At 41.2% G+C, this 72,089-nt stretch overlaps 1 protein-coding gene across 1 annotated transcript; it reads right to left on the bottom strand.

The window, feature by feature from the left end:
* Positions 1-18,776: 18,776 nt before the first annotated feature.
* On the bottom strand, positions 18,777-52,062 carry kitlga (kit ligand a). The gene is made up of 10 exons (XM_021576707.3): positions 51,453-52,062; positions 34,470-34,577; positions 33,945-34,001; positions 32,284-32,436; positions 29,258-29,447; positions 26,107-26,163; positions 23,659-23,759; positions 23,161-23,273; positions 22,904-22,956; positions 18,777-22,723 (listed from the first exon to the last, which is right to left on the bottom strand). The coding sequence occupies exons 1-9, from the start codon at positions 51,465-51,467 to the stop codon at positions 22,926-22,928; spliced, it is 825 nt and encodes a 274-aa protein (XP_021432382.3). The 5' UTR covers positions 51,468-52,062; the 3' UTR covers positions 18,777-22,723; positions 22,904-22,925.
* Positions 52,063-72,089: the final 20,027 nt, after the last annotated feature.

Here is a 72,089-nt window from a genome sequence, read left to right as displayed (position 1 = left end):
TAGAATCTCAAAATGGTTTGTACCCTACAGTTGGAGTCAGAAGTTTACATACACCTTAGCCAAATACATTTAAACTCAGTTTTTCACAATTCCTGACATTTAATCCTAGTAAAAATTCCCTGTCTTGGGTCAGTTAGGATCACCACTTTATTTTAAGAATGTGAAATGTCCGAATAATAGTAGAGATAATGATTTATTTCAGCTTTTATTTCTTTCATCACATTCCAAGTGGGTCAGAAGTTTACATGCACTCAATTAGTATTTGGTAGCATTGCCTTTAAATTGTTTAACTTGGGTCAAACGTTTCAGGTAGCCTTCCACAAGCTTGCCAAAATAAGTTGGGTGAATTTTGGCCCATTCCTCCTGACAGAGCTGGTGTAACTGAGTCAGGTTTCAATATATCCACATAATTTTCATTCCCATGATGCCATCTATTTTGTGAAGTGCACCAGTCCCTCCTGCAGCAAAGCACCCCTACAACATGATGCTGCCACCCCCGTTCTTCACGGTTGGGATGGTGTTCTTCGGCTTGTAAGCCTCCCCCTTTTTCCTCTAAACATAACAATGCTCATTATGTCCAAACAGTTCTATTTTTGTTTCATTAGACCAGAGGACATTTCTCCAAAAAGTACAATCTTTGCTCCCATGTGCAGTTGCAAACCGTAGTCTGGCTTTTCTATGGCGGTTTTGGAGCAGTGGCTTCTTCCTTGCTGAGTGGCCTTTCAGGTTAGGACTCAATTTACTGTGGATATAGATACTTTTGTACCGGTTTCCTCCAGCATCTTCACAAGGTCCTTTGCTGTTGTTCTGGGATTGATTTGCACTTTTTGCACCAAAGTACATTCATCTCCAGGAGACAGAACGCGTCTCCTTCCTCAGCGATATGATGGCTGCGTTGTTCCATGGTGTTTATACTGGCATACTATTGTTTGTACAGATGAATGGGGTACCTTCAGGCGTTTGGAAATTGCTCCCAAGGATGAACAAGACTTGTGGAGGTCTACAAATATTTTTCTTTTGATTTTCCCATGATGTCAAGCAAAGAGGCACTGAGTTTGAAGGTAGGCCTTGAAATACATCCACAGGTACACCTCCAATTGACTCAAATGATGTCAATTAGCCTATCAGAAGCTTCTAAAGCCATGTCATAATTTTCTGGAATTTTCCAAGCTGTTTAAAGGCACAGTCAACAATTGATTGAAAATGTACTTGTGCCATACACAAAGTAGGTGTCCTAACCAACTTGCCAAAACTATAGTTTGTGTACTAGAAATTTGTGGAATGGTTGAAAGACGAGTTTTAATGACTCCAACCTAAGTGTATGTAAACTTCCGACATCAACTGTATATCAGTCCACTGAAACCAAGACATCTTATCAGTCTACTCTGGCCTACTTGGAGTAGGCTATACAGTGAAAGTGTACGTAATTTACAATGGCAAGAAGACAAAGTCGAATGGATGCACATGTTATTCGGAGCCTCAGTCTGAACCAACACGTCCGAGGCCTACACTCAAAAAGACAGAACAGTGCGCACTGAGCAGGTGCCCGCGCCACCACCAAATTAAAGAACAAGCGAATGACAATGTAGCTTATCAGCACAAAATTTAATCACTGAGAGAGATTCTACATCTCAAGAAAAATACAACATCAGCAACACACTCACCAGCTTAAGAAGTTTATGTGCTGTGGACATGCTCCAACTGATGCCATTGCGTGAGTAAGCACACCATGTAAGCACAAGCTGATAATAATTGACATTTCTTTTACTGCTGTCATATGACACTTAAATTCATTATAGATTTTGTTTTTACATAGCCTATTGCCTCCAGTAACATAAACTCCTGAAAATGCTATTGTGTTCTTTGAAGTATAGATTGTTTGTTGTTCCAAATGTTATCTAACACCTTCGGAAACACAGCCAAATAATTATTTTTGCGATAGCAAATAGAAAATGTATTAATTACATTGTTAGAATGTTGCAGTCAGAATGACTGCTCATTAGACTGAAGGGCGGTTCCTCGAGGCCCAGCGGTTCTTGTGTTAACAACACTTCCAAATCTTCGTTAATTGTGATTTATTCAACCCAGATACAAATGCAGTTGGATTATTTTTTATAAAACCTTTGGTGGCATCCCATAGAATCCGGGGGTCATTGACTGAATATTTATTGATCATTATGAATGAATTTAGTTAAATTTCAAATTGATCACAGAATGTAGGATTTTTGTAGTAATGAAACATTGAAACACCATCTTGTGGCTCTTTTAGGAGATTCTGAAATTTGAAGCTGTCACTTAGGATCAGGGTGGTCAGAATAATATGTTGAATTAAAATGTTCTTGATTAAAGAAAATAGAGGTGTAGATTGCAGTATGACATTGAATAGTGAGAATGATTTATGCCTGTTTGAGTAGAGAGTGTACTCTTTCGCTTTAGGATTATGTGCTCACCAGGCATCAATGAGGTTGTAATCAGAAAGTACAGTATATGCTGGAGAGACTTGGTTGTGTGTGTATTGTAGTTGGTCTTATTAGATGTGTCCCGCATGTCCAAAATGGCATTCATGTCTGTCCCAATACCCAGATGGAATTCAGTTCATTCTAACAGTATGCTGTTCAGAGAATCAAAAACACATAGGATCATATGAATTTGAAGCGTACACATTAATAAAGGCAATTTTCTTTCCATTATGGATACATTTAAGGAAAGTGATTCTACCTTTTTGGTCTTTGCCTTTACCCAAGATGGTAATTTTGAGTTTCTTATGCATCATTATGATTACACCTTTAGTTTTGTTTGGGGCTGATGAAAAAGCAGCCAGTTGTACAAATGGTTCTCTATTCTATGTGAGTCTTTTTGGAGCAGCTGTGTTTCTTGGAGCGTTGCTATAATAAAATAGTTTCTTGCTAGGATATCAAGACAGCTGGAACATTTAATAGGTTTGTTTAGGCCTTCCAAGAGAGAATAGCTAGCGTTGCCATTGTTTTTATTTTTTAACAATGTATTATTAATAATGTAATAGTTATCTTTAGTGTTAATAAGCCCATGGATTAAGTAAGATGGAGCTGACAGACATGGCAGCTCTGCTTCTAGCTCCTAAGCAACTTTGCAGTATTTAAAAAAATGATTTTTGGTTATTTCTTACATTATTAGCCCAGAATGTTTTTTTTTGTTATATTACATACAGCCGGAAATAACTTTTGGATATCAGAGCAGTGGTAATTCACCAGCATTCTGACCAGAAATAAGACTTTCCCGAATTGTATACTTTGTTCGTACCCCCAAGGCAGTTGAACTTATCCCAGAGGCTGCTTCAAGATGCCGCCGGTGGAGAAGAGGTATTCTGAGTGGACTTCCACTGCTTCCGAGTATATTAACTGGGGTGGCAGGTAGCCTAGTGGTTAGAGTGTTGGACTAGTAACCGAAAGGGTGCAAGATCAAATCTGCACCTGTTTGAACTTGTTACCTTTGCCTCTTATACAGGTAACACGTTCAAACAGGTGCAGTTAATACAGGTAATGAGTGGAGAACAGGAGGGATTCTTAAACAAAAACTAACAGGTCTGTGAGAGCCGGAATTCTTACTGGTTGGTAGGTGATCAAATACTTATGTCATGCAATAAAATGCAAATTAATTACTTAAAAATCATATAATGGGATTTTCTGGATTGTTGTTTTAGATTCAGTCTCTCACAGTTGAAGTGTACCTATGATAAAAATTACAGACCTCTACATAGGAAATTAGGAAAACCTGCAAAATTGGCAGTGTATCAAATACTTGTTCTCCCCACTGTATGTGGCAGGGAATCCAGACAATCACAGACTACAAAGGTAAAACCATCCACATCACAGACACCGACGTCTTGCTCCAGGACAAGCTAAACACCTTCTTCGCCCACTTGGAGGATAACACAGTGCCACCAACGTGGCACGCTCCCGAGGACTTTGGGCTGTCGTTCTACATGGCCGACTTGGCCGAAAGACATTTAAGCGCGTCCTCAGAGCAAGAGCAGACCAGCATGTTCAGACATGTCGGCTGGAGTGTTAATGAACATATTACATCTCTCCCTATCCAAGTTTGCTTCAAGATGTCCACCATTGTTTCCTGTACCCAAGGAAGCAAAGGTAACTGAGCTAAATGACTATTGCCCCATAGCACTCACTTCTGTCATCATGAAGTGCTTTGAGAGGCTAATTACTAAGGATCATATCACCTCCACCTTACCTGATACCCTAGACCCACTTCGATTTGCATACCGCCCCAATAGATCCACAGACGATGTACATACATATGAACCACGCTGTTATGTTCCCTAAAGACAAACCTAATTAGAAATACTAGTTGCTAACCGCTAGCTAGCTTAGTGATAGGTGATAGCTCGCCTTCCATTTCATCCTTGCTACCTATTTTTTGGCTTCTGTTATTATAGCTGTCAATTGGCTTTTAAAAAAAAAACATTTAATACACAGACCTAAAAGGGATTTTATGTATTTGAAAATGTGGGAATGTGTTTGCTATTGGGAAGAATATAAACAGATACTTTTACACAAACTTTACGGCTAAAAACAACAATGCGATGTCAAAACACATTTTCACTGAGGTTAAAGAAATTGTGCTTTATCAATAAACCTGATTTTGCTAACCGTTACTTTGGACAAAATTAAGTCAATATTCAATTCAATTCAAGGGGCTTTATTGGCATGGGAAACATGTGTTAACATTGCCAAAGCAAGTGAGATAGGTAATATACAAAAGTGAAATAAACAATAATAATTAACAGTAAACATTACACATATAGAAGTTTCAAAACAATAAAGACATTACACATGTCATATTTTATATTTATACAGTGTTGTAACAATGTACAAATGTTTAAAGTACACAAGGGAAAATTAATAAGCATAAATATGGGTTGTATTTACAACCCTTTTCTTGTGGCAACAGGTCACAAATCTTGCTGCTGTGACGGCACACTGGAATTTCACCCAGTAGATATGGGAGTTTATCAAAATTGGATTTGTTTTAAAATTCTTTGTGGTTCTGTGTAATCTGAGGAAAATACTGTATGTCTCTCTAATATGGTCATACATTGGGCAGGAGGTTAGGAAGTGCAGCTCAGTTTCCACCTCATTTTGTGGGCAGTGAGCACATAGCCTGTCTTCTCTTGAGAGCCATTAATGCCTACGGCGGCCTTTCTCAATAGCAAGGCTATGCTCACTGAGTCTGTACATAGTCAAAGCTTTCCTTAAGTTTGGGTCAGTCACAGTGGTCAGGTATTCTGCCACTGTGTACTCTCTGTTTAGGGCCAAATAGCATTCTAGTTTGCTCTGTTTTTTTGTGAATTCTTTCCAATGTGTCAAGTAATTATCTTTTTGTTTTCTCATGATTTGGTTGGGTCTAATTGTGTTGCTGTCCTGTGGCTCTGTGGGGTGTGTTTGTGTTTGTGAACAGAGCCCCAGGACCAGCTTGCTTAGGGGACTCTTCTCCAGGTTCATCTCTCTGTAGGTGATGGCTTTGTTATGGAAGGTTTGGGAATCGTTTCCTTTTAGGTGGTTGTAGAATTTAACGGCTCTTTCCTGGATTTGGATATTTAGTGGGTATCGGCCTAATTCTGCTCTGCATGCATTATTTGGTGTTCTACGTTGTACACAGAGGATATTTTTGCAGAATTCTGCATGCAGAGTCTCAATTAGGTGTTTGTCCCATTTTGTGAAGTCTTGGTTGGTGAGCGGACCCCAGACCTCACAACCATAAAGGGCAATGGGCTCTATGACTGATTCAAGTATTTTTAGCCAGATCCTAATTGGTATGTTGAATTTTATGTTCCTTTTGATGGCATAGAATGCCTTTCTTGCCTTGTCTCTCAGATCGTTCACAGCTTTGTTGAAGTTTCCTGTGGCCCTGATGTTTAGGCCAAGGTATGTATAGTTTTTTGTGTGCTCTAGGGCAACGGTGTCTAGATGGAATTTGTATCTGTGGTCTTGGCGACTGGACCTTTTTTGGAACACCATTATTTTGGTCTTACTGAGATTTACTGTCAGGGCCCAGGTCTGACAGAATCTGTGCAGAAGATCTAGGTGCTGCTGTAGGCCCTCCTTGGTTGGTGACAGAAGCACCAGATCATCAGCAAACAGTAGACATTTGACTTCAGATTCTAGTAGGGTGAGGCCGGGTGCTGCAGACTTTTCTAGTGCCCGCGTCAATTCAATGATAAATATGTTGAAGAGGGTGGGGCTTAAGCTGCATTCCTGTCTCACCCCACAGCCCTGTGGGAAGAAATGTGTGTGTTTTTTGCCAATTTTAACTGCACACTTGTTGTTTGTGTACATGGATTTTATAATGTCGTATGTTTTACCCCCAACACCACTTTCCATCAATTTGTATTGCAGACCCTCATGCCAAATTGAGTCGAAGGCTTTTTTGAAATCAACAAAGCACGAGAAGACTTTGCCTTTGTTTTAGTTTGTTTGGTTGTCAATTAGGGTGTGCAGGGTGAATACATGGTCTGTTGTACGGTAATTTGGTAAAAAGCCAATTTGACATTTGCTCAGTACATTGTTTTCATTGAGGAAATGTATGAGTCTGCTGTTAATAATAATGCAGAGGATTTCCCCAAGGTTACTGTTGACACATATCCCACGGTAGTTATTGGGGTCAAATTTGTCTCCACTTTTGTGGATTGGGGTGATCAGTCCTTGGTTCCAAATATTGGGGAAGATGCCAGAGCTAAGGATGATGTTAAAGAGTTTTAGTATAGCCAATTGGAATTTGTTGTCTGTATATTTTATCATTTCATTGAGGATACCATCAACACCACAGGCCTTTTTGGGTTGGAGGGTTTTTATTTTGTCCTGTAGCTCATTCAAGGTAATTGGAGAATCTAGTGGGTTTGGGTAGTCTTTAATAGTTGATTCTAAGATTTGTATTTGATCATGTATATGTGTTTGCTCTTTATTCTTTGTTATAGAGCCAAACAGATTGGAGAAGTGGTTTACCCATACACCTCCATTTTGGATAGATAATAATTTGTGTTGTTGTTTGTTTAGTGTTTTCCAATTTTCCCAGAAGTGGTTAGAGTCTATGGATTCTTCAATTACATTGGGCTGATTTCTGATGTGCTGTTCCTTCTTTTTCTGTGGTGTATTTCTGTATTGTTTTAGTGATTCACCATATTGAAGGCGTAGACTCAGGGTTTCTGGGTCTCTATAATCTCTCTCTCTCTCTCTCTCTCTCTCTCTCTCTCTCTCTCTATCTATCTATCTATCTATCTATCTATCTATCTATCTATCTATCTATCTATCTATCTATCTATCTATCTATCTATCTATCTATCTATCAATCTATCTATGTTTTTAGTTAGCCTAGTTAGACAGAAATTATATGAAACATCTGAAATTTTCTACAGTGAATGATGAATTTGGAATGTAGAAATCTCAAGTGAGGTTTGGGTAAGACTATGGTTCCAATCATCATTTTGGTTCCAATCATCATTTTTAAGAGCAAATTAGGCTACCTGCTCAGGACATTATACACGTCTATGGATAAAAAATATATATCAATAGTTAACAACCTCATGACTCATAATACTGCTCAATGCCCAACATCCGGTTGTGAAACCAAATGTTCTTCATTTCTAGTGGTAATTTCTGATGGTGTGCTCAATGGTGTGCTAAATCAAAAAAGCGCTGCACATCTGTACAAGGTTGTAAAAGCAGAAGATGATATTGTTAACTCTCCAGATAGGTCTACTAGCGTAGCCTAGCAAACGTGAGTAACAACATGTAAGACGTCACACAACAATGACACATTTGCATTACATGCTCCTCTACAACTAGTGTTTGATTAGGCATTATCCAGTTGTAGTAAATATTTTGCCACCAGATTGCTTTATCATTGTATGATACTCATGTTAAATCATATCTGCAGATGATTGGATGTGTTTCATGTCATCTCAGCTGCTTGTACTAAAGACGAAGGCACCTTTTCTTTCCTCTATTTTTATCGTCAGCTGGCATTCAGTCACAAGTTTTCCCTGTGAAAACACTCAAAAGGTAGCTTACCTAGAGAATAAGTGTTTTCTACGAGGCTAGACAATATGACAACACCCATCAAGTTACTTTTGTTTATACTTGTTTTGAATGAAGTACCTCTAGAGAGATCAGCTATCGTCACTACGCAAATTCATGTTAGTACGTTTTGCCAGTTCCACCTTATTTCAGTGCTCCAATTGATGGTGAGATCAAAGCACCTGATTGTTAAGGTGCTGAAGTCTAGTAAAACGTATCACTACATTACAATCACACTGCTAAAGACGCGTCAAGACAAGGTGTGGTCTGTGGACCACTGTTTCTCAGTACAAGAACGAGGCCACTGGGAGTATGTAACCCACATCAGCAATAATAGGAGGTGAAAGTTCAATGATTCATGTTGGAATGACACTGAACTGTATTGAGTCATGTATTCAGATGGCGTTTAGTCACACGAAAGCCAGGCTGTCAGAGACAATAGGGCTGACCGTGGAGGGATCAGATGACTGGGGCGAGAGAGATCGCCATGTTCCCCTCAGACTCTCATCTTAGCGACATGATGCTTAACTCGGGGCCAGAGTACTGATGGCTCGCTTGTCATGTCATCCCACCTCCCCTCCCTTCCCTTCCCCTCTCTGTTCTCATCACGCCAACGCAGCCAGGGCCATCCATGCCTCTCCTCTCCACACAAGGTCTTCTCTTTCAAGAGCGATCCATCTCAGTCACACACACACTTTCTCTGTAGTCTATCCCTTCTTCTTTCACTTCTTCTCATCCTTTTCACAATGGGTCAGTTTCCCACTCTCCAGACTCTACCGTTACCCTCCCTCCCTTCCATCCCTCCCCCACCCTCTACCTGTCTCTTCCCTTCCCAGCACTTCCGAGGGGGGCCGCCGTAGTCTCCATTTCAGCCTCCTGCCCAGAAAAATAAATATTGGGAGGCGGTCTGAAAGGTCTTTCACAGGAGTATTACAGCACAGCCTGGCGCTCTGATAAGCCTCTGGTTACAACCTCTCGGGACGGGGCTGGCCAGGACCCTGCTCCCCACCTGGGGGCCAACGCATTCTCTCCTGGCCGCGGGGAAGGGCTCCATAAAGGGCAAGATGTGGAACACAAGTCTATTGGTGCAGGCTATTAGTAACCTTAAACCAGCTGACCTGTGACTAAGGACCTGTACTGATTCCCACACAAACAGAGGAGAGAGGGGGCGGAGGGATAAAAACAGTTTACATTTATAAAGACCTTTGTCACACATTCAGAGAGTGGATAATGCCTGTTTTGTTAATGTATGTGCTGTCATTGGAGCGAGGGAGCGGAGTATTCAAAACCTGGCTTTCAGGACTTTCTTTTACTCCCTCTCACTGCCTGCACTGACTCCTCGGTTGCCGACACACCCACACACACCTCCACACCCCCGCCAAACACACGCCCACATACCTGGCTCAATGAATCAGTTGAGTGGGGACGAGGACTTGTAAGAGTGAGAGTTTCACACGCTTGTGCAAGAACCATCTCCATACAGTACATTCCAGGCTGTGAGAGAAAATTATCTTCTTTCCGATATGAACAGCCTTACTAGTATAATACTAGTTTTGTATTGGAATGAATATAACGTTGTAAAGTCTCCACATTAAGTCTCCATGAGCCCGTTCTCCCCAATTAAGGTGCCACCAACCTCTTATGATGCCACTTGTTTGAAATTCTAGTGATTGGTCCAAATCATACCTGTCACTTTAAGTATGTGGTCATGTGAGTAGGAAGTGGAGAGCGAAATGGCTTTGATGGGGGAATTAATGGATCTGTTATTATGATATATTATATTGACAAGATAGTCGAGTGACCGCTCTAACAAACAAAATACATGTCCTCTAAGATGGAAGGCAGGCGGGAGGAGTCGAGATCAGGCAGGACCATTCTAGCCAATGAGAGGGCAGATACACGTGTGAAAAACAGGCACAAATCCATTCATGTTTTTTTAAAAGTTGCCGAAATGTCACATGCGTGTAATTATATCAGTACATTCGTAACAACCTAAACATTACGAAACTTATCTTAGATCAAATAAGCCTCACTTAGCAAATTAACAATTGCATTTTTTGTTGACCAAATTCAACACTCTTTCATTGACCTCCATACAAAATGTTCATGGTCAGATTTTGGGTGGAGTAACCCCTCTCGCTTTGCCTCTTCCACTCTGACTGCTCTCACATAAGTACTTCCTATCATCACCAATGATAAGATTGGTGGTAAGTGGTAAGATTGATTTCTCCCCTGGACAATTCCATACGAGATTGGCCTAAAGACATTAATGTTTTGTATCTTCCTGAAATGGAATCTATAGAATGATCCTTTGGGGGAAGGATGTTTGGCATACCTTTGAAATCTGTATTCAAAATTATTATTGAGAAATACCTACTGTAATTCAAGTTAGGAATTTTGTGACATTTTGGCCTTACGCAGGATTTCTTTAAGACAATACAACAATGTACATGCTATAAAGTCAGTCTTCTCTTTTGAAACCTTACCGTGTGCTCTGAAATATGAATAGTACTTAGAATGAAGATACAATTTCCGTACATTCATTTATGGATAATAACAAATATAAATGTGAATATCTCAAAACATACCCTTTTAGATTTGGTTCATTTTTAGACATGTTGTTTTAAACAATACATCACTTCCTAAAAATACAGTATCATTTTTGGGTTGGAAACGACAGCTTATGTCGCTTACGCCCAGGGCTTGTGACATCCGAAAAGTGTAATTAATAGTCAATAAATGAGAAACATATATTTTTAAATTGTCTCATGAACATGCCATAGTGTTGAACATGGGCCCAATCTCACTGCTTTGACTTTGAGATATGTGTGTTGTTATAGTTGTTCTTTCACTAACTTCTTTCTCCTCTGTTTTATCCCACTATTGATTCAGTGGAACATGTGACCTGTCTTCTCTTATGAAAATGTCTCACTCAACCTGCCCGAAGGGCCTTCTTCTCCATGATATGGCACCACCACACTATACAGGTTATGCCACACCCTTTGTGTGCGTATTGTTCTAGTTGTGTGTATCTTTACGGCTTCTACCTCCAACACCATGTACACCCAGGGTGTTAAGGTGGACATAGTCGAGTCGTTTATGTTCCTGGGGGTCCATATAAAAAGCTGGACTAGGGCACGAATACACTTCCTTACATGTTTTATGTGGGTTAAAGTAAAATCAAATCAAATCCACATACACATGGTTAGCAGATGTTAATGTGAGTGTAGCGGAATTCTTGTGCTTCTAGATCAGACCATGCAGTAATATCTAACAAGTAATCTAACAAATTCATAACAACTACCTTATACACACAAATACACAGAAATGTAAAGGGATGAATAGAATATGTACATACAAATATATGGATGAACGATGGCCGTGCAGCATAGGCAAGATGCAGTAGGTGGTATAGAGTACAGTATATACATGAGATGAGTAATGTATGGTATGTAAACATTATATAAAGTGGCATTGTTTAAAGTGGCTAGTGATACATTTATTAAGTCAATTTATTTCAGTGGCCAGAGATTTGAGTCTGTATATTGGCAGCAGCCTCTCTATGTTAATGATGGCTGTTTAACAGTCTGATGGCCTTGAGATAGAAGCTGTTTTTCAGTCTCTCGGTCCCAGCTTTGATGCACCTGTACTGACCTCGCCTTCTGGATGATAGTGGGGTGAACAGAGTGGCTTGGGTGGTTGTTGTCCTTGATGATCTTTTTGGCCTTCCTGTGACATTGGGTGCTGTAGGTGACCTGGAGGGCAGGTAGTTTGCCCACAGTAATGCGTTGTGCAGACCTCACTACCCTCTGGAGAGCCTTGCGGTTGAGGGCGGTGGAATTGCAGTACCAGGCGGTGATACAGCCCGACAGGATGCTCTCTATTGTGCATCTGTAAAGGAGTGTTTTAGATGACAAGCCAAATTTCTTCAGCCTCATGAGGTTGAACTTACTTTTATTTGTGACCTTATCTAATGTTTGATTTTTGAGGCATCAAATCTGGCTCACCTCCAACAGTCTTTCTCTAAGACATGAAAAGCTGGCAGCACTATAAACAAAAGCAAGTCTGTAAGCATTTTGAAAAGGTTGATCTTGTCAGCTGGAGTTCACCCTATATTAAAATTAGCCATTAGAGCAGACATCATTTAGGGAATGACTTTACAATTATAAGCCATTATTGGAGCAGGTCAGGACGAGTCCCTCAAGTGAATTATCCATCAATTCTCAGCAGTTACAATGGGCATTAAGAATTGAAGAATAAATCGAAGTTATACTTCATTTGCACGTGCTGGCCGTCTCCATACGTTTTAATGTAATTTTCTCAAGTACAGTGAAAGGCCTTTCTTACAAGCTCTAAACCCAACAATGCAGTAATCAATATCAATATGGTAAAATAACATAAAGTAGAACAAAAACATGCAAGAAATAAGAAATAACAACACGAGAAGTGAGTAAGCTATATACAGGATCAGTTCCAATACCATATTTACAATGTGCAGGAATACTGGGGGATAGGGATAAATATGTGTGCATGTTAAGTGTATGTTGGCGTTGTTGTCAGTCTGCGTTAGTGTGTAGAGTCCTGTGAGCGTGCGTAGAGGGAGTGCAAAAATAAAATACAACGGGCCATCTCAGATAGTCCATGTACAAATGTTAGCTATTTAGCAGTCTTATGGCTTGGGGATGGAAGCTGTTCAGGAGCCTGTTGGTGTTAGACTTGATGCACCTGTACCGCTTGATGTGCGGAAGCAGAGAGAACAGTCTATGGCTTGGTTGACTGGAGTCTTTAACGGTTTTCCTGGTCTTCCTTTTACACCACCTGATTTCGAGGTCCAGGGAGCTCGGCCCCAATGATGTACTAGGCTGTACACCACCCTCTGTAGTAGAGGTCAACCGATTAACCGGAATGGCCGATTAATTAGGGCCGATTTCAAATCGGTATTTTTGGACACCTATTAACACCTTTATTTAATCTTTATTTAACTAGGCAAGTCAGTTAAGGACACATTCTTATTTTCAATGACGGCCTAGTAACAGTGGGTTAACTGCCTCGTTCAGGGGCAGAACGACAGATTTTCACCTTGTCAGCTCAGGGGATCCAATCTTGCAACCTTACAGTTAACTAGTTCAACGCAATAACGGCCTCTTGTTGCACTCCACAAGGAGTGACTGCCTGTTACGCGAATGCTGTAAGTCAAGGTAAGTTGCTAGCTAGCGTTAAACTTATCTTATAAAAAACAATCAATCAATGATAATCACTAGTTAACTACACATGGTTGATGGTATTACTAGATATTATCTAGCGTTGCATATAATCAGACTGAGCATACAAGTATCTAAGTATCTGACTGAGCGGTGGTAGCAGAAGCAGGCGCGTAAACATTCATTCAAGCAGCACTTTCGTGCGTTTTGCCAGCAGCTCTTCGTTGTGCGTCAAGCATTGCCCTGTTTATGACTTCAAGCCAATCAACTCCCAAGATGAGGCTGGTGTAACCGAAGTGAAATGGCTAGCTAGTTTATGCGCGCTAATAGCGTTTCAAACTTCACTCGCTCTGAGCCTTGGTGTGGTTGTTTCCCTTGCTCTGCATGGGTAACGCTGCTTCGAGGGTGGTTGTTGTTGTTGTGTTGCTGGTTCGAGCCCAGGGAGGATCGAGGAGAGGGACGGAAGCTATACTGTTACACTGGCAATACTAAAGTGCCTATAAGAACATCCAATAGTCAAAGGTTAATGAAATACAAGTGGTATAGAGAGAAATAGTCCTATAATTCCTATAATAATTACAACCTAAAACGTATTACCTGGGAATATTGAAGACTCATGTTAAAAGGAACCACCAGCTTTCATATGTTATCATGTTCTGAGCAAGGAACTTAAACGTTAGCTTTCTTACATGGCTGATATTGCACTTTTACTTTCTTCTCCAACACTTTGTTTTTGCATTATTTAAACCAAATTGAACATGTTTCATTATTTATTTGAGGCTACATTGATTTTATTGATGTATTATATTAAGTTAAAATAAGTGTTCATTCAGTATTGTTGTAATTGTCATTATTACAAATAAAATAAAAGAAAATTGGCTGATTAATCGTTATCGGCTTTTTTGGTCCTCCAATAATCGGTATCGGTATCATCTAAATCGGTCGACCTCTACTCTGTAGCGCCATGTGATCTAGGGCGGTGCTGTTTCTATACCAAGCAGCGATACAGCCAGTCAAGATGCTCTCAATGGTGCAGCTGTAGAACAATTTCAGGATTTGAGGTCCCATACCAAACCTTTTCAACCTCCTGAGGGGGATGTGGCGCTGTGGCACCTTCTTCACAACTACGCATGTTTGTGGACCATTTATAGTGATTTGCACATGGAGGATCTTGAAGCTCTCTATCCACTCCACTGCAGCCCCCCCCAATCCTGTTTCCTGTTTCCTGTAGTCCACAATCAGCTTGTTGGTCTTACTGAAGTTGAGGGAGAGGTTGTTAAGATTACTGTTGTGTTTCAGCCCCTACAGACTATACGCTAGAATTTAGTAAGAGTTGAGCTCGTATTATTGTGCATTTTGTATTGATTTCTTCATCTGCAATCAGGTTCATACAGTACACTACATGTTACTCCATAAAGAGTGAACCATCCATCCCTATGTCCTCCTAACCAGCCTTAATAAAAACAGTAGAAAATACATGTTTCCTTCCTGCAGCGATTTGTGCAGCTGGTGTCGGTCTGTCTGTGTGTGTGTTTGTTCCATCTGTATGCTTGTGCGTCCGTGCTGTCCATGTATGTCCGTGTGCATAGAGTGTGGGAAAGCAGCAGCTCCTACCCTGACTGTGTAGTATAATACTGCACAGAGCCCTATAGGTCGAAGTGGATCCTCCAGTCATGTTTACTGAGTCTTCTTCCTCCCAGGGTATTTATGGAGGTATGGTCCCCTGTCTGGGAGCTTCTGCTGGGTCAACTCATATCCTGTACAGAACTGACCTGGCCCTCGCATTCACCAGGGTGACTGGGCTACGGTCAGATCCTATAGCAGATCCCAGACACAAGCTAGTCTACTGTAGCAGTCTACTCACATTCATTTCTGTATAGCAGTTCAAGCCCCACTGCGGTGCTACCATATATTTACAGTAGAAGTGCCCATCCAAGAAGGCTCAAGGTCATTGGCCACAGATAAAATGATGGTAAATCACGTTATATAGCTTTGATTGGACTGATCATGTCATCGTCATATTTTCTAAATCTTAGCTAGCAAGCTAAATAAGTCAACAATCTACTGGCAAATCCTTTTCTATCCTTGTCATAGTTTATAATTGGCTCATTTATCCCCCTCCTCTCCCCTGTAACTATTCCCCAGGTTGTTGCTGTAAATGAGAATGTGTTCTCAGTCAACTTACCTGGTAAAATAACAGATAAAAAATTAAATAATAATAATTTAAAAAAATATATTCTATAGCTAGAGGACTCCTGATATCTCCAGGAGTGATAAGTATATATTTTTTGGTCCTAATTTGTTGTAGCTTTGGTAACTGTGTGTTTTCTATACCTGTTTGCACCTCTCCTTTTAGGCTTTACAGATTCTCCCCACCCCTTGGCTGCAATCCTTCTAATTTAGTGAACCCTGCGCGCATAACCCATATGGAATTCCGGGTCTCTGGGCAGCGTATGGAACTACCGATCTGCAGTCAAGAACGCCAAGTACATCTCAGCATATGCTGCCCTTCAGTCTCTTGACTTTTTTGGCCCTGACAGAGACATGAATCACTCCAGAAAACACTGCTACTCCAGCTGCCCTCTCTTCATCTGACTATGTTATTCTCTCATAGTCCAAGAGCATTTGGTTGTTGGGGTGGTGGTACAGGGCTACACATTTTCCCTAACTGGAGATTTTCTAATTTCTCACTCAATCACCTGTCCATCTCATTTGAATTCCATGCGGTCACTTGTCCATTAAAGCTTAACATTGTTGTCATGTTTCACCCACCAGGTGCCCTTGGAAAATTCCACAATATGCTTGACACCTTGATAAGCTAATTTCCTGAGGATGGCTCACCGCTCTTCGTACTTGGCAACTTCAACCTCCCTATGTCTGCCTTCAATCATTTATTTTCAACTCTATTCCCCTCCTTGCATCTTTCGACCGCACCCTTTTCCAACCCACTCCAACTCACAAGGCAGAGGCTGTTCACCTACTCATCTCACTGCAACCCCCCCTCTAGGTTTCTGATAACTTTGTTTCCTTTTCTGTGTCCCTCTCCTCCAACCCTAGCCACTCAGCCCCTACCCAGATGGTCATGCGCTGTCACAATTTATCGCTTTCTTCCACTTCTCTTTCCTCTTAAATCCTATCTCTCCCTTCTGCTAAATCCTTCTTCCTGCTGTCTCCTGATTCTGCCTCTTTGACCCTACTCCCCTCCCTTTCTGCATCCTATGACTGGCGCTGTCTCCTTTCCTCTCAGCCATCTCGGCCCTCCCCTCCTGCTCCGTGGCTGAGTGACTCATTACAAGCTTACAGAACAGGGCTTCCTCTGTATCTGCTGTTAAAGCCACTTTCTATCACTCTAAACATAAACTCTCTTCCACCTTCTCCTCCCTCCTTAATGCTGCCCCCCCTTCTCCCTCTCTACGGATTACTTTGTCAACCACTTGTAAAGTAGGTTGATGGCATCCGCTCCTCATTCACTCAGCGTATTGAGTCCACTGGTCCCACTCACAATGGTTGATTTAAGGTTAGGGAGAAGTGCAGTGAATAGTGCCACTTTTTAGGATGCCAATATAAATGAATGTATTTATGGTTGTTTGTAATTTTGTCTTTTAATCATTATGTGTGTTTTTGTTTTTACCATCGAGGACCACTTTGGAAACAAGCGTTTTAATTAATACTTTCAGGTGATATACTCTGGGTCCACATGATGCATTTTGTTGTATATGTCTGTTACCCAAAATAAACTCAAATCAATACACAGAACTACCATACTGTATGCCTTGACCTCTCTCTCCCTCTCTCACCAGATTAAATCCTGCGACTATTGAGGTATTGCCACCCGACAACCTGCCCGCTTGATCCCAGACTCCTCCCTTCTCCAGTCCATCTCTGGAGAACTTCTCACTTCCCTCACCAACTCATCCCTGACCCCTGGCTGCGTCCCCTCAGACTTAAACATTTCCTGAGTTGCTTCACTCCTCAATTAACCAACATTAGACTAATCTGACATCAAACTATGGACCTGTATCCCCCTCGTTTCTTTCCAAAACACTTGAGTACCGTCACTCAACTGTCTTATTTCTCTCAGTACGATCTTTACCCAAACCAGTCAGGCTTTAAGACTGTCACTCAACCGAGACTGCTCTTCTGTGCATGGAGGTTCTCTGAACTACCAAAGCTTACACTCCTCTGTTCTCATCCTACTAGATCTATCTGCTGTTTTTGACACTGTTAACCATCAGATCCTCCTGTCCACCCTCTCAGGGCTGGGTGTCTCAGGCTCTGCACACTCTTGGATTGCATTCTACCTGACAGGCCGCTCCTACCAGGCACCATGGAGTGTCTGCACCACAAACACTCACTTCTGGTGTCCCCCAGGGCTCGGTTCTAGGCCCTCTTTTCTCAATACACCAAGTCACTCGGCAAACAAGACGGAGCTGCTCTTCCTCCCAGGGAAGGCCTGCCCGCTCAGCTCTCCATCACGGTTGACAACTCCAGTGTTGCCCTCCTGGAGTGCAAAGTACCTTGGCGTGATCCGGGACAACGCGTTGTCGTTCTCTGCAGACATCAAAGCTGTGACTGGCTCCTGCACGTTCATGCTTTACAACCTCCCTAGAGTACGACCCTTCCTCACACAGGAAGTGCCGCAGGTGCTAATCCAGGCACTTGTCATCTCCCGTCTGGACAACTACAACTCGCTGTTGGCTGGACTTCCCGCTTGTGCCATCAAACCCCTGTAACTTATCCAGAACGCTGCAGCCCGCCAGGTTTTCAACCTTCCCAAGTTCTCTCATGTCACACTGCTCCTCCACACACTCCACTGGCTTCCAGTTGAAGCTCGCATCCACTGCAAGACCATAGTGCTTGCCTACGGAGCAGCAAGAGGAACTGCCCCTCCCAACCTTCAGGCTATGCAAAAACCCTACACCCCAACCTCTGGTCTTGGTGGAGGGAGAAGTTTAGTCAGTCAGCCACCTGACCATAGAACTGTTTTGTATCTAAAATTTAAAAGTGTTCTTCCGCTGTCCTTATAGGAGAACCCTTTTTGGTTCCAGGTATAACTATTTTTAGTTCCATGTATAACCCTTACCACAGAGCATTCTATTTAGAACCAAAAAAGGGTTCTCCTATGGGGACAGCCAAATAATAATTTTTTCTAAGAGTGTTAACCTTAGCTGAGGTCACTTAGGTCAATCCTTTCTTCTATAGTCATTGTCAGAAAAGGTACAGTGCTGTATTGCTGTTCACAGCAGCACAATAGTGTATTCATACTGACATGTTTGTTGGCTCTATTTACTCATGATGAAAACAATAGTATGAGTTCAGATGCATTAATTTAGATGATGGCATCACCCCTCAAATTAACATTTGTTTAAATCAAATACTTTTTTAGAGAAAGGGAAGTCAGACCCTTTCTTGAATCATTTTCTGTGTCGTATTTGTTTCTGTTACAAGGTATTTGTTTCCATCAACTTTTGTATAATTATCACAAAACACAGCTCTGCCACGCTGAATATTTGGATATGTGAACTTTATTCATATCTCATCATATACATTTGTTTACATTTATACAAAAATACAGTAGTGTTTCCCAGCGTTTGCCTGGGTCGGAATGATGTTTTCTTTTGGCACCCAGATTAACTTCCTGCCTACAAGCCTGTTTGTTGCCCCTATAAGAGTGGAACACAGAATTCCAATTCTATAATTAGAAATGTGGAATTCTATTTTTATAGTGGGACACTAAGCTAGAGACCAAAACCACTGTTCAGGGATCAACTAATTTCAACCAAAATGAGTAAAATAACATATAACTGATACCAGAACAGTGCTTCAGGGCTCTTGCTCTTTTCAACATGGTAGCACCCTATTATTCCATATATAGTTCATTACTCTTGGTCAGAGCCCTATGGGCCCTGGTCAAAAGTAATGAATTATATAGGGTAATGGGGTGCCATTTGGGACAATGACTATCTCTGTGTGTTCATAGGCTCTAAGACAGACAGGAAAATGGGGGATGCCACCACATTTCTGTTCACAGCTTAAACCATGTTTCAACTCATCACAACATTCATACAATATGTAAAACACCCGCAAAACTTCTGAAGTTGACTCTTTAGAAGCTTACATACTGTTTTTGTTGTGGCAATAAAAAATGTTTAATTTTTCAATGTATCACGATGCTTATTACAAAGTCGGGCTGTCAAACGATAAAAATAAAAAATCAAGTTAATCGCTGGATTTGCTGTGATTAATCGTAAATTCATAATTTGCTCAATTGTTATACAAAAAGCATTGCCGTCTTGATTTTGTCCAAAATAACGGTTAGCAAAATCAAGTAACTTGATAAAGCACACTTTCTTTAACCTCATTGTCAACTTGTTTTGACATCACATTGTTTGTTTTTAGCTGTATATATTATGTATTTTGGACGTTTTCATTGTATTCTGAATAATTACTGACAATGCGATTAATCATGATTTAAAAACAAATTGTGCATACATTTTAATTTTTTTACTCAAGTCAAGTGATTAACTCTGACAGCCCTAATACAAAGTCATTTATTTTGGGGATAAAATAATTCTCTTAAAGCTTTAATACAACAAAACAACAGTTAATCACACTAAGCGTTTTCAGCTACTCATGCTGAAATTGACACTTTTGCTCAGAATTATATGAACACCAATGTGGTATTTGTTTTACATTCACTCCATTTTGCACTATAAATACTCTTCTAAGAGAAAAGTCCAATAGGCAAATTACCCAAATATACTTGATGAAATTAACAGGTTTTACCAGTGGAACCGTTTCCTATACAAAGTACAACACCTAAAACATTACATGCAGACAAGATTGCAATTTGGAGTTTGAATGCATTCTTCTGTCACATGTTATTTAGTGTAGAATTGAATTATAAGAGCTTAGTGTTGTGGAGTATTCGTGTTCAAATGAAAAGGGTTATTGCTCTAACTAATGTGTGTCCTGATATTTAAAATGGCTTTCACTTAGGCTTAGGGTCCATTTGTTTGAATTAGAGTGACAATTATGTATTGGAATAAGGGTAATGGGTTAACGTAGTGGTGATACAAAAGCCAATATGAGTACCAGGTCATTTCCATTGGTGGGAGATCATTATAACCTGTTGGGCAATGATGCAACACTCTTCTCTAGGTTTTTAGCAGACTGGTCTATCTATCCCATTGGTTCATGGTCACTGAGAGACAACCAACACCTATTGATGAGATGGTCTCTTGTTCTCCATGTTGTTTTTTTAGTCAGTGGTTTGTCGCCCTTACTTTGTTGTCTCCTGGTGAGTTTGTGAAATGTCATACACAAAATACTGTGCATAAAATGATGATCCAACTGCACAATGATCCAACTGCACTTGGATCAAACAGCATAATGATATATTTTAATGTATCACCTGTATTCATGATGGAGTCAACAACATAAATCCAAACAAGGCACAAAACCAGGATTGTACAAGGTACAAGGGGTAAGAACGCCAAATGGCGAAAGTGAGGGAATGCATGTATTGGTACAAGTACGGTTAAGCTTGCATTGGCTAACTTAATACACAAGGTTTAAGTTCTCTCTCTTTGCCAATGTATGTCAACAATAGCAGTCCATGCTTATTTGAGAGCTTGCATTTATGCAATTGCATAATGTCATGGATTGGGCAATTTTCATCATGCCTAACTGAATTGTGCAAAAATGCCAATAATTTCCTACGTACTCTTCTAATTTATATAATAGTTACAGTGATACATCTCTGAATCATCGAATGCATCCTCTTTGGATTAATTGCTAGACACTCTCCTCACAGGTCATATCACTTTTCTAAATCATGGTACATTTTAGATGCTGGTCCTCTCAAAAAACGTTGTTATATTCAGGGTTTTGTATTTAGACTTGTTTGAGAAATGAATCTCTTAGTTCACTTGCTGTATAGGCTACTGACAACTATTTAAAACACAATTGAATAGGGTGCTCTATATTTTCGTAGCTGTAACATTTGATTTGGAGTGAAAAGTAAAAACTTTTTTTTTTTTAACTCACCTTGAATTCATAGCTTTGAGCCACCTTAACATGTTGTTGAACCGTAATACAGTTGTTTACATGCAACATACAGAATATACCTTATGGGTGGTTAAGCTGCAATATACCAGAGCTGAGTTATACTGTACTTGATGATACATGTGGTTAATCTCAGTCTCCAGAATCTGATACCGTGCTGGTTTATTTAATGCTAGTCCACCTCTTTCTTGTGCATTGAGAGCATAGAAACACCTAGAGTTATCAGACCCCTTAAACCTTTTATCTAAATCAATATGGATATGTAGTATCTACCCTTGCTTGACCATTGATTGCTATAGGGAGAATTCTTAATGTATATAATGAGTAAAATGTAAGTTAGTCAAAGCAGCAATTTTTTTGTACATTTACACCTCCAACCAAAGCCTTTTGTACAACCCATTCATAAGCAATTAACCACACCATCATACATACATATGTACATCCCTCTATGGCTGTCTTAATAATATAGATAATGCACGTGTTCATACATGCTTATGTGCTGCTTATGAGGACTTAATGCATGGCAGAAGAATGGGTTATAATGCACCCTTGTAGACCTTTTCCTGCTCATTTAGTATTTGTATAGATAAGCTGAATCATTGTCTGTTTTGTTTTTTTCAACCGAAGCAACACGGTGCTGTCAGCATTCTGAGTAAATAAATAAATATATCACACAACCTCATCCATTCGGTACATACACAGCCAAAAACATGAAACAAAACAGATGCTTAGATCTGAGAATATTTCTAGCTAACTAATTTCAACATTTGTTCTCAGGGAATGTCCAATGGAGACCCAGATGAAGATAGAAATGGAGTAGAATGCTGCTGAGAAGAAGATTAGGAAGGTGAGGGCGACTAGAGGTAGTCATTCATTTTTCAGTCCTCTGTGGAAAGGGTTCTACATGGAACCCAAAAGAGTTCTACCTGGAATCAAAAAGGGTTCTTCGAAAAAAAGAAAGCCATTTGTAGGGGTTTGTTTTCTGGCCCATTCTTGAGTAGATCTGATATCTACACTCCAGCCAAACCCACACAAAGTGCAAATGGGAGTGCTTGTGAAACCAACTTTGTCCCGTAAAGTTTACTGTGTTTTCAGCAGTTATGGGTGATTTGAGTCATATTTCGACTGTTATTGGCGCCTCTAGATGTTTCCATGACAATCCGGTCTCCTTTTCAGCTTCTTCTGACAAAATTTGATAGTAGACGACGGGTTAATATTCTTGTAAGAAAAACAAAGATGTTCTATACAATGTCATTCTCTGGTTCTAGTATGTGAGGACCGGCAGTTTCTAGACAGGAAAGAAGTCTTTTGCCTCAAAAATCCATAAGAAATGCAGTTTTATGTTTATGCTTGTTTCCTTTCTCTTTCTCAGATGATTCCTCTCTACACCTAAGAGAGACAAAGAAAGAAGAAGTACATTTTTGTTACGCTTTACATACAGGTAGCTAAAACAATGTGTCCTAGTTCCATACTCTTCATTGTCAAAATATAAATATTAGGAGTTGGCTAAGATGGTTCTCTGTCTCTGTCCGAGGTCACAAATTATATGAAGAAAAATATAAATCTCACCAATTTCCAAGGATTTGAATAATTACACTGTCTCAACGATGTTCAATCTGTTCCTGTAATGTACAAAACCATTATAATTAAAAACCTATTCAAAAAAATGTATACAAATTCACTTCACCTAAAAACTAGTTGATTATTTTCAGGCACGTAAACCTTTGATACATTTTTGTGTCTGATATTAAGATGAATGATTTTATAATATTCATATGCAGGAATTGATGGATTAAATTAAACTAAATATGAGTGAATGCCTTTACTTTTCAGATGGTTCCTCTAGTGGAGGTGCCAAAGTCCCTTCTGGTCCTGTGAAAAGGCCTCCTTCCACTGAGTTCCGTTCATCTGACTGATGTTGGTTCCTCCTGGATTTCACCTGTAAGATCCGAGAGTAACACTGTTAAACACCAAGGGAACGGATGACAACCAACAAGTACAAAGTTAAATTCTCTTACAAAAATACAAAACAAAAAAGTTGAATATACATACTGGTAAAGAAACACCCAGACAGTCAAAGACAAAACAACCATCAAAGACAAAAAAAATACAATGACTTACAATCAAAGAGATTAACAATGAACATAAACAGTACAATGTCCACAGACAAAACAACAATCTATAGACAGAGTGGCACCAGTCACGTTTTAAGTTGCAGATCCTTACACTCTTCGAAAATGGGTTCCAAAAGGGTTCTACTTGGAACCAAAAGGGTTCTACTTGGAACACTTTAAGGTTGTAGATTGGGTCAAAGGACAGCTCACCTTCCACGCAAACAGAAATACAACGGCTGCAATAGGAATGACAAGTAGTGACAGGAGGCTTCTCTCCACTACTTCTGGCAGGAATCTCAGAGGCTCGTTCCCTGTGTGGACAGACAGGTTTCTAGTCAGTAAGAATAATGGGTGTGTTCGTAAATTCAATCTGGAGTGCCGGAGTGCACTCAGAGTGCCCTCAGAGTGCGTTTGTAAATTCAGAGCGTTTCGTCCTCGGAGTGTTCAGAGCTCACCCTGGACGCTCTGGCCGAGGAGTAGGGTTGATCCGAGTGTTCTGGCCTCAACGGCAGTCAAGCACTCAAGCTAATTGGTTAACGTTGGCTAGCTACTTCCAGACACAAATGAGAGAACACCTCAATCTGACCATTTTACTCGCCCTAGTAGAGCTGGTTAGACTGTTTTCATGTTATCCAGTGCGTTGATGACTGTAACTGTGTTGCTGGCAACAATATCTTTCCGATGGTTGGTGACGTTAACTGACACTCAGACAAGAGTGCTCTGAAATTGGAGTAGATAGCCAGAGCGAATTTGTGAACGCACCCAATATATTCAACTAAGAAATCATATGTAATCAGATAATTCAAACTGATTGTATAACAAGTTTTTGTATTTGAATGCTGACTAGTAATTGTAATATAACCCTCTCTTCTTTTTACTGACTCAGTCTGGGACTTTGCCATGAACTAAACATTTATGTCATAGTTATTTGCCTGACCGGGATGTTTTTTTCCCCACATGTTAAAGGAAAATAAAAACATGATTTTCTTGTGTTTTATATGGAATGAAACCATGCAAATGATGATAATGCCCTGTTAGTATAAGAGCTGCTTGAAAATACTGCCTGAAATTCCAGCCTGTTTGGATGGGATTGAGTTTTGTCCTGGCTGGTGACAACACCAGGCGGTAAATAAGTTAATAGACCTACAAGAAAGACCGTTCCAAACCTCTCTGTCAATAACAGCTAGTTTTCAGTTTTCCCCTCCTCACTCAGACCACTTCCAGACAGTCCTAGCAAAATTCTTGTTTGAGAAATTGCTCTTCGCTAAGAAGCAATTTTTGTATCTTTTTGACCATTTTAATTTAGCACAATCACAGCAAGGTACTTCATTGTTACCCAGAAATGATTTGATATCGAGATAAAAACGGCTGCATTGATTCAATATAGCCGTTTTTTATCTCAATATCAAAACATGTCTCCTATCCATCACATGTCTCATACTGTAGCTATGATTGATGCATAGAAAATGATTGGATACAGTAGATCGTGTTGGTCAGTGATAGGGGAGACACATAACAGCTCTGGTAGAACAACAAGACATGAGTTTAAACCCAAACTGTCATGTGGAGGAATGCAATTTGCCCTGCAGCCTCTTCATAAATCAAGTGACAAAGGCTTTTAACCAATTAGCAAATTAAGGCCAGGCACCACACCCGTATAGATATTGTTTTTCTCTTAATCATTTCACAATCAACTTTTGCCTGTTTAAAGTAGACACAAATATAATACTTTTTTGCATGACACATTTTCTTAAATGTAATGCCACATGCACAAGTATAGTCAAATATGTTTCTTGCAAGCTCCAAACCCAACAATGCAGTAATCAATATAACAAAAAATAACATTAGGTGGAAATATTGTATAAAAATATGCAAATGAGGTGATAACTCATTAAATACAGTATGTGCATATTTGCATATCCTGCAAATACATTTTTCGGGACACTTAATTAAGTCATCCTAAATATTTTGGTTTCATTTAGTTAAGACACTCTAGGACCGGACTTGCTCAGAGCAGATTGTGGATAAATATTATTTTTCACCTTTCTATCTGTAAAATACAAAAAATATTTTGGACCATTTTTCTAAAGAAAATGTTATATAGAATATAAAATGTATAACATATCAACAATTCCCTCATGGCAAGTCTCAATAATATATCTCAGGATAACCACACAACATTTGGTGAATTTTGATGATTCTGAAGCTGAGGAAAATTAGTTGGCTTGTGGGAAGAGTCTGACTTTCCAGAATTGGCAGTTAAAGACTAGTACACTGAATTTAGACTACCAAACATCTATTTACACCCAATTACAATCTCTTCAAAGTATGTTACTACATATAGTCCAAGGGGATTTTAAATCATTCATGAAATGTTGATGATGGTAGTATGATAAATAAAAACAATATACATTTTCAATGAGATTTTTGTTTCCTTTTTGAAAATACTAAAATGAAAGGACCAAATGTAATTTCAGCCTGTGGTGGCCTTAAGGGAATGCTCTCTCTCCAGGCTATTCTGCAGTTGAGCAACAGTCAAGAATAGTAGCCATGCAGCTAGTAGGCCTACACCAGTTTGACTGGTTGCATTACATTGCTACTATTTGGACACTTTCAGCAACTAAATCTATGCCACAGTTTCTTTCTTTATTTACTTACAGGTTTCGGAGTCTGGTGCTGACATGTTGAATTCTGTTCCTATGGCAGGATAGTTGACTGGATAGAGATAGAGAGAGAGAGTGTTAATGCCCAATGATGAAAACAGTTCATTGTTGACGCCTAAAAAGTCACATCACAGCCACCTTTTCTTTCCTTCGGACAAAAGATTAGATCTGTCTGCATCAGGAAAGAAAGGCCAAGCGCTTGGGAAGATCTGAAGATTGCTCTGTAATCAACACTTCCACAATTGGGGTTTCAGTCCTTTTCTTCCTTTCATGGGGTCCATCAGGGGACATCTTTCTTTGGTTCTGTGACTCAGCTGCATCACTAATGTCACAATGGACCTTCCAAACACCTGGTACATTCCATGTTTTGTCATGTGAAGTTCTTTGAACAAAAAAATTGATAGAAGATTCTGTGTAGGACAGAGATAAAAAGACACGCAACCGAAACCGACACAAGATCTCACCTGTAAAAAAAGACTGTTCACAAGAGGAATAGTTTAATGGAGAGGTACCGGTGCCCATACACCAAACGAGACAGATCATAGTTTTCTACTGGGCGTAGCATATGAGCACCACAGGATATTCCACAGTAGCTAACAACGTTTAAACTGAGCGCCGACTCCTATGGCGCATCAGAATTGACCACTATCAAATGAAATCTAAATGTTATTGGTCACATACTCATGGTTAGCTTATGTTAATGCGAGTGTAGCGAAATGCTTGTGCTTCTAGTTCCGACAGTGCAGTAATATCTAACAATTCCCCAACAGCTACCTAATACACACAGATCTAAAGGGATGGAATAAGAATATGTACATATAAATATATGGATGAGCGATGGCCGAGCGGCATAGGCAAGGTGCAATAGATGGTATAAGGTACAGTATATACATACGAGATGAGTAATATAACAAATGTTAACATTATTAAAGTGGCATTGTTTAAAGTGACTAGTGATCCATTTATTAAAGTGGCCAGTCAATTGAGTCTCAATGTTGGCAGCAGCCTCTCTGAGTTAATGATTGCTGTTTAGCAGCCTGATGGCGTTGAGATAGAAGCTGTTTTCAGCTTGATGTTGAGTGAGAGGTTATTTTCCTGACACCACACTCCGAGGGCCCTCACCTCCTCCCTGTAGGCTGTCTCGTCGTTGTTGGTAATCAAGCCCACTACTGTTGTGTCATCTGCAAACCTGATGATTGAGTTGGAGGCGTGCATGGCCACGTAGTCATGGGTGAACAGGGAGTACAGGAGGGGGCTGAGCATGCACCCTTGTGGGGCCCCAGTGTTGAGCGTCAGCGAAGTGGAGATGATGTTTCCTACCTTCAACACTTGGACCCAGTTGCAACGGGCGGGGTCGAGACCCAGGGCCCCCAGCTTAATGATTTTGGAGGGTACTATGGTGTTGAATGCTGAGCTGTAGTCAATAAACATAATTCTTACATAGGTATTCCTCTTGTCCAAATGGTATAGGCAGTGTGCAGTGTGATGGCGATTGCATCGTCTGTGGACCAGTTGGGGCGGTAAGCAAACTGAAGTGGGTCTAGGGTGGCAGGTAAGGTGGAGGTGATATGATCCTTGACTAGTCTCTCAAAGCACTTCATGATGACAGAAGAGAGTGCTACAGGGCGGTAGTCATTTAGTTCCATTATCTTTGCCTTCTTGAGTACAGGAACAATGGTGGCCATCTTGAAGCATGTGGGGACAGCAGACTGGGATAGGGAGCGATTGAATATGTTCGTAAACACACCAGCCAGTTGGTCTGCGTATGCTCTGAGGACGCGGCTAGGAATGCCATCTGGGCAAGCAGCCTTGCGAGGGTTAACACATTTAAATGTCTTACTCACATCAGCCACAGGGGAAAGAGAGGGGGGGGCGCAGTCCTTGTTAGTGGGCCGTGACGGTGGCACTGTGCTGTCCTCAAAGCTGGCAAAGAAGGTTTAGTTTGTCTGGAAGCGTGACGTGGCTGGTTTTCTTTTTGTAGTCGGTGATTTCCTGTAGACCCTGCCACATGCGCCTCGTGTCTGAGCCGTTTAATTGTGACTCTACTTTGTCCCTATAATGACATTTCCATTGTTTTATTGCCTTGCAGAGGGAAGGACTACACTGTTTATATTCAGCCATATTCCCAGTCCTCTTTCAAAGGTTAAATGAGGTGGTTCGCGCTTATAGTTTTGCGCGACTGCTGCCATCCATCCATGGTTTCTGGTTAGGGTAGGTTTTAATAGGTAGGAGCAAAATGGAGTCGTGGTCGGATTTACCAGAGGGAGGGCGAGGGAGGGCATTGTGTGCATCGCAGAAGTAGCAGTGATTAGAGTAGCAATGATTGAGTGTATTGCATGCGCGAGTACTGCAATCAATATGCTGATAGCATTTGGGTAGCCTTGTTCTCAAAGTTGCTGTGTTAAAATCCCCAGCTACTATGAATGCAGCCTCAGGATATATGGTTTCCAGTTTACAAAGTCCAGGGAAGTTCCTTAAGGGCCGTCGGGGTGTCTGCTTGAAGGGGTATAAACACATCTGTGACGATAACTGACGAGAATTCTCTTGGGAGATAATATGGCACGCATTTGATTGTAAGGAATTCTAGGTCAGTGGAGCAGAAGGACTTGAGTTCCTGTGTGTTGTTATGATTACACTATGAGTCGTTAATCATGAAGCATACACCCCCACCCTTCTTCTTCCCAGAGAAGAGGGTCGGCTTTTGGATTAGATCCACTGTCCTGGGTGGTGGTCCGAACAAAGGATCCGCTTTTGGAAAGTTGTATTCTGGTCGTAATGTTGGTAAGTTGACATCGCTTTTATATCCAATAGTTCTTCCCGGCTGTATGTAATAACACTTAAGATTTTCTGGGCTAACAATGTAAGAAATAATACATCAAAAAATGAAATACTGCCTAGTTTCCTAAGGACTTGAAGCGAAGTGACCATCTCTGTTGGCGCTATCTTGCATTTGAATATGAGCGAATGCAACAATGACGCTAGATAGGCTGTATCACATCCAGCGTCGTCTGTGTTTGGCCAGGGTAGGCGGTCATTGTAAATAAGAATTTGTTCTTAACTGACTTGCCTAGTTAAATGAAGGATACATTTAAAAAATAATACGAATATATAACATTTACACTTTAAAAAAACACCTCAACATTTACCTGATGTGGGGTATTGTGTTATTATTGTTGTATCCATTGTTGCTGTGGGACAGGGAGGTGGATCACATTCTTCTGGCAAATCTCTATTCAAACGGGCCGTTTTTAAAAAATCTTCCACAAAATGAAAATAGTGTCCTGTCTGCCATTGCTCATTTCTGTAGTGGCACTCAAAATCATACGTGATCGCCTCCTGCGGAGACAAAAGGGGAATAATTATCTCAATGATGTGAAATTCAAAGCATAAATGATAATGGTTTAAAGCTGTTGATAGACCATTTAACGTTAGCTTTAGCTTTAGTCATGCAGCAAATAGTTCAAAGAACACAGATATGTTTGAGCCCAGATTTAAGACGTTATAAGTAGTAACTTCAGTCGTGTCTCTTTATTCAGGACAAGGGGAACCTCATTAACCCTGTTGGATTCAGAAAAGTTAGCCAGAATAATACAAGTAATATGCTTTAAGAAGTTATTAGGTCTACATTATGAATGTTCAGTGACTTGCGAAATTATTCACCCCCTTGGCATTTTTCCTATTTTGTTGCCTTACAACCTGGAATTGAAACAGATTTTTGGGGGAGTTGTATCATTTGATTTACACAACATGCCTACCACTTTGAATATGCAAAATATTTTTTATTGTGAATCAAACAAGAAATAAAACAGAAAACTTAAGTGAGCATAACTATTCACCCCCACAAAGTCAATACTTTGTAGAGACACCTTTTGCAGCAATTAACACTGCAAGTCTATTGTGGTATGTCTCTATAAACTTGGCACATCTAGACACTGGGATTTTGCCCATTCTTCAAGGCAAAACTGCTCCAGCTCCTTCAAGTTGGATGATTCCGCTGATGTACAGCAATCTTTAAGTCATACCACAGATTCTCAATTGTATTGAGGTCTGGGCTTTGACTAAGCCATTCCAAGACATTTAAATGTTTCCCCTTAAAGCACTTAAGTGTTGCTTTAGCAGTATGCTTAGGGTCATTGTCCTGCTGGAAGGTGAACCTCCGTCCCAGTCTTACATCTCTGGAAGAATGAAACAGGTTTCCCTCAAGAATTTCCCTGTTTTTAGTGCTATCCATCATTCCTTCAATTCTGCCACCACCACGCTTCACTGGTGTTCTTGGGGTGATAAGAGGTGTTGGGTTTGCCAGACATAGCGTTTTCCTTGATGGCCAAAAAGCTACATTTTAGTCTCATCTGACCAGATTCTTTCATATGTTTGGGGAGTCTCCCACATGCCTTTTGGCAAACACCAAACGTGTTTGCTTATTTTTTTCTTTAAGCAATGGCTTTTTCTGGCCACTCTTCTGTAAAGCCCAACTCTATGGCGTGTACGGCTTAAAGTGGTCCTATGGACAGATACTCCAATCTCCGCTGTGGAGCTTTGCAGCTCTTTCAGGGTTATCTTTGGTCTCTTTGTTGCCTCTCTCATTAATGCCCTCCTTGCCTGGTCCGTGAGTTTTGGTGGGTGGCACTCTATTGGCAGGTTTATTGTGGTGCCATATTCTTTCCATTTTTTAATAATAGATTTAATGGTGCTCCGTGGGATGTTCAAAGTTTCTGATATTTTTTTAGAACCCAACCCTGATCTGTACTTCTCCACAACTTTGTCCCTGACCTGTTTGGAGAGCTCTTTGGTCCTCATAGTGCTGCTTGCTTGGTGGTGCCCCTTGCTTAGTGGTGTTGCAGACTCTGGGGCCTTTCAGAAGAGGTGTATATATACTGAGATCATGTGACAGATCATGTGACACTTAGATTGCACACAGGTGGGCTTTATTTATTTATTATTTATGTGACTTCTGAAGGTAATTGTTTGCACCAGATCTTATTTAGGGGCTTCATATCAAAGGGGGTGAATACATATGACCGCACCACTTTTCTTTTTTTTTCTTTTTTTTGTGATTCTTTTTTCATTTCACTTCACCAATTTGGACTATTTTGTGTATATCCATTACATGAAATCCAAATAAAAATATATTTAAATTACAGGTTGTAATGCAACAAAATAGGAAAAACACCAAGGGGGATGAATACTTTTGCAAGGCACTGTACTTCTTCACTCTCATAAGACTAAGACCTTTATGAATACCTGATCTACCTGATAGATGTTCCAAGTCCTCACAAGACATCATTGCAGACAACTCAGATGTGAAATTATGCGGTCACTGGTCTATTTGTGCTCAGAACTTGTGTACCATGTTCATTATTTTATTATAGTATCTTGTTTTATTCTATTTCATGTAATTGAGCCAGAAAGGATTGCATGAATGGATGTGTTATTGACCACCTCCACCAGAGGCAGCTAGGTAGTACTTCCAATCAAAGACTCTATCCAACAAGACCTTTGCCAATTCAGCCTTCAATGTTTTGAAGCAGTTGAGGCCTTTAACTGCCATGTTGCACTGTGGGTGGTATTGTTATTGTCATAATTGTAATTGGTAATGACATATTGGTATGATGAAAAAAAAAAATATATTTTTTGTATTTTACCCCTTTTTCAGATTTTGTCTCATCACTGCAACTCCCAACGGACTCGGGAGGGGAAGGTTGAGTCATGCGTCCTCCGAAACATGACCCGCCAAACTGCGCTTCTTAACACACGCCCTCTTAACCCGGAAGCCAGCCGCACCAATGTGTTGGAGGAAATTCCGTTCAACTGCCGTGCAAGAGCAGCCTGCAGGCACCCGTCCCGCCATAAGGAGTCACTAGAGCACGATGAGCCAAGTAAAGCCACCCCGGCTAAACCCTCCCCTTACCAGGACGACGCTGGGCCAATTGTGCGCCGCCCTATTGGACTCCCGGTCACAGCCAGTTGTGACGCCTCTAGCCCTGCAATGCAGTGCCTTAGAACACTGCGCCACTCGGGAGGCCCCATATGATAAATATTCTATGTACAGTAATGCATTTCAAAGGTGCATTTTTTTAATGTATTTTTTTACATGTGTCTTCATCAAAAGAAACCTGTCATAAGAGCTATCACAGTTACAATATTAGTATTAGAACCAAAGGTGCAAACGTACCAAGTTCTTCATGTGATATCTTGTCTCTTTCAGCATTTCGATCAATATGCTGATATTATATTTGTTGGACGAAATGCTTCCAAACTTGTCTGCTAATCCTCGTAAACTGAGTTCCAAGTGGAAAACGTTTAGCGCTACCCAACACATTCCACCCTGAAAAAGAAAATAAATCTGGAAATAACAATCATGGGTAATGGACAGTTATGATATACACTATGGTTCTAAAGTTTTATGGTCACTTTCAAATGTCCTTGTTTTTGAAAGAAAAGCTATTTTTTTTGTCCATTAAAATAACATCAAATTTATCAGAATTACAGTGTAGACACTTTAATGTTGTAAATGACTATTGTAGCTGGAAACAGATGATTTTCAATGGAATATCTACGTAGACGTACAGAGGCCCATTATCAGCAACCATCACCCCTGTGTTCCAATGGCACTTTGTGTTAGCTAATCCAAGTTTATCATTTTCAAAGGCAAATTGATCATTAGAAAAGCCTTTTGCAATTATGTTACCACAGCTGAAAACTGTTGTCCTGATTAAAAGCAATACAAATGGCCTTCTTTAGACTAGTTGAGTATCTGGAACATCAACATTTGTGGGTTTGATTAAAGGCTCAAAATGGCCAGAAACAAAGAACTTTCTTCTGAAACTCGTCAGTCTATTCTTGTTCTGAGAAATGAAGGTTATTCCATGTGAGAAATTGCCAAGAAACTGAAGATCTTGTACAATGCTGTGTACTACTCCTTCACAGAACAGCGCGAACTGGCTCTAACCAGAATAGAAAGAGGAGTGGGAGGCCCCGGTGCACAACTGAGCAAGAGGACAAGTACATTAGAGTGTCTAGTTTGTGAAACAGATGCCTTGAGGACTGTTTCTCAAACTAGACACTCTAATGTAATTGTCCTCTTTATCAATTGTGCACCGGGGACTCCCACTACTCTTTTTATTCTGGTTAGAGACAGTTTGCACTGTTCTGTCACGGGAGTAGTACACAGCGTTGTACGAGATCTTCAGTTTCTTTGCAATTTCTCGCTTGGAATAGCCTTCATTTCTCAGAACAAGAATAGACTGACGAGTTTCAGAAGAAAGCACTTTGTTTCTGGTCATTTTGAGCCTGAAATCAAAACCACAAATGCTCATGTTCCAGACACTCAACTAGTCTAAAAAAGGCCCAGTTTTATTGCTTCCTTAATCACAACGACATTTTTCAGCTGTGCTAACATAATTGCAAGAGCTTTTTCTAATGATCAATTAGCCTTTTAAAATTATAAACTTGGATTAGCTAACACAATGTGCCATTGGAACTCAGGAGTGATGGTTGCTAATAATGGGCCTCTGTTGATATTCCATAAATAATCTGCTGTTTCACGCTACAATAGTCATTTACAACATTAACAATGGCTTCACTGTATTTCTGATCAATTTGATGTTATTTTAATAGACAAAAAATTATATTTTCTTTCAAAAACAAGGGCATTTCTAAGTGACCACAAACTTTAGAACCGTAGTGTATACCGTTTTGAAATTTATCACAACAGCAAAAATTATACCCTCTAAAAAAGTCAGGCAACACAGACATTCAATCATATTTTGTAAGGAACACAAACATATTAAGTTATAATAATCGTGTAATCATGTGAAGAAGAAAACATCTCACCACTTCTTTCGGAACGTATGTCACAGGAATCTTGTAATCTTTAGGTATATTTTGTTTCTGTTAAAAACCAGACAATATCATGAAATGTTAGCAGAAATGTTTTGGGAACATTTGAGTTTGTTACCAGAACAAATCTCAGAGATTCAGCTACTGGTTTACACTAATGGTAATGCAGGATGTCCTACTGTGTGAGAGTCTCATGACAATCCCCGTCAGTGGTATTAGAAAACAATGACTGATTCTAGATGCATCAATGTATCAAAGTATACTTTCAAGTCTACAAATGTAATTGTTTGCAACTTGCATTGCAGCAATGTTCCGCATAAGCATAATGGTTGATTTTGAGAGGATTACAATGAATTGGATTGGATTGTGCAATCCACCTTTCTAAGAACTGGATAAGAATGAAACACCATGCTGGTAGTAACTGGATCGAGACAGTTAAATACAGTAAGAGCATTTTCCAAAGAGCTTTGATTTGCAGTTTTGGTGGCTTGAAGAAATAAGTACTTCCAAGGACTTTACCAATAGTGAAATTCTTGTGATGTCATCTGTTACAGTGTTTCCAAATTCACTTGACTGGACTCCAAGTGTGATGCACAGCAATAAATGGACACAGACGCGTATCCAAATCTGAAAACCAAGAAAAGACAAACACACAACATTATGAGACATTTCTACAGATTAATATTCCATTAGAGTAACTATCTGTAGCCTACAATTATACATAATCCCTTAAAGTTGACCCCTTAGGCCTGTCTTGGTTGATCAAAGGTAGCAACCTGACACTTGAATAGCATCCTAGAGCACATATCCAGACAACTTTAATTTCACCATGATGATGACACTGTTCCCTTAGAAAAAGTCTGTCTTCAAACACTAGGGTCCGTAAAATAGACTGTGACAGACCCTTAGTGCTCCAGTCCTTTCTAGACACAGTTTGGGATGACGTGGTGGTCATCAATCAACTGGGTTGCTTCTCTTTTGTTATCATTTAATTGGCTACTTCAATCAGCTGAATTGCAGCCTTGGTGTCAAGACCAGGCCTTTCATGGTCTAATGACTAATGCATGTAGTGTTTCAGGGAGGCCTGTGTGACTAATGTCTGCCTGCCCCTCTCCAGCCATTCCCTCAGCCCTGTCACCCCCTCCACCCCATCCCCATGCCAGTCTCAGCATGTTATGCAACAGTCCGACCCGACGGACACCTTCCCCCAAACTTCCCTCCCTCTTAGCCCAGATTAGGAACAGGAACAAAAGTGGATTCCACACAAAAAGTTTGCAAGGAGGTTTTATGTTGAAGATTGAAATGAAGCTAGGAAGATGAAAAATATTAGAGAAGAGCTTACTGACTGGCAGCCACTGAGCGCTGGGGGCAATTCAGACACTCTGTTAACCATGAGTGCTGTGTAAAGGAGCTCAACAACACATTGGCTGCATCTCAAATTCACCCTATTGTCTATATAGTGCACTATACCTTTGACCAGGACACATAGGGCTCTGGTCAAAAGAAATGCACTATGTATGAAAGAGGGTGCCATTCGGGACTCAGCCATAGATAATATCCTCTGTACCCCTGCACTGTCGTCTCTTTCCTCATACGACAGCTGGAAAAGAGGTACAGAATACAAAGAACAACCAATGAGACAACGGGGAAAATTAAGATTTAAAGAGCGAACGGAGCCTAATTCAATTCCACATAACTCTGTTTAATTAATCTAAACAAAATCATCTTTATATGAGTGGAGATGTCCGTGACGGACACAAGACTGAAGTCAGATGGAGGTTACAGGGGAGGGAGTGAGGAGGGAGATAGGCAGGGATGGAAGGAGGTGATAGATAATAGGTCCATGTAAGATGGTATTGAATTTAGAATGTCACATTTCCTCCTTTGGAGGTCATCAGAGTCCAAAATGGTCATGCAAGTAATAGTCTGGTATGGTCACGGTGTGGCTAAAATTGCATGATATGAATAGTGGCAAATCAAATCACAGAGACAGATAAAATGCATGCAGAATACATTACACATCTGTGTATCTGTCAAACATTTAACTTATTTAAACTATTGATGCATGTACCTAACAAATTACGCTCAGTCGAAAAAAACATTTTACAGTTTTTGTCGGATAGACTCAAAAGGTTTGTCCCGCAGGGGCGTGAGCCACCATAACACCCCCAAATGTCAACATTTGACATCTGAAAGTCAATTCAGTCAATGACAAAATAGTACACTTTGACTGGGCTGCACTGCTATGCTTTAAATAAATTAAGAAAATGACTAGCTAGACCACAATTCAGCACAAGTTCAAATGGGTCACATTGGTGTCCTACTTGGTTTTAAAACATGCAGTGTGAGGCAGATAAAAATGCTAGGCCCTGGTGGACCAGCCATTGTTTCATAGATCCCTGGGGACTATTCACAGGGGCACGTTTGGACAGTGGTAAACTGTCACTGGTAAACAATTGAAACATTTGGAAACAGGTTTAACACCATTATACAGTGGCTTTGACAGATGTCTTTGGAATCTGTCTTTAGAATCTGTATTTGGAATCTGTCTTTGGTTAAACCGAGATAACATAATTATGTCACGGTCTTGTAAGGAATGTTATGAGGGCTACAGATTTATGATCTTAATTTGTTTCTGGTAATTGTTGGGTTGAAGTGGCTTTAGGTGACCGGAACCCTAATTAGCATTTTCTGGGTGACATTCTTAAACAAGATATTTCAGTAGTTTAGAGACATTAAAGTGTCTGTATGACTGTGCATCTGACTAGCCACAATGGGAGCACAAACACACACACACACTCCCCCCACGGTTGGGTCCAAAATGAAAGCTTCAAACAATGCACTTAGCAACATAGACAGATGTAGTATAATTACAGTGTAAGACTACCACATTTGACTACAATTACCATTTCTTTAATGAGTTTGTAATGACACCTCACATTCAATTCTGCAAACACCTCTATGACATTTATGACTAATTTGTGTGCAATGGAAAGTACTGCAAAAAATATGGTAAAACATAATTTACCTCACTCCCTACATAAAATGGGATCCGATTATGTTAAATAATTTACTAATTTCAGATTCAATGAAACTTAAATTCAATTTCCTTTTTAACTTACATTCTTGTTTAATCACTTTTAGAACTATTCATATTCCCTCAACTTAGAGTGAGCATCAAGTCCACATAAATACGGTCTAAATTCAATTCTGATTTGACATGATTCTTTCTATGTAATGTATCTATAAAACATTACATTACATTATAACATGTATCAAAGGTAGGGGAGCTTAATTCACATGAAGTGTGCACTTCACACACACACACACACACACACACACACACACACACACACACACACACACACACACACACACACAAACAAAGCACTGCCTTGGAATTTAACATGGTCAAACTGGCAAAGTAATAAGCACGGCAGGTGAGGAGACACTAACGTGCAACCATGGAAAGAAGCTGTGCTTCCTAGCTCTTTATGAGACAGAATCATGACCCCTGAAATCAAAGAAGTGGTTGGAGAGCGGCTACAATATGTCTGGCCAAATGCCAGTCAAACTCAGGTCATATTTTCTGCAATAAATATGAGAAAAAGGGAAACTATAAATAAATGAATATGCTCCAGTTGTATCTAACATATCGGTTATTCATGTTATGATCTAATTCTGTCTGGTAATAATATAAATTATTGCAGCGAGCTACCACGTACGACATGCATTTAGAAATATTACAGTTGTATGTTGGCTGTGTTTACTGTGTTTGTTCATCAATAACATTGGTTATAAAAAATACTTGTATATGGTACTGTATGACCAATCTATAACAACTTAGAAATAACTTGTTATTAACAACTATGGTTAGAAGTGCATGTTATCATGCTGTCAGACCTACAGTACAGTAGCAGACTAAAGCCAGATCAGTTCACTGAGACTGTTCTCCTGGTGATGTCACGGCTGGGATAGTTACCAATTGCCTTGGGAATCTGGAAAATAGCAGTGTAGTTCTGTCCACAGTAAAGGAGACAAAACACAGCAGTACCAGAGGCACTTTCCTGAACTATATATGTATTTGAACTCTAAACATTGCGGTTCCATTATGAAGATAAGATACAATGTGCTCTAACATGGATGGATATCCATAGATCTTTTCACGGATAACGTCAAGGTTTTTGTTCATTATTCCCCACATGTTAGTCTCCGTTAACCCAATACTAAAATCTCACGTAATTTGATCGTAGTCTGTCCACAAGAGATTACCCACATGTTTGAAACATCAAGCTGACCTTAAAGTCCAACGATATCCCTGCATTTTTCATTACTTCTAGAAGAAATAAAAATAAAATCAAACTCTTGTAAAATGCAGCAACAGTTGGAGAGATATAGCAGGTATATTTAGGTAATAGAGGTACAGTATATCCTGTTTAGAATATTAAATCAATGAGACAGCGGGCTGTTAAAATGAAAATAATTTATGCAAAATAATTGGACAATTTGTTTTTCCTGAGGACATTTGCATATTATGTGTAACACGTCAAGTTTATGCCCAATGCCAGCTTGTAAACCAGCCAATACATCTGCCATAGCAAAGCAAGGTTGTTTTGAGTGATGGCATTAACCAGTTTTGGTTGCAAATCTCTCAGCACTTCTGTATTTTATGACCTAGCTGGCATCCAAGAACAATAGTAGGCATATTTGTTGCATAAATAAACTAACAATAATTATACAGTAATAAACCAAAATTGTACCAGGAAGTAGTTCCCAAGCTGGTTGAGCTCTGCTACTGAATCTGGTCTCAAGGTTCTGTCTCCCCCCCACTTAGTATCATAAAAGCTATAAATATTTTAGGACAGAACATTGGCAAGCAGTCACTATAGACATTGCTAAAAGTAAAGACATTTATATAGTATTGTACATTTTGTCAGTTCACTGCCACCTTTAACAGGCCTTTCCTTTGATCAAAAGTAAAGCAAGGAAAAGAGGGAAGTAATAGTAATTAGAGATTCAATTACATTTGAATTTGTATTAAATTAAAATCGAATCAAACACCCATTTTCATAAAGAACTCAAAGCAGTGCTTCCTGGTTTCTCTCAGTAAATCATAGCACATTTTAGTGGAAAATGAACAAATAACTTAAAAGGCCCGTGTTCCCTCTTTGTTGGATGCATTACTGCTCTTGAGGTATGTTGTGTTGGTCCCACTGCACTGCCTGAAAATGATGATTACCATGTCCTCCTCCTCTACAGCTTCTTTGATCCTGACATATCATTAACCAATCAGACCAGTGCCCTCCTCTCTAGCCGTCTTCAGCACATACAGTAATCTCATTGTACAAAAACACAGCGCCGTGTATAACATTAGTGCCACATGGCATCTTTTAGGCCATCAGTTTTGCACAGGCAAGACCCTGTTCCTAATCTCATCAAAATGATTTTGGTCGAATGACAATGCATCATCTCTGCCAGTGCGCTTTCTGTTTTAATAAACACGTTCCATTATGAAGGAATAAAAAATAGACTGGATTGCAGATCAAATCTGTTTTCAAAGCCTAATTGCTGTCTCATATTAGATGGAAAAAATGACTATTGTTTTCCAGTGGACTTAAGGTCTATGACCAAGGCTGTAGAGACTAGTGCATTGTTTACTGGCTGGAAAGGAACAACAATGACTTGATCTTTGTAGGCTTCTGGCTTCTACTGGGTATAGTAACCTGTCTGATAAACAAACAAAAACATTCTGGGCAGTTTTCCCATGTATTGCTGAAATCATACTTAATGGAAATCCAAAACACTTTTGATCCAAGAATGGCAGTGTAAACATAGAATTTAGAACATTTGTTTAAAATAATAGTTCCATCATATCTGACGATAACCCAGAATAGAACACAGGCCTACAACTGACAGTGGGTAAAAGTGAAAGCATCAGGAAAAGGAAAAACAGGAAACGCGATTGATCTATTCCCGGAGTGATTCAGAAAACAGACCAGCGACTACTCAAAACATGTATTCATTTAATTTGCATCTACAAATTACATTCTGCGTTTCTCTGTCCACTCAAGTGCACTTACAGAGGCCCATGTTAACGAAGTAAACACTGAAACAAATACCATGGGGATTATAAAGATATAGAGGCTCATTCAATGTCATGTGGTCAACTGAAGAGCACATAGGTTGAGTGCCGGGAAAAAACATTGCTTGATAACTACATTGAGTAGTACATCTTGGGATCAATAAAGTACTTATTCTATTACTACTACGGCGTTGACACGGAGAGACTACTTCAAATCAGTCAATCATTGATGACCTCAAGACTCCATCGATCTGTCCTGATGAGGGTGCATGGTGATTCATGTTATCTTTATGGTTCTATATCACTTAGGAACATGATCAAGTTGTTAGCTCTGCCCTATGGTTTGACGTTAGCATGAGTGTAACACAAAACTTGAAAAGCTGTTGTAAAGGTTGTTGTAGTGTTTTGGGGTCAATTTAAGGGCCAGGTAATACCAGAACGTACACCAGAGTAACGAGGTCAGCCTTGGCAGATTAGCAGATTTTCGAAACTGGTTGAAACGGTATCAGCAGACAGTTGTTTTACTTGGAGGAGAAGAACATTCCTTAATCATCCCTTCAAGACATAAAATTTTAAAAATAACTGGAAGTGCACCAAACTTTAAGGAATCCAATTTGGGTGAACTTGGAAGAGACTTGTGATATTAACAGTATGAGTTCATGTACATCCACGATTGACCCAACATACTACTGACCAATAAAAACCTTTGTTTTCACTCTGCCTTTGTTCACTCTGGAGATCAACCAGTTCAGTTAAAGATAATAGAAAGCACAGAGATGGTGAAAGACGGAATAACATATCAGGGTTGCAAAGTCTTTTGAAGCTTGTGAAGGAAAAGTGCGTGTCAGTGTTGCAGATGGTGTTAAAGAAACAAGGGACTAACGCTTCATTTAACATGTCAAAATATCACTATCTCACTTGCATTCAATGACAAACCACACATGTGTCTGTGACTAAGTGTGTGAGGGGTTAAAACAGGTCTGTTTGTGTGTGGGGGACAGGGGTAGTCTGATCATGGTACATTGCACTCATTCCTTCTCAACAGTCTCACTGTTATGATATGATAGGACATGTTGCGAGTTGATCAACATCATGGTAATGCCTAAAATGAGCTGTAGTTTTGGACATGTGACAGTTAAAATATGGTTTTGCACAAATCTGATCACAAAGCCAATTCAGTTGTATCTGTGTTGAACACTGCCAAGGACAGATACGTTGGACATGGTTCTGGAGGAATCTTTTTAGGGGGGGTTTCTGGCTCTCTCTCTCTAACAAAAAATTGCTTGTGAGGCCCAGCCTTCTCCAACGTCTTAATAATGCTCACTAACTATAAATATCACATGGCTCCATTCACAACATCAGTTGTACCCAAAACAGTGAACAAAATGTATTAAAAAATGGGTATCATTGTAAGAACATCTATAACACATTATTATGGTATGCCAGCAGCATACCACCCTGCATACCACTGCTGGCTTGCTTCTGAAGCTAAGCAGGGTTGTTCCTGGTCAGTCCCTGGATGGGAGACCAGATCCTGCTGGAAGTGGTGTAGGAGGCACTCTTTTCTCTGGTCTAAAAAAAAATATCCCAATGCCCCAGGGCAGTGACCCTACACTTCCCTGTGTAGGGTGCTGTATTTTGGATGAGACATTAAACGGGTGCCCTGACTCTCTGAGGTCATTAAAGATCCTATGGCACTTATCGTAAGAGTAGGGGTGTTAACCCCGGTGTCCTGGCTAAATTCCTAATCTGGCCCTCAAACCATCATGGTCACCTAATAATCCCCAGTTTACAATTGACTCATTCCTCTCCCCTGTATCTATTCCCCAGGTTGTTGCTGTAAATGAGAATGTGAACTTACCTGGTAAAATAACGAATTAAATATATATATTTTTTAAGATAATGCAGAATTTTCAGTTAATCGGAATATACTTTCCCAAGAGTACTAAGAGGGTACCTCTGAGCAAGACAAATTAGTCGTGAAACTGCTTATAGGTAAAAAAGCATATTGCTGTGTTGCTGCCTTGTTATCACATTGGCCAGGTTTCACCTTTACACTTTTATAGCCTTGAAGTCTGTCAACTGTTAATTTGCACCATTTGTGTTCCCATCTAACTGTTTTATGCCTCTTGGTGTCTTCAGTTCTGACTCATCCTCTGAAAACCCAACACATGGAACACCCTCCAACATTTCCTTGAAAATCTAAATTCACAAATTAGCTGTGTCATAGACAGTGGGGGACTTCATTTTTGCATCCTTTGCTTTCGGTTTTGTACACCAGCTTCAAACAGATGAAAATACAATATTTTTGGTTCTGGAAAATATATTTCACAGATGGTGCAGTCATTTTCTTCAAAATGACTGACTGTTTTGTCTCTTAAACTGAAATTAGGCGAACTATTAGAATTTTACCAACCAGGAAATGGCGGAACAATTTCAGCGTATTGCATCTTTAAGTTTAGCTCTTGCGTCTTTTAATTGTGGTTTTGTACATCAGCTTCAAACCAGTGGTGTTAAGTAAAAATAATTGAAAGTGCTACTTAAGTAGTTTTTCAGGTATTTTTTACAACTTTTACTTTTACATCACTACATTCCTGAAGAGAATAATGTCCTTTTCATCAATACATTTTCCCTGACACCCAAAAGTACTTTTGAATGCTTAGCAGGACAGGAAAATGGTCCAATTCATGCACTTATCAAGTAAACATCCCTGGTCATCCTACTGCCTCTGATCTGGCAGACTCACTAAAAACACATGCTTCATTTGTAAATGATGTCTGAGTGTTGGAGTGTGCCACTGGCTATCCATACATTAAAATAACAAGAAAATGGTGCCATCTGGATTGCTTAATATAAGGGATTTCAATTATTTATACTTTCACTTTTGATACTTAATTATATTTAAAACCAAACACTTTTAGACTTTTATTCAAGTAGTATTTTCCTGGGTGACTTTCACTTTCACTTTAGTCATTTTATTAAGGTATCTTTACTTTTACTCAAGTATGACATTTGGGTACTTTCCACCACTGCTTCAAACAGCTGAAAATACTATATTTTTTTGTTATGGAAAAGGTATTTCACAGTGGCTTAAATGGTACAATGATTCTCTACACTATACTTGCTTGTTTTGTCACATAAATGTTAATTAGGCAAACTATTAGAATGTTAGCGACCAGGAAATGGCAGAGTGATTTCTGCATAGTGTATCTTTAATGCAGATAACAAAATGTAAATTAAATACAGTTGGCCTACTATACATGACAAGTATATAAATGTTTAAGCACCACTCATGCATTGAAGCTATAGTTTTGTTTGGGTATGCAAACTTCGTATCTGTGCTACTGTAAGTACCTCTCAACATGCCGACCTGCCTTCACTTATTCAGATAGCTTACACTCGGCAGACTCACTGACATGTCTGTCCATCCACAGTAGGAGCTGAATCCCATTGGTTAAACACTTAATTTACTGCTCTACTTAATAACCCTGTAAATACAGTATACTGTAACTATATGTCTCTGGGCACTGCCTTCTAAATTCCACTTCCAGGTGAAAGCAGCTCATTTTAGCCTTTTTAAACCAGTCAATGAGTCAAGACAGATATTTCTCGCTGTTGTCACTTCACAACAGCAAATTAGAAGGTAGCTCTAACTTTATGTAGTGTTGTGGTGTCTCTCTTGTCGTGATGTGTATTTTGTACATTTCTAATCCCAGCCCCCATCCCCGCAGGAGGCCTTTTGCCTTCTGGTAGGCAGGCATTGTAAATAAGAATCTGTTCTTAACTGACTTGCCTAGTTAAATAAAGGTTCAATAAAATAAAAATAATAAGTGCTAACAATGTGAGCAAGGTAAAGGAAAGCGATTGGAGCTCATCCCAGTTAATCAGCTAATCCCAACCCAGCTAATCCCAACCCAGAGACTGTTTAGAAAACCCTTTAAGGTGTCTCGTTGATGACACTTCTTCCCTAGACTAAAAGGGGTAGCTCCAGCCCAATATGGCGAACGGAGTATGGGCGAGTGGGCATGTAGAAAGGAAAGTAGTGGGCATGTGGAAAGGAGTGGGCATGTGGAAAGGAGTGGGTGTGTCGAAAGGAAAGTAGTGGGCATGTGGAAAGGAGTGGGTGTGTCAAGTGCTCTGCTATAGGTTAGACATTTTGGATTGAGCTGTGTTTTTTTGCTTCCATTTCTTACCACGTAACTACTTGTGTTTTTAAGCCAGAGGAGAAGTCAGTCATATTTTACTGTTAGTTTTACCCAAATAATTTTACATTTTCAGTTATAAAACTGACGATTGTTTTATTTAAAAGTACTGATGATGGGTGTACTCTTGCTTCTTGCGTTATATACGAGTGCTTACTGTGACTGTCACCCTTCCCATGCCATTGTCGGACAGTAGTCCCACCGGGCACACACTGGTTGTATCAATGTTGTTTCCAAGTCATTTCAATGAAATTACATTGAACCAATGTGGAATTGATGTCCGTGCCCAATCAGGTGCTTGGCAAGCTAGAGCGAAGTGGACTGTGTCCCAGTGTTGTTGCCTTTCATGCCCTCCTCATTGAGTAGTAGACTGTATGTATAGTATGCATCAAGGTGACATCTAGATGGTTACCAATATTAGTTATTTCTTGTTTAGGCTGCTATCATGCTTGAAATAAAATAATAGTCGCCGGTTTATTGACTTGTCCTGCAGCCCAATCAGCCAAAACAGTCTTGCCCAATTAGCTGATTTGTTTCCATACACCCACAACTTTTGACACACCCACTCAGACATACTCCTGTTGCCATATTGGGCCTCAGTTACCCATACTTGCCCTAGACTGCAGTGCATCCTGCATACAGACAGGCCGTGTGCTCAAATCAAATCAAATGTTATTGGTCACATACACATGGTTAGCAGATGCTAATGCGAGTGTAGCAAAATGCTTGTGCTTCTAGTTCCATGCAATAATATCTAACAAGTAATCTAACAATTTCACAACAACTACCGTATACACACAAGTGTAAAGGAAGGAATAAGAATATGTACATATTCATATGTACATATTCATATGGATGAGCGATGGCCAAACGGCATAGACACGATGCAGTAGATGGTATAGAGTACAGTATATACATATGAGATGAGTAATGTAGGGTATGTAAACATTATATAAAGTGGCACTGTTTAAAGTGACTAGTGATACATTTATTACATCCAATTTTAAATAATTAAAGTGGCTAGAGATTTGAGTCAGTATGTTGGCAGCAGCCACTCAATGTTAGTGGTGGCTGTTTAACAGTCTGATGGCCTTGAGATAGAAGCTATTTTTCAGTCTCTCGGTCCCAGCTTTGATGCACCTGTACTGACCTCGCCTTCTGGATGATAGCGGGGTGAACAGGCAGTGGCTAGGGTGGTTGATGTCCTTGATTATCTTTTTGGCTTTCCTGTGATATCGGGTGGTGTAGGTGTCATGGAGGGCAGGTAGTTTGCTCCCTGTGATGCATTGTGCAGACCACACTACCCTCTGGAGAGCCTTGCGGTTGTGGACGGAGCAGTTGCCATACCAGGTGGTGATACAGCCCGACAGGATGCTCTCGATTGTGCATCTGTAAAATTTTGTGAGTGTTTTTGGTGACAAGCCAAATTTCTTCAGCCTCCTGAGGTTGAAGAGGTGCTGTTGCACCTTCTTCACCACGGTGTCTGTGTGGGTGGACCATTTCAGTTTGTCCGTGATGTGTACGCCGAGGAACTTAAAACTTTCTCCTCTACTGTCCCGTCGATGTGGATAGGGGGGTGCTCCCTCTGCTGTTTCCTGAAGTCCACAATCATCTCCTTTGATTTGTTGACGTTGCGTGTGAGGTTATTTTTCTGACACCACACTCCGAGGGCCCTCACCTCCTCCCTGTAGGCCGTCTCGTCATTGTTGGTAATCAAGCCTACCACTGTAGTGTCATCTGCAAACTTAATGATTGAGTTGGAGGCGTTCATGACCACGCAGTCATGGGTGATCAGGGAGTACAGGAGAGGGCTGAGAACGCACCATTGTGGGGCCCCAGTGTTGAGGATCAGCAGGTTGGAGATGTTGTTTCCTACTCTCACCACCTGGGGGCGTCACATCAGAAAGTCCAGGAACCAGTTACACAGGGCGGGGTCGAGACGCAGTGTCTCGAGCTTAATGACGAGTTTTGAGGGGACTATGGTGTTAAATTTGTGGTGTTTGAACTATCGGTCTGTTTCTAAAACAGTGTGACGGTAATCGTCTTCCCCTGTTGCGTTCCTCATAACAATACTTTTTGCTGTGACTGACAATGTTTTCCCTTCCTGAAAACAGAGGCAGCCCAACCCAGTGCTAAAAGATTGTAAGAGATATGGATCTCAAATATATTGGACAAACTCAAAACCCAATGAGGCAGAGCACTACTCTATTGCTCTTAAGTAACCCTTGCATAAGATATCTGCAGCTGCAGCAATAAACAAACTACTATCAGGAAGTTCATAAAAACTTTGATAACCATGCTACTCTCATGGTACAATATTGCGCATAATTCAGAGTTCAAAGTCACGGAGCCGCGATACACAGCTCTGAGACCACCGTACACCCCAACCGCGCACCAACCAATGCCGCTCCGTTCATTTGAATGTGGTGACAGTTGGAGAAATTGCTTGAGTTGTGTTGCAAATTCTTAAAGTATGAAAGCCAATGGTCCAATATTCTAGAACACTGCTGTGTGGATGCGTACCAATTTTGGACTCTGATAAGCGCTTTAGCCTTTAGTCTGAGCTACTGCATTTACTGCCAACAGCCAACGAGGTTGTCTGAGTATGGACTTAGAGCTATAAACAACGCCAAAATAAGTTCACGGTGATCAGAGCGCTACTGGTGAGAGGATGTAAAAAATAACTAAACCAAGCAAACATACTGTATTCTACACAGGTAGGACCTATGTATAGCACTGAGGACAGTGGTGAGAGGAGCTATAGGTGGACAGGCTCATTGTAATGGCTGGAATATAATAAATGGAACATGTGAGTCAAACGTGGTTTCCATATGTTTCATCTGTTCCATACCGTTTCATTAATTCCATTCCAGTATTTACAATGAGCCTGTCCTTCTATAGCTCCTCCCACCAGCCTCCTCTGATGTAACACTAACACAATAGAAGATTCTTAGAGGCTGTCCCCCTGGCTTTGGCAGGGCATTACAGGTTCCTACAAACCTGCTGCTTGGTCAGTCAAGTTTTTGTTTTGCCTTAAGAAACAACTAATATTTAACTTAGTGCCTGTGCTTCACACGTACTTCCAAGTCTGGTCGAAGAGTTACTTTAGCACAATAAGCCTCTCTAACACCAGTCTATATAGGTTTAAAGTATGGTCAAAAGTCATGACAATAATGCTATTAGTCTCAGCAGGGCCACAGGTTGAATTAGCATACCTGAGCTGCTTACAGATCATCCAGTCTAACCTATTTGACTAGCATTCTCAGGCATGTGGCGTCTAGAGCTCAAGGGATGTTGACTTCGTCCAAAATGGCACCCTGCTCCCTTTAACAGTGCACTACTTTTGACATATCTCACTCAATTCATTGCCTCGTTAACTCTCTCGCTGGACTACTAACTCTTCCTGAATGTGCCCACCCGGCTCTCTTCAGGGGGCGCTTCGTAAAGCAGAGATGTGAACGGACTGTCAGCATGTGACCTCTCTATGCACCCCCAGTGTCTCCACAGGCCCCCAGGGCACCAACTTCTAAGGAAGTGTGTAAGCTGGGAGAATGGGTATGGATCTGGGGGTTAGGAGCACGAAAGAAAGTAAAATGATATACCCAGCCTTTTTTGTAGTCTGGGAAACCTTGACTGCTGAGGCATTGGGGACCTTTGAGGAGGTTTCATAGCACACATAAAAACAACCTAGGATGTATGTGTAGCATTTACAGTGTCTGTCGAATGTCAATGGTGCTTTTTTTCATGGGAAACACTCAAATTTACGCACCTTACCTCACACCACATTATTTTCTTGACAGCCAAACAGAATAATATGCACATTGCACAAATCCTGCATCTTATTATTCTTTTATAGCCATGTTCAATGTTTCTATTGCAGCAGCTGCAGACTATTGCGCAATCTGTTTTTTTTTTTTAACAAGTGATTATTAGTTGACGTGATAAAAAACAAGGAAGAAGGCAATGAAAGAGTGGAATGGTTCCTGTTTTCTGTCAGGTACCATACATCTGCCAAAACTATGAGTGACTCACTGTAGTCAATACAGTTTTGTTACAGTATATTCCCAGGATTTATTTAATTATTTCATTTAACCATGTAAGTTATTGAGAAACACTGGGTACTGTATGCTGTATATTACAGGCATACCAAAGGATGCACATTTTCACAGATAGTATGCAGAATGTATTTATCAGTTGCTGAGCAGAATTTTCTATGTGCAGAAACAGGTAGGCTAGTCTATATGTAAGAAGTTCAATTATACTAACTGGGTTAGGGAAAAGTTGTACTGGCTCAAAGAAAGATTAGGCTGCAGTTAAGTCCACACTAAGTCCACATTGTAGGCCAGTGGCGATTGGTGCCGTTTAAGATGAGGGAGGATAATTATTTATTTTATGAGCATGGCCTTATTTCTTTTATATCATATTGGGTGACAGTCATTCATATTCCATTCACCCAGTTCAATGTAACATCAATAGGTTTAGGCCACTACATGACACATATATTTTCCTATACCAATCACGAGGTTGCTTTCTATGAATTAAAGTTTACAACGTAGGTGTAAAGTCGAGAGAAATTTGAGTAATCAAGGTGACGGGGTGGATCGGCTTTAATATTGCAGACAGATTGTAGTTTCCATCAATGTAATTGTCTGCATCATTTCCAATCACCCATATATTTTTGGGGTAAATATATATATTTATATATATATGCATACATACATACATACACATATACATATAAACATGCATACATATGCACATGCACTACCATTCAAAAGTTTAGGGTCACTTAGAAATGTCCTTGTTTTTGAAAGAAAAGCACATTTTTTGTCCATTAAAATAACGTCAAATTGATCAGACATACAGTGTAGACATTGTTAATGTTGTAAAGGACTATTGTAGCGTGAAACGGCAGATTTTTTATGGATTATCTACATAGGCTTACAGAAATCCATTATCAGCAACCATCACTCCTGTGTTCCAATGGCACGTTGCGTTAGCTAATTCAAGTTTGTCATTTTAAAAGGCTAATTGATCATTAGAAAACCCTTTTTCATTTATGTTAGCACAGCTAAAAAATGTTGTCCTGATTAAAGAAGAAATAAAACTGGTCTTCTTTAGACTAGTTGAGTATCTGGAGTATCAGCATTTGTGGGTTTGATTACAGGCTCAAAACAAAGAACTTTCTTCTGAAACTCATCAGTCTATTCTTGATCTGAGAAATGAAGGCTATTCCAAGAGAGAAATTGCCAAGGAACTGAAGATCTCGTACAATGCTGTGTACTACTCCCTTCACAGAACAGCGCAAACTGGATCTAACCAGAATAAAAAGAGGAGTGGGAGGCCCCAGGTGCACAACTGAGCAAAAGGACAAGTACATTAGAGTGTCTAGTTTGAGAAACAGACGTCTCACAAGTCCTCAACTGGCAGCTTCATTAAATAGTACCCGCAAAACACCAGTCTCAACGTCAACAGTGAAAAGGCGACTCTGGAATGCTGGCCTTCTCGACAGAGTTCCTCTGTCCAGTGTTTGTGTTCTTTTGCCCATCTTAATACTTTATTTGTATTGGCCAGTCTGAGATATGGCTTTTTCTTTGCAACTCAGCCTAGAAAGTAATAAGTAGTAGTAGTAGTAGTAAGTAGTAGTAAGTCTATGGAAGGGGGTAAGAACCATGAGCCTCCTAGGTTTTGAAGTCAATGTACCCAGAGGAGGATGGAAACTAGCTGTCCTCCGGCTACACCATGGTGCTACCTTACAGAGTGCTGTTGAGGCTACTGTAGATCTTCATTGCAAAACAGTGTCTTTTAATCAATTATTTGGTGACGTGAATATATTTAGTATAGTTTTATCTAAATATTATGACTTTTTTAGTGTTTCACAATAAAAATAGAAAGGAAATGAACTGAGGAGGATGGGCCTCCCCTTCCTTCTCTGAGGATCCTCCACTGGTGTAGGCTATGGGGCTCCCGAGTTGCGCAGTGGTCTATGGCACTGCATTCTCATTGCAAGAGGTGCCACTACAGTCCATGGTTCAAATCCATGGTTGTATCACATCAGGCCGTGATTGGGACGAATTTGTTCATAACTGACTTGCCGAGTTAAATAAAGATTAAATTAAAAATAAAAATAAAAATGTAAAAAGTGAGAAACACCTGATTTCAGTTACGCTTATATCCGAAAGTCTGAATAAAAGGAAAATAGGATAGGATAAGATAAGATGGGATGGGATAATATAAGATAGGATAAGATAGGATGGGATAAGATATGATGGGATAGGATCAACTTTAATGTCCCCAAGGGGAAGTGTCTTAGACACACAGTACTGCTGTATACAAAATATACACATGTACATTGCACACTCAGTATAATACATAAATTACACATGTTATACATAGACCTAGCCTACATACACAAATAAACGAACTTAACATGCTATTCAAAATGACATCTTAAAATGCTGTGTACTACTGAAGCTTTAAGATTTTCCCCATAATTTGCTTCCAAACCCTATTCCCCTTTCATTTTTCAGTATCCAAGTCCCCGTATACCAATAGGCATACACATCAAAATACATGTACTAACAGCATCCTATGTTTATCACTGTTTATGATTTAATTAACAACCATGTCAAAACACTTTTCACGACGAAAAGAAAACGATTAGGCGCGAAAATATTTTGTATTATTGGACATAATTGGGACGTACTGTCATTAGTCAACATGGACAAATACAACAGCCACAAAATGTTCATCGTGTCTTAATAATTATGATACAGTGTGTCAGAAAACATAGGATGACACCCACACACAATTCCCGTTGGTTGGCATATTCTGTTTGACCGTATTGGAAAATGGTGATGAAGGTGCGTAACTTGACAAGCGTTTCCAAAGAAGCTGACCGGTAAAGGATAGTGCTCCGGCATCATGTCAATGATATTGAATGCAATGTACCCTACGGTCAGACATCAATCATGGTGTTTGGCATTAAAAGAGGGGTAATGTAAGTCGTGAATGACTTTCCTCGTGTATGCATACTTTTCAAAAAATCTGCGGACAGAAATAAGCAAATTCACACCATTCGTTTTCTTCTGATTTGCCACTGGAATACGCACACCGCGCCAGGCGTAATAGGCGTTTATCCAAGAAAGACATGCAAATAAAAGACAGCCTATAACAAGAAAGTGAGTAAGAAAATATGCAATTCCGATGATGACTTACTTTTGGCTTCTTCATATGGAATGAGAGGAGTAAATCCAATGTAAGCGAAACCCTATTTTATCTTACTTCTGCGGGGAGGAAAGGGGTTTTCATCATCCCGTGTGCACATATCCAATGCCCTAGTCAGTAGCCTAGTATCCAAGCAGGGAAAATAATCTTAAACCTTATAAAACTGCTGCAATGAGCTCTGTTGATGATAGGTATGGTATCCAAATATACACATCATAGGGAGCGCATTAACGGGTACTGCGAGATCATAGTGAGTTGGTGTTTTGTTTTTTTTACAGGGAAACCCATTTTTATAGTTGCTTCAAGTACCGCCCACAAGAACCGTTCCGGTCAGTCTGCTCCAACGTCCATCATACAGTCCTCATCGACAGCCCCGATGAAAATATTGAGATAAACTCCGCTTTACGTTGTGAATGAAACCAATATTACTATATGTAACATATACCTACAGTAGCCTTATTACGATAACTTCCATTTGTCTGAAAATACCTGTCCACGCCTCATGTTAGACTGCCCCGTTGGCACATCGCTATGTCATTTATCGTTGGAACTTGACAGACCGACATTCGAGATGCTGGCACCCATGCTGGGTTTTGACTTTGAACGTCAGGCATGGAAGCATATCGATTTATTGTAGAGGAGTTAAAGTCGTAAAGTCAAACTGGTCCAAATGTACAATAAAAGTCTATAGGAAATGCAGTGGTTGAGCAAGTCATGGTCATATAGCCGGTGAGAAAGCGGTTCTGACCGACCACAATTTATAGGTATGACCATATCAAAAGTTGTATAATATATATATATTTTTTTCATATTACCCACCTTGGCAAAGTCATCGTAGGGCTCACATGAACAAACCAAAAAAATCATTCAGTTTAGAAAATGTTCATTTGAAAAACAATACACATTAATTAAAAAACTTCAGTAGGTTATATTTGGCACCTAGCACAGTTCACTTATTGGCACCATAAGATTTATATAATCATAACTGTTTTATTGCAACAATATCCTTTAGAAAGCTTTGTCAATATTGTAGTGACTTTACTACACCTTGTGACCTCTGAGAGGTTCAGATCACTTGGAGCAATGGCTAAACTGTTGGACTGGTAGTCACAGCAACCCAGGTCTGAGTGCTGGTCGGGCTTTTCCATCCAAATTTGCTGCACTAGTGTCAGAAGTGGGATTGCCGCTATAGATGTAGAACAGATTATTGGTTTCCACTAAGTAGCGCTTGGCGTTCGCTCCGACTAGTTCCATGCAACCAAATGTCAGCAATTTAGCTGCCGATTTAAATACTCCCAACTGATGTTAATTGTTGCTCGGGGTCTTTCATTGGATGAGAATGTAAACCAGCTGCATAGAACACACGTTTATAGAGGTGCCAAAGAACTGCAGAATGTAAGGTAATTGCATGGAGCAGTGTTTGTTAATCCTGAATTACAATTAAGAAATAAAGGGGTGCACATTTTTGTTTTCGCCTGGGCGCTGCACACCTGATTCACATCAAATGTAATGATGAGTTAAAGCGGTAATCCTTAGTTGAAACCACAACAAATAGACGCCTTTGTTCTGGTGCTGACTGAGACATGGATAATCCCAAAGAACACTGACACTCCAGCTGCTCTCTCTTCATCTGACTGTGTTCTCTCATAGTCTGGGAGCATCTGGTCGTCGCATAGTATCCCTGCGGCACAGGGATACTAATTTCTCCTAACTGGAGATTTTCTATTTTCTCCCTCAATCACTTGTCCATCTCCTCATTTGAATTCCATACTGTCACTGTCACTTGTCCACTCAAGCTTAACATTGTTGTCTTCCACGTCTTTCTTTTTCTTTCTTTCTTTCTTTCTTTCTTTCTTTCTTTCTTTCTTTCTTTCTTTCTTTCTTTCTTTCTTTCTTTCTTTCTTTCTTTCTTTCTTTCTTTCTTTCTTTCTTTCTTTCTTTCTTTCTTTCTACTCCTTTCCTCTTTTGACATCACCCTTTCCCAGTCACCAAACACTTACAAGACAGGCAATATGCTTGACATCTTTACTAGAGACTGTTCACCTACTAATCTCACTGCAACCTTCCTTCAGGTCTCTGATCACTACTTTGTTTCCTTTTCTGTCTCCTCCAACTCTAGCCACTCAACCCCTACCCAGATGGTCATGTGCCGTCACAATCTTTGCTCTCTCTCTCTCCCATTACTTTCTCCTCTTCTATCCTATCATCTCTTCCTTCTGCTAAATCCTTCTTCCTCCTGTCTCCAGATTCTGCCTCTTTGACCCTACTTTTCTCCCTTTCCACATCCTATGATTCTCACTGTCCCCTTTCCTACCGGCCGGCTCGGCCTGCCCCGACTGCTTTGTGGCGGAATGACTCATTGCGAGCTTACAGAAATGGGCTGCGGGTAGCTGTGAGAAAATGTAGGAAAACTTCAGGAGGACCTATCATCCTTTCACTCCCTCATCTCTACCTTTTTCTGCCTCTGTACGCACTGCTAAAGCCACTTTCTATCACTTTAATTTTCAATATTCTGCCTCTAACCCTTCTGTCACCTTGTCCTCCCTCCTTAATCTTCCACCCCCCCCTCCTCCCTCTCTGTGGATGACTTTGTCAACCAATTTGAAAATAAGGTTGACGTCATCCTCTCCTCATTCACTCAGCCTACCCCACAGAACTACCCTACGTCTTGGCCTCTTTCTCGCTTATCTCTCTAGATTAAATCCTGTCACTAGGGATGTCCAGCCGCTCGACAACCTGCCCGCTTGACCCTATCCCCTCCTCCCTTCTCCAGACCGTCTCTAGAGACCTTCTCCCATTCCTCACTTCCCTCATCAACTCATCCCTGACCACTGGTCGTGTTCTCTCTTACTTCAAAATGGCCAGAGTCGCTCCCCTCCTCAAGAAACTAACACCTGACCCCTCTGATATCAAAAACGACAGTCCGGTATCCCTTCTTTCTTTTCTTTCCAAAACAATTGAGTGTGCTTTCTCTGACCAACTCTCTCGCTATCTCTTTCAGAACTATCGTCTTGACCCTAACCAGGGTCACTCAACCGAGACTGCTCTTCTCTGTGTCACGGAGGCTCTTTGCACTGCCAAAGCTGACTCTCTCTATCTGCTGCCTTCAACACCGTGAACAATCAGATCCTCCTTTCCATCCTCTCAGGGCTGGGTGTCTCAGGCTCTGCATACTCTTGGATTGCATCCTATCTGGCAAGCCACTCCTACCAGGTGACGTGGAGAGGATCTGTGTCTGCACCACATTCTCTCACTACTGGTGTCCCCCAGGGCTCGGTTCTAGGCCCTCTCCTCTTCTCTCTATACACCAAGTCACTCGGCTCTGTCATATCCTCACATGGTCTCTCCTATCATTGCTATGTGGAGGACACTCAACTACTTTTATCCTACCCCTCTTCTGACACCCAGGTGGCGACACTCATATCTGCGTTCCTGGAAGATATCTCAGCTTGGATGTCGGCCACCACAACACGATCAACCTCGACAAGACGGAGCTGCTCTTCCTACCGGGAAAGGCCTGCCCGCTCCAAGACCTTTCCATCTAGATTGATAATGCCCAGGGTGCAAAGATCCCTAGCGTGACCCTGGACAACACCCTGTCGTTCTCTGCAAACATCAAAGCACCGACTTGTCCCTGCAGGTTCATGCTCAACAACATCCACAAAGTACGCCCTACCTCACAAAGAAAGTGGCACAGCTCCTAATCCAGGCACTTGTCATTGCCCGTCTGGACTACTGCAACTTGCTGTTGGCTGGGCTCCCTGCTTGTGCCATCAAACCCCTGCAGCCCGCCTGGTGTACAATCTTCCAAGTTCACCTATTTCACCCCACTCCTCTGCACACTCCACTGGCTTCCAGTCAAAGTTCGCATCCACTACAAGACCATGGTACTTGCCTACGGAGCAGAAGTAGGAACTGCCCATCTCTACCTTCAGGCTATGCTCAAACTCTACAACCAAACCAGAGTACTCCGTTCGGCCACCTCTGGTCTCTTGGCCTACGGCAGCTCCCGCTCAGCCCAGCCAAAGCTCTTCTCTGTCCTGGCACCCCAATAGTGGAACCAGCTTCCCCCTGAAGATAGGACAGCAGATTCCCTTACCATCTCCCAAAAACATCTGAAACCCTACCTCTTCAAAGAGTATCTTAAACAATCCCACCGTCTGTAGAGAATCTACAGATGGACTATCCAAATACACTCGCACTTGACTTTCCCCCCACTACTGGCACTGACTTGGCTGATAGCTACTTTACTGAGGAAAAATATACTTACAATGGCTGAGATATGTGACTGTCCCACCTAGCGATCTTAAGACATAACTGTAAGTCGCTCTGGATAAGAGCGTATGCTAAATGACTAACATGTAAATGTTTTGGTAAAACACTGATGGATGGGCCTGGAGAAATGTAACCACTCTCAAATTCATAGACAGCTATAGATGCAAGGACTGACCATGCAAAATATAATAATTATAATTTTAAGCATGTTTTGAGGCTCTACAATGTTTGTTTATATTTAGAATAATTACAAGCACAGGAGTAAAACAAGCAAATATTTGGGGTTTTGATGGTGTTTGACAGTTGAACTAAACTCATGAGACATTTCTAAGTTATATTCTTCAATAATCAATTAGTATATATAATTCATTTATAAGTAAAACAATGATTGTAGCAACTGCATATTGCATCTTTTCTAATGAAATCCACCCCATCAAGTGGAGGAGATTGAGTATTGCAGAGTGTGTGACTCAGTTATATAGGAGACACAGAAAATAAATCGATACATCTGAGGGCTGTATAGACTCCCTTCCTCATAGAGGGACAATTCTTAAAAACATTATATTGCAGGTTCTGTAAAACATTATGTTGCAGGTTCTGGAAAACATTATGTTGCAGGTTCTGTAAAACATTATGTTGCAGGTTCTGTAAAACATTATGTTGCAGGTTCTGTAAAACATTATGTTGCAGGTTCTGTAAAACATTATGTTGCAGGTTCTGGAAAACATTATGTTGCAGGTTCTGTAAAACATTATGTTGCAGGTTCTGTAAAACATTATGTTGCAGGTTCTGTAAAACATTATGTTACAGGTTCTGTAAAACATTATGTTGCAGGTTCTGTAAAACATTATGTTACAGGTTCTGTAAAACATTATGTTGCAGGTTCTGTAAAACATTATGTTACAGGTTCTGTAAAACATTATGTTGCAGGTTCTGTAAAACATTATGTTGCAGGTTCTGTAAAACATTATGTTGCAGGTTCTGTAAAACATTATGTTGCAGGTTCTGTAAAACATTATGTTGCAGATTCTGTAAAACATTATGTTACAGGTTCTGTAAAACATTATGTTGCAGGTTCTGTAAAACATTATGTTGCAGGTTCTGTAAAACATTATGTTGCAGGTTCTGTAAAACATTATGTTACAGGTTCTGTAAAACATTATGTTGCAGGTTCTGTAAAACATTATGTTGCAGGTTCTGTAAAACATTATGTTGCAGGTTCTGTAAAACATTATGTTGCAGGTTCTGTAAAACATTATGTTACAGGTTCTGTAAAACATTATGTTACAGGTTCTGTAAAACATTATGTTGCAGGTTCTGTAAAACATTATGTTACAGGTTCTGTAAAACATTATGTTGCAGGTTCTGGAAAACATTATGTTGCAGGTTCTGGAAAACATTATGTTGCAGTCCTGCAGCTGAGGCACTAAGGCATTAGCCTTGGCATTAGCTCTGAGAACTACCGCAAGTCTTCAGGTCTCAGGCACTGTTAGTCATCACACAAGCATGATTCACCAAACCACCCATTTGACATTATCGTTGGTAGATTGTCTTTCTCCATAATGGCAAAGTAGTGAGCCTTGGGCACTGAGGGACATGTAACTCTATTTATCGCATTGATTGATGGAGAGAATTAAAAATACATTTAGTACAACATTTATCATCAAATAAAGTATAATTGTTGTTGTCTGCTTAACGTCACATGATGTTTTTATCTTTGGATTTACAGTAATTAATATATTGTTCATAAGGAAGAGAGTGTCACGCCTCAACTTCTGATGCTTATGGCAAAAGTAAATGAGTCACTACTATAGTAAGATGTCTTTGTCCATTTTATCACTAAAACCCCAGGTTAAGACATCCATGGTATTCATGTGACATGCTTGTTGTGGCCTTGTGCATTGCACAATGTGTTACCGCACAGCATATTGATTTGATTTTATTAATAAAAGTTGATGCCAAGTGTTTGACGTTGCACCGGTGTGGTGCCAGTGTTGACATTGCTGTGTAGCCTGTGTTTGCAAGGGGCTCTAAGAACCCTGATTGCATGGAGAACAACTGTTGCTGGTCATGAAGTGAAAGTAGGCTACAAAGCTTATTACAAACCACAGTGGTTTCAGCATAAGACTTTTCCGTCTGAAGTTTCTAAATAAAAACGGTCTGCAATGCATGAATCCCTCTCCTTGGCATTGTAATAGACAGAAACACATACTTGGTCTACCCATAATCAGGGTTGGAGCTTGTTTTGATTATGTAATAATAGTGGTTGGGAAATCACTCTAACATAATAGTTTCATGGAGGTTTGAAACACATCAAAGACATTAGAAAAGATTTCTCACGCTCAAAGCCAACTGGGGAAATTAAAACATTTGACACTAGACAATACACAATTTGACACTGTGTATTAATATGTAAACTATAGTAGTACTTTGCTAACATTCAGTAAAAAAGTACATAGGCTACTGTTGGCTACTGTCTCTGCCTGGCTGGGTCCCCTAACTCTACTGAGATTCTCTGCCTTCTGACCCCATTACGGGGGCTGAGTCACTGGCTTACTAGTGCCCTTCCATAACTTCCCTAGGAGGGGTGCGTCACTTGAATAGTTTGTCACTGACATAGTCTTCCTGTCCGGTTTTACTTCCCCTCAGGCTTGTGCAGTGGAGGAGATCTTTGTGGACTATACTCAGCCTTGTCTCAGGGTAGTAAGTTGGTGGTCTGTTGATATCCTTCTAGTGGTGAGGGCTGTGCTTTGGCAAAGTGGGTGGGGTTTTATCCTGCCTGGTCCTGCCTGGTTGGCCCTGTCCGGGGGTATCGGACCATGACTCCGGACTACCTGGCCTGATGACTCCTGGCTGTCCCCAGTCCACCTGGTTGTGCTGCTGCTCCAGTTGCAACTGTTCTGCCTGCGGCTATGGAACCCTGACATGTAAACCCGGACGTTCTTACTTGTCCCAGACCTGCTGTTTCGACTCTTTCTCTCTCTACCGCACCTGCTGTCTCTGGTTGCCTGGTTGCCTATGAAAAGCCCAACTGACATTTAATCCTGAGGTACTGACCTGTGGCCCACTCTAAAACTATTGTGATTATTATTTGACCCTGCTGGTCAACTATGAACATTTGAACATCATGAAGAACAATCTGGCCTTAATGGCCATGTACAGCCAGAAGAGAACTGGCCACCCCTCAGAGCCTGGTTCAGAGCCTGGTTCCTCTCTAGGTTTCTTCCTAGGTTCCTGCTTTTCTAGGGAGTTTTTCCTAGCCACCGTGCTTCTACATCAGCATTGCTTGCTGTTTGAGGTTTTAGGCTGGGTTTCTGTATAGCACTTTGTGACATCTGCTGATGTTAAAGGGTCTTTATGAATAAATTTGATTGATTGATTGATCAATTGTTTACGGATTACATAACATGCCTAACAATTTTTTTCCTTATTATAAGTTATAATTTATTATAATGCATTATGAATAGCTCAAGGCATTATAAATGTGCTTATAATGTATTATGATGAGGATATTGATACTAGTAGGGCATTAGAAAAATGGCACCTGCTCATGATGTCTTCCACATTATAACAACATAATTATGCATTATACCTGTTGAAACAAAATTGAACCATGCCAACCCAGTGTGAATGCACCCATAGTCAGAGTCTTGTGAACTCTCTCACAATCACAATCAGTCAATACAAGATAAACATAGTTCTACAACTCTGCACGGGCAGACTTAAGACAACCGACTCTTTGAGGATAACCTAAGAGGATAACCTGTAGCAGTCTGGTCTGTTTTTTAGGGGGTGGCTAAGACATCGTACGTTGGCTTCTGTAGACCCAGCTGTTGTTTGAGAAAACAAATGTCAGGGCCTATAATCCCCATTACATAACATTATATAACCAAAGGTGTTACCACAGGACAATTCTTCGAAACTGTTTAGATTCTAACCCACCTTAGTTGGTGCCAACAGGAAGCAATCTCATCTTGTTGCAGGCAGCTTAAAGGTTAACAGAGGAGACCCAGGGGATTAGACATATAGGAATACACTGAACTCACTGCCTTGAATTTGGGTCGATTTTAATATAACAATAGCATTAAGCAGCGTCAGCCTCACCATTTCCAGTAAGTATTAGCCTTGCTAGCAGACTGACTGCAGCCGATAATTGGCACAACAGATTTACTCATAAGTAGGTTAATCAAAGCCCTGGACTGAAATGGAAACCTGACTTGCTCTCTCTCTGAGGCTCTTTTCAATGAACTTTGGCCAACTGGGTGGTGGATTTGCACCTATTATTAGTAACAAGTGATCCAGATCAACGTGAAAAGACTTGAATAAGTAGAGTGAGAGTGAATGGAGCCATTTGTTGTCAAAATCTAAAATGGGAATAAGACAAGCAGCTTAGCAGTTCGGTAGAATGGAGCTACACTACTGTTCAAAAGTTTGGGGTCACTTAGAAATTTCCTTGCTTTTGAAAGAAAAGCACATTTTTTGTCCATTAAAATAACATAAAATTGATCAGAAATACAGTGTATAAATTGTTAATGTTGTAAATGACTATTGTAGCTGGAAACTGATGATTTTCAATTTAATATCTACATAGGCGTACAGAAACCCATTATCAGCAACCATCACTCCTGTGTTCCAATGGCACGTTGTGTTAGCTAATCCAAGTTCATAATTTTAAAAGGCAAATTGATCATTAGAAAACTCTTTTGCATATATGTTAGCACAGCTGAAAACTGTTGTCCTGATTAAAGAAGCAATAAAACTGTCCTTCTTTAGATTAGTTGAGTATTGTAACGGTTTTCTTTATGAGAAGGAGAGTCGGACCAAAATGCAGCGTGTAGATTGCGATCCATGTTTTAATGAACAAACGTAAAACACGAATCAATGCAAACACTACAAAATAAAGAACGTGATGAACGTAACGAAAACCTAAAACAGCCTATCTGGTGAAAAACACATAGACAGGAACAATCACCCACAAACACACAGTGAACCCCAGGCTACCTAAATATGGTTCCCAATCAGAGACAATGACGAACACCTGCCTCTGACTGAGAACCATATCAGGCTGAACATAGAAATAGACAAACAAGACATGAAACATAGAATGCCCACTCAGATCACACCCTGACCAATCAAAACATAGAAAATACAAAGTAAACTATGGTCAGGGCGTGACAGTACCCCCCCCCCCCCAAGGTGCGGACTCCGGCCGCAAAACCTGAACCTATAGGGGAGGGTCTGGGTGGGCATCTGTCCGCGGTGGCGGCTCTGGCGCTGGACGTGGACCCCACTCCATGACAGTTTTAATCCCCCTCCTAAACGTCCCTAAATAGGTTACCCACCACAATGATAACATGGGACAGAGGGACAGCTCGGGACAGAGGTAACTCGGGACAGATGGGTAGCTCAGCCCTGAGAGGAAGCTCAGCACTGAGAAGAAGCTCAGCACTGAGAAGAAGCTCAGGCAGGTGGTTAGATCCGGCAGATCCTGGCTGGCTGGCGGTTCTGGAAGATCCTGGCTGACTGGCGGATCCGGAAGATCCTGGCTGACTGGCGGATCTGGGAGAATCTGGACGACTGGCAGATCTGGGAGAATCTGGCCGACTGGCAGATCTGGGAGAATCTGGCCGACTGGCAGATCTGGAAGAGTCTGGTCGACTGGCAGATCTGGAAGAGTCTGGACGACTGGCAGATCTGGAAGAGTCTGGACGACTGGCAGATCTGGAAGAGTCTGGACGACTGGCAGATCTGGAAGAGTCTGGACGACTGGCAGATCTGGAAGAGTCTGGACGACTGGCAGATCTGGAAGAGTCTGGACGACTGGCAGATCTGGAAGAGTCTGGACGACGGGCAGATCTGGAAGAGTCTGGACGACTGGCAGATCTGGAAGAGTCTGGTCGACTGGCAGATCTGGAAGAGTCTGGTCGACTGGCAGATCTGGAAGAGTCTGGACGACTGGCAGATCTGGAAGAGTCTGGACGACTGGCAGATCTGGAAGAGTCTGGACGACTGGCAGATCTGGAAGAGACTGGTCGACACAGACTGGCTGCTCTGGCTGCTCCATGCTGACTGACAGCTCTGGCTGCTCCATGCTGGCAGACTGCTCTGGCTGCTCCATGATGACTGGTAGCTCTGGCTGCTCCATGCTGACTGGCTGCTCCATGCTGACTGGCAGCTCTGGCTGCTCCATGCTGACTGGCTGCTCCATGCTGACTGGCAGCTCTGGCTGCTCCATGCTGACTGGCTGCTCTGGCTGCTCCATGCTGACTGGCTGCTCCATGCTGACTGGCTGCTCCATGCTGACTGGCGGCCCTGGCTGCTCCATGCTGACTGGCGGCCCTGGCTGCTCCATGCTGACTGGCGGCCCTGGCTGCTCCATGCTGACTGGCGGCCCTGGCTGCTCCATGCTAACTGGCAGCTCTGGCGGCTCCTTGCAGACTGGCAGCTCTGGCGGCTCCTTGCAGACTGGCAGCTTTGGCGGCATCCTGCAGACTGGCAGCTCTGGCGGCTCCTTGCAGACTGGCAGCTCCATGCAGACTGGCAGCTCTATGCAGACTGGCAGCTCCTTGCAGACTGGCAGCTCCTTGCAGACTGGCAGCTCCTTGCAGACTGGCAGCTCCTTGCAGACTGGCAGCTCTAAGCTAACTGGCAGCTCTATGCTAACTGGCAGCTCTATGCTAACTGGCAGCTCTATGCTAACTGGCAGCTCTATGCTAACTGGCAGTTCTGAACAGGCGGGAGACTCCGGCAGCGCTGTAGAGAAGGCAGGCTCTAACAGCGCTAAACAGGCGGGAGACTCCGACAGCGCTGAAGAGAAGGGAGGCTCTGGCAGCGCTGGACAGGCGAGGCGCACTGTAGGCCTGATGCGTGGTGCTGGCACTGGTGGTACTGGGCCGAGGACACGCACAGGAAGCCTGGTGCGGGGAGCTGCTACCGGAGGGCTGGGGTGTGGAGGTGGTACTGGAAAAACCGGACCGTGCAGGCGCACTGGAGCTCTTGAGCACCGAGCCTGCCCAACCTTACCTGGTTGAATGCTCACGGTCGCCCTGCCAGTGCGGCGAGGTGGAATAGCCCGCACTGGACTATGCAGGCGAACCGGAGAAACCGAGCGCAAGGCTGGTGCCATATAAACCGGCCCAAGGAGACGCACTGGGGACCAGCTGCGTAGAGCCGGCTTCATGGCATTAGGCTCGACGCTCAATCTAGCCCGGCCGACACGTGGAGCTGGAATATACCGCACCGGGCTATGCACCCGCACTGGAGACACCGTGCGCACCACTGCATAACACGGTGCCTGTCCGGTCTCTCTAGCCCCCCGGTAAGCACAGGGAGTCTGCCCAGGTCTCCTACCTGGCGTAGCCATACTCCCTGTTAGCCCCCCCCCAAGAAATTTTTGGGGCTGCCTCTCGGGCTTCCTTGCCAGCCGTGTTCCCTCATATCGCCGGCTCCTCTCTCCGGCTGCCTCTGCTCTCCTAAGTGCCTCCACCTGTTCCCATGGGAGGCGATCTCTTCCAGCCAGTATCTCCTCCCAAGTGTAACAGCCCTTGCCATCCAAAACGTCCTCCCATGTCCATTCCTCTTTACGCTGCTGCTGCTGCCTGTTGACACGCTGCTTGGTCCGTTGGTGGTGGGTGATTCTGTAACGGTTTTCTTTATGAGAAGGAGAGTCGGACCAAAATGCAGCGTGTAGATTGCGATCCATGTTTTAATGAACAAACGTAAAACACGAATCAATGCAAACACTACAAAATAAAGAACGTGATGAACGTAACGAAAACCTAAAACAGCCTATCTGGTGAAAAACACATAGACAGGAACAATCACCCACAAACACACAGTGAACCCCAGGCTACCTAAATATGGTTCCCAATCAGAGACAATGACGAACACCTGCCTCTGACTGAGAACCATATCAGGCTGAACATAGAAATAGACAAACAAGACATGAAACATAGAATGCCCACTCAGATCACACCCTGACCAATCAAAACATAGAAAATACAAAGTAAACTATGGTCAGGGCGTGACAAGTATCTGGAACATCAACATTTGTGGATTTGATTACAGGCTCAAAATGGCCAGAAACAAAAAACATTCTTCTGAATCTCATCAGTCTATTCTTGTTCTGAGAAATGAAGGCTATTCCATGCGAGAAATTGCAAAGAAACTGAAGATCTCGTACAATGCTGTGTACTACTCCCTTCACAGAACAGCGCAAACGGGTTCTAACCAGAATAGAAAGAGTAGTTGGAGGCCCCGGTGCACAACTGAGCAAGAGGACAAGTACATTAGCGCGTCTAGTTTGAGAAACAAACGCTTCACAAGTCCTCAACTGGCATCTTCATTAAATAGGTCCCACAAAACACCAGTCTCAACGTCAACAGTGAAGAGGCGACTCAGGAATGCTGGCCTTCTAGGCAGAGTTCCTCTTTCCAGTGTCTGTGTTTTTCTGCCCATCTTAATCTTTTATTTTTCTGTCCAGTCTGGCTTTTTCTTTGCAACTCAGCCTAGAAGGCCAGCATCCCGGAGTCACCTCTTCACTGTTGACATTAAGACGGGTGTATTGCGGGTACTATTTAATGAAGCTGCCAGTTGAGGCCATGTGAGGCGTCTGTTTTTCAAACCAGACACTCTAATGAGTTCAAATTTGAGATTTTTGGTTCCAAGCGGTGTGTCTTTGTGAGACGCAGAGTAAGTGAACAGATTATCTCCGTATGTGTGGTTCCCACCGTAAAGCATGGATGAGGAGGTGTGATGGTGTGATGGTGTGGGGTGCTGGTGACACTGTCAGTGATTTGTTTAGAATTCAAGGCACACTTATTAACCATCATGGCTACCACAGCATTCTGCAGCGATACGCCATCCCATCTGATTTGCGCTTAGTGGGACTATCATTTGTTTTCAACAGGACAATGACCCAACACACCTCCAGGCTGTGTAAGGGCTATTTGACAAAGAAGGAGAGTGTTGGAGTGCTGCATCAGATGACCTGGCCTCCACAATCATCCGACCCAACCCAATTGAGATGGTTTTGGATGAGTTGGACCGCAGAGTGAAGGAAAAGCAACCAACAAGTTCTCAGCAAATGTGGGAACCCCTTCAAGACTGTTGGAAAAGCATTCCTCATGAAGCTGGTTGAGACTAAGCCAAGAGTGTGCAAAGCAGTCATCAAGGCAAAGGGTGACTGGTTTGAAGAATCTCAAATATAACATATTTGGTTGCTACATCATTCTGTATGTGTTATTTAATAGTTTTAATGTCTTCACTATTATTCTACAATGTAGAAAATAGTAAAATAAGGAAAAACCCTTGAATGAGTAGGTTTGTCCAAACGTTTGACTGGTACTGTATATAATGCAGAGTTGACAACTAAATCTAATCTGTCCCCCATATCAACCTGTTTGCACTAAGTGAAAAAAAGTGTTTTTGCAGTTCAAGGGAAAGCTTTTACAGAATGTAAAATGTAAGATACAGTCAACACCTGAGCCCATAGGTCAATGCCCTGAAATATTTATTTCTCAAATCTCTTACAGCTGAACCGTGAGGTGGACAATTACTGTTTCAGGAAAGTAGCCTAACCCTGTTTTTAATGACACGTAAATGTGGCTAATTTGTCCAATATCCCTCGTTTCTTGATAGCGCTGGCTGCGCCAGGTTGGATCTGAATGCATAAAGATATCCATAAAATGTCTGAAATGTCCGGTAAATTAAAATGTTCCCGGTCATGTTGTCCGTCGACACATTTTCGTAAAGCAAACTCTGAAATTGTATATTGTTTTATGAAGATTTTAGAATATTCCCATGAAAATCTGTTGGCAATTGGATGGAAACCTAGCTATAGTGGGGCAAAAAAGTATTTAGTCAGCCACCAATTGTGCAAGTTCTCCCACTTAAAAAGATGAGAGAGGCCTATCATTTTCATCATAGGTACACTTCAACTATTACAGACAAAATGAGAAGAAGAAAATCCAGAAAATCACATTGTAGGATTTTTAATGAATTTATTTGCAAATTATGGTGGAAAATAAGTATTTGGTCACCTACAAAAGTTTATCTCAATACTTTGTTATATACCCTTTGTTGGCAATGACAGAGGTCAAACGTTTTCTGTAAGTCTTCACAAGGTTTTCACACACTGTTGCTGGTATTTTGGCCCATTGCTCCATGCAGATCTCCTCTAGAGCAGTGATGTTTTGGGGCTGTTGCTGGGCAACACGGACTTTCAACTCCCTCCAAAGATTTTCTATGGGGTTGAGATCTGGAGACTGGCTAGGCCACTCCAGGACCTTGAAATGCTTCTTACCACTCCTTCGTTGCCCGGGGTGTTAGGGATCATTGTCATGCTGAAAGACCCAGCCACGTTTCATCTTCAATGCCCTTGCTGATAGAAGGAGGTTTTCACTCAAAATCTCACGATACATGGCCCCATTCATTCTTTCCTTTACATGGATCAGTAGTCCTGGTCCCTTTTCAGAAAAACAGCCCCAAAGCATGATGTTTCCACCCCCATGTTTCACTGTAGGTATGGTGTTCTTTGGATGCAACTCAGCATTCTTTGTCCTCCAAACATGACGAGTTGAGTTTTTACCAAAAAGTTATATTTTGGTTTCATCTGACCATATGACATTCTCCCAATCTTCTTCTGGATCATCCAAATACTCTCTAGCAAACTTCAGATGGGCCTGGACATGTACTGGCTTAAGCAGGGGGACACGTCTGGTACTGCAGGATTTGAGTCCCTGGCGGCGTAGTGTCTTACTGATGTTAGGCTTTGTTACTTTGGTCCCAGCTCTCTGTAGGTCATTCACTAGGTCCCCCCGTGTGGTTCTGGGATTTTTGCTCACCGTTCTTGTGATCATTTTGACCCCACGGGGTGAGATCTTGCGTGGAGCCCCAGATCGAGGGAGATTATCAGTGGTCTTGTATGTCTTCCATTTCCTAATAATTGCTCCCACAGTTGATTTCTTCAAACCAAGCTGCTTACCTATTGCAGATTCAGTCTTCACAGCCTGGTGCAGGTCTACAATTTTGTTTCTGGTGTCCTTTGACAGCTCTTTGGTCTTGGCCATAGTGGAGTTTGGAGTGTGACTGTTTGAGGTTGTGGACAGGTGTCTTTTATACTGATAACAAGTTCAAACAGGTGCCATTAACACAGGTAACAAGTGGAGGACAGAGGAGCCTCTTAAAGAGAAAGTTACAGGTCTGTGAGAGCCAGAAATCTTGCTTGTTTGTAGGTGACCAAATACTTATTTTCCACCATCATTTGCAAATAAATTCATAAAAAATCCTAAAATGTGATTTTCTGGATTTTTTTTTCTCATTTTGTCTGTCATAGTTGAAGTACCTATGATGAAAATTACAGGCCTCTCTCATCTTTTTAAGTGGGAGAACTTGCACAATTTGTGGCTGACTAAATACTTTTTTGCCCCACTGCATAGACACCATAAATACTCTGGCAAGTGCGCTAGTCTAGTGTCACTTTGATTATGCACATCATGGATCACCAGCAGCCCTAAACATCTAAAGAATAGGCTTCCAGCCAAACAAGCTTGTAAGAATTGTACTTAAACTTCCCACTCATACTCATCTGGAGGTTGAGAATTGTTTTGTCTATCTCTGTAATGTGTCTGTATCTATGTAATTGTATGTGTATCTATGTAATGTGTATCTCTGTAATGTGTCTGTATCTCTGTAATGTGTCTGTATCTCTGTAATGTGTCTGTATCTATGTAATTGTATTTTTATTTATTTCACCTTTATTTAACCAGGTAGGCAAAATGAGAAAAATGTCTCGTTTACAATTGCGACCTGGCCAAGATAAAGCAGAGCATTTAGACACATACAACAACACAGAGTTACTCATGGAGTAAAATAAACATACCGTCAATAATACAGTAGAAAAATAAGTCTATATACAATGTGAGGGATAAGGGAGGTAAAGGCAAAAAAAGGCCATGGTGGCGAAGTAAATACAATATAGCAAGTAAACAAGGGAATGGTTGATTTGCAGTGGAAGAATGTGCAAAGTAGAGATAGAAATAATGGGGTGCAAAGGAGCAAAATAAATAAATAAAGAAATGCAGTAGGGAAAGAGGTAGTTGTTCGGGCTAAATTATAGATGGGCTATGTACAGGTGCAGTAATCTGTGAGCTGCTCTGACAGCTGGTGCTTAAAGCTAGTGAGGGAGATAAGTGTTTCCAGTTTCAGAGATTTTTGTAGTTTGTTCCAGTCATTGGCAGCAGAGAACTGGAAGGAAAGGAAGAATTGGTTTTGGGGGTGACCAGAGAGATATACCTGCTGGAGCGTCTGCTACAGGTGGGTGCTGCTATGGTGACCAGCGATCTGAGATAAGGGGGGACTTTACCTAGCAGGGTCTTGTAGATGACCTGGAGCCAGTGGGTTTGGCGACGAGTATGAAGCAAGGGCCAGCCAACGAGAGAGTACAGGTCGCAATGGTGGGTAGTATATGTGGCTTTGGTTACAAAACCGATGGCACTGTGATAGACTGCATCCAATTTATTGAGTAGGGTGTTGGAGGCGATTTTGCAAATGACATCGCCGAAGTCGAGGATCGGTAGGATGGTCAGCTTTCCAAGGGTATGTTTGGCAACATGAGTGAAGGATGCTTTGTTGTAAAATAGGAAGCCAATTCTAGATTTAACTTTGGATTGGAAATGTTTGATGTGAGTCTGGAAGGAGAGTTTACAGTCTAACCAGACACCTAGGTATTTGTAGTTGTCCACATATTCTAAGTCAGAGCCGTCCAGAGTAGTGATGTTGGACAGGCGGGCAGGTGCAGGCAGCGATCGGTTGAAGAGCATGCATTTAGTTTTACTTGTATTTAAGAGCAATTGGGGGCCACGGAAGGAGAGTTGTATGGCATTGAAGCTCGCCTGGAGAGTTGTTAACACAGTGTCCATAGAAGGGCCAGAAGTATACAGAATTGTGTCGTCTGCGTAGAGGAGGATCAGAGACTCACCAGCAGCAAGAGCGACATCATTGATGTATACAGAGAAGAGAGTCGGTCCGAGAATTGAACCCTGTGGCACTCCCATAGAGACTGCCAGAGGCCCGGACAACAGACCCTCCGATTTGACACACTGAACTCTATCAGAGAAGTATTTGGTGAACCAGGCAAGGCAATCATTTGAGAAACCAAGGCTGTCGAGTCTGCCGATGAGGATGTGGTGATTGACAGAGTCGAAAGCCTTGGCCAGGTCAATGAATACGGCTGCACAGTATTGTTTCTTGTCAATGGCGGTTAAGATATCGTTTAGGACCTTGAGCATTGCTGAGGTGCACCCATGACCAGCTCTGAAACCAGATTGCATAGCGGAGAAGGTATGGTGGGATTCGAAATGGTCAGTAATCTGTTTGTTGACTCGGCTTTTGAAGACCTTAGAAAGGCAGAGTAGGATAGATATAGGTCTGTAGCAGTTTGTGTCAAGAGTGTCCACCCCCTTTGAAGAGGGGGATGACCACAGCTGCTTTCCAATCTTTGGAAATCTCAGACGACACAAAGGAGAGGTTGAACAGGCGTGGCAACAATTTCGGCAGATCATTTTTTAGAAAGAAAGGGTCCAGATTGTCTTGCCCAGGCTGATTTGTAGGGGTCCAGATTTTGCAGCTCTTTCAGAACATCAGCTGACTGGATTTGGGAGAAGGAGAAATAGGGAAGGCTTGGGCGAGTTACTGTGAGGGGTGCAGTGCTGTTGACCGGGGTAGGGGTAAGCAGGTGAAAAGCATACCGTAGAAAAATACTTATTAAAATTCTCAATTATTGTGGATTTATCGGTGGTGAAGGTGTTTCCTATCTTCAGTGCAGTGGGCAGCTGGGAGGAGGTGTTCTTATTCTCCATGGACTTTACAGTGTCCCAGAGCTTTTTTGAGTTTGTGTTGCAGGAAGCAAATTTCTGCTTGATAAAGCTAGCCTTGGCTTTTCTAACTGCCTGTGTACATTGGTTTCTAGCTTCCCTGAAAAGTTGCATATCACGGGGGCTGTCCGATGCTAATGCAGAACGCCATAGGATGTTTTTGTGTTGGCTAAGGACAGTCAGGTCTGGAGAGAACCAAGGGCTATACTGTATCTGTTCCTGGTTCTAAATTTCTTGAATGGGGCATGCTTATTTAAGATGGTGAGGAAGGCATTTAAAAAAAAAAAAACTAGGCATCCTCTACTGACGGGATGAGATCAATATCCTTCCAGGATACCCCGGCCAGGTCGATTAGAAAGGCCTGCTCGCTGAAGTGTTTCAGGGAGCGTTTGACAGTGATGAGTGGAGGTCATTTGACCGCTGACCCATTACGGATGCAGGCAATGAGGCAGTGATCGCTGAGATCTTAGTTGAAAACAGCAGAGGTGTATTTAGAGGGCAAGTTGGTTAGGATGATATCTATGAGGGTGCCCGTATTTACGGCATTGGGGTGATACCGGGTAGGTTCATTGATAATTTGAATGAGGTTATCAAGCTTATATTGTAGGATGGCTGGGGTGTTAAGCATGTTCCAGTTTAGGTCGCCTAGCAACACGAGCTCTGAAGATAGATGGGCGGCAATCAGTTCACATATGGTGTCCAGAGCACAGCTGGGGGCAGATGGTGGTCTATTGCAGGATATAGAGAGCATATGGAGCAGAGTATATGTATCTCTGTAATGTGTCTATATCTATGTAATGTGTCTATATCTATGTAATTGTATATGTATCTATGTATTGTGTCTGTATCTCTGTAATGTGTCTATATCTATGTAATGCACATCAGCACATCTGCGCTGCAGCATTGTCATCGCTACCCCCCCTCTCCGGTATCTTGTAATGTGTCTGTATCTATGTAATGTGTTTGTATGTATTTAATGTGTCTGTATCTATGTAATTGTATATGTATCTTTGTAATGTGTCTATATCTATGTAATGTGTCTATATCTATGTAATGTTTCTATATCTATGTAATGTATCTATGTAATTGTATATGTATCTATGTAATGTGTCTATATCTATGTAATGTGTCTGTATCTATGTAATGTGTCTATATCTATGTAATTGTATATGTATCTATGTAATGTGTCTGTATCTATGTGCCTTGACACAACACTGTCTTTGAGCTCTACAAACAATTTGTTCGACCTCATGGCTTGGTTTTTGCTCTGACATGCACTGTTAAATGTGGGACCTTATATAAACAGGTGTGCCTTTCCAAATCATGTCCAATCAATTAAATTTATCACAGGTGGACTCTAGTCAAGTTGTAGAAATGTCTCAAGGATGATCAATGGAAACAGGATGCAACGGAGCTAAATTTCGAGGCTCATAATAAAGGGTCTGAATACTTATGTAAATAAGGTATTTCTGTATTCAAATGTTATAAATTTGCAAACATTCCTAAAAACCTGTTTTCACTTTGTCATTATGTGTCACATTCGTAATAAGGACGGAACCAAGGAGCAGCGTGTGTCGAGTTCCACATCTTTATTTGCAGTGAAACTTCTCAAAAAAACAATAACCAAGCAACGAAACATAACCTCAGTGGTGCTACAAGCACAAAGAATATCCCACAAACACAGGTGGGAAAAATGGCTACCTAAATATGATCCCCCAATTAGAGGCAGCGAATACAAGCTGCCTCTAATTGGGAACCATACAAAACACTAACATTGAAATATTGAACTTGAACACCCCCTAGTCATGACCTGACCTACTATACCATAAAGAACCAAGGGCTCTCTATGGTCAGAGCATGACAATTATGTGTAGATTGATGAGGAAAACTTTTAATTTTGTTAATTTTAGAATAAGTCTGTAACGCAACAAAATGTGGAAAAAGGGAAGAGGTCTGAATTCTTTCTAAATGCAATGTATGTCTTTTTTTTTTACTGACAAATCAGATCAATCAATCTATCCAAACTGTGCAGTGGCCAAACCTTCGATACTGGGTAAGCTTACAAGTTAGGGAGGGATGTAATTTATTTTTGTCGATAACCTTTAATCAGGTCTGCATATGTATTTTCCTATTTACTGTGTTGTTGAAAACACAAACCATGTAATTGAATTGACAAAAGTTGTTAAGCTTTATTTTGAGTTAATTCTATGAGGGGAGGGTGGTACATTTTATTTATGACACCTTGAGTTGAACTAGCACCCCCCCAGTACATGTCCCCAACTATTTAGCAGTCGTATGGCTATTTATCTGTCTTATTGGCCTGTTGGTATGAGAGCCGATGCACCGGTGCCATGTGTCAGACAATAGCAGAGAGAACAGTCTATGGCTTGAGTGGTTGAAGTCTTCGGCAATTTTTCGGGCCTTCCTCTAACATCGCCAGATATAAAGGTCCTGGGTGGCAGGGAGCTCGGACTCAGTG

Source organism: Oncorhynchus mykiss, chromosome 2 (assembly GCF_057628025.1).
Source record: "Oncorhynchus mykiss isolate SJ-2025 chromosome 2, ASM5762802v1, whole genome shotgun sequence".
Classification (NCBI taxonomy): domain Eukaryota; kingdom Metazoa; phylum Chordata; class Actinopteri; order Salmoniformes; family Salmonidae; genus Oncorhynchus; species Oncorhynchus mykiss.
This window is presented reverse-complemented; position numbering and strand designations above follow the sequence as displayed.

Excerpts from the sequence above, each read along its gene's own strand:
- kitlga (XM_021576707.3), bottom strand. Across the intron at positions 23,760-26,106 it reads AGCACCAGACTCCGAAACCT|GGAACGAGCCTCTGAGATTC; the intron begins GTAAGTAAATAA and ends CTGTCCACACAG. Across the intron at positions 22,957-23,160 it reads CTAGAGGAACCATCTGAAAA|GAACAGATTGAACATCGTTG; the intron begins GTAAAGGCATTC and ends TGTACATTACAG.